We start from the raw sequence: 72089 nt of genomic DNA on the forward strand, positions 1-72089 counted from the left end.
AGGTTGAAGAAGATAACCACAAACTAAATTGCTTCACAAGATTAATAATCTTCTTTTCTTCAAACCAATATTCTGCTCTTTCAATCTCTCTTGAAAGAACCACTTCAGAAATCTCTCTTTCTCTGACTTCTCTTTGTTCTGGAAGTTGTTGTGAATAATCTCTTCCCTTTCATTCCCTTTTACAATGATAAATAGGGAGGTTTACCAATAGAAATAGGAATTCCTTTTTAGGCTTGAAAAAATAGAAACTTCTATTTTTTCCCCAAACAAGGAATGGAAATCCTATTCCAACTAGGAGTCCTTTTATTATAAGGAGGGACCCCAACAAACTCCCCCTCCCGACTTATGAAGAGGGACCTACCATCCCCAAACCTGCAACACTGCTACATAGCTCATGTTTGCCTTTGGGTAATGGTTTTGTCATCATATCTGAACCATTGTCGTCAGTATGGATTTTCTCGATCTTCAACACCTTTTCTTCAAGAACATTTTGGATCCACTGGTATCTCACATTGTCGTCAATATATTCTGCCTCTGCAGTAGATAAAGCTGTAGGGTTTTGTGTATCCTATACACTAACTAGTGTTGTAAGCGGAATCTCAAACATCTCGTGTTTAACACTAGATTGCCCAGGATCGTTATGCATAAAATAATCAATGAACTAGAGAGGGATAAATACCTTAACGCATTTTTCCCTCGAACCATTCCAATCGCATGCAAAGATCGAGAGCTCCAACTGTAGCTCCTCTACTTGAGACACCGAGTGAATAGACTTGATCTCCCTTCCTTTCAGACTGCTAGGACTTACTAGAAGGTTGAGAAGAACTCTTCTTCTTGACTAGATTGATAGAATGGGAACTTTTTCTCTATATTCCTCTCTCTCCAATAGCTGTATATTCAGAGAGAGAGAGAGAGCTGTATATTTTTCCTTAGAGAAAAATCCACACCTTTTCTGTTCTCAACTGACCCAATATATAGACAAACCCTAATTAGAATCTCATTCAGATTAGGTTTTCTATTTTCTGGGTCACAGAAAAGATAATTACCAAAATACCCTTTTGGGGTATTTTGATAATCCCCTTAAGTGTGGCCGGCCAGGGCAGCCCACCATGGGCCTTATATGGCCGGCCCACTTACTCTGGTCGGCCATCTCATGGCCGGCCTAAAGAGCCTTCCTTCTATCTTGTCCCGAATCTCCATTCGGACCCTTTCGGCCTTTCCAGTCGAATCCCATCCAACTTTAGCCAGTTCCCGTCTAGTCAATTCTCTCCGATCAAGCTACCACTCTTATGTGTAACCCGTTGTAGGATCCGGTCTATGTTAGCCGCGAATCAACTCCTTGATCCGCCGATCGTAGTTGGCTTCTAGCAAAGCATTACGACCCCTAATTGGACCGGACTGGATGATCTTTACGTGTGGTCATCGTTATCCTAACTGACAAATTGATCGCATTGCCACCTTGGTCGAAGGACACTCCTTCGGAAGGACATCTCCTTCAGACCGAACGGATAAATCCTTCAGTCTCCCACTTGTACTTAGAACAAGTGCAATGCTCGATTCCCATGTCGCTTAGTATCTCATCTGATACGTCACACCGTTCAGACTTTCTTGATCCAGAGAACAACTGTCAATTCAAATGATTAACTCTTAATCCATTTGAGTGTGGCCACACATTTTCCAGTTGCTTCTCCTCAAGTGGCCCGGAGATACTTATTCCTAACTTAATAGGAGGACATCATCCAGTCTTGTACTCCCACTTAACTTCATGTCTATCATGTCTTCCCCAGTATGCTGCCTTTATAACCTCCTTTTACGGCGCGGCGTTTGACAGTACCAAAGTTCGACATTCCTTACATAAGATGAGTGGAGCACTTATGTTTACGGAATCTCTCCAATCTTGCCTATGAGAGTTTGTGACGCTTTTTCAACTCCTTGAAAAACTCTCATCTTTGGGTTATCCAATGTAGATTCCCCAATCTACACCCATGTAATTGACTTAAATACCATATTCCTATAGCCCATGGAACTGCGCTATCAGTCAATTCCCATGCTAGTCTTCTTAAGTCATTGTTGTCCATGCAATGACCTGGACTAGGGACTCAATAATGAATCTATTCCATGTTCACTTAGTAGGGTTCCATTTACCAGATCACGTATCTGATAAACCTACCTGGAATTCTTCATTATTTTGGACTGTCATTAAACACTAAACCATGATTTAACGACGAAATAACTAACTTATTTCTGATAATAAGAGTTTGTAATTCTTGAGCCTTCCCGTGTAACTCCTTACACCCTCAAGTTTACCAGTCTAAGCTTTTCAGGAAAGCTTAATGCCTATGACCTTAGTATTACCACCATACTTAGTCGAAGGTGACAGTTTAGTTAATAGATCAAATCTATATGGATTTTGCTTGTTATCATCCGATGATAATCTTCAGTATCGCCATACCGAATTAAAACTTCCCAAGTTTTAACTACTTTCTTTTATTTGTAAAGTTTGCAACAGACTCTGCCTGGAACCCTTCCAGCTTACTGTTCTTCCAAGTCAAGATTGTCATCTTATTCTGGAAGTTTGCAACATATGACTTTTCAACCTTTTATTTTCATACCAAGATCTCACAAGTTCTTCTCAAGTACATTGTGTGATCCAGATCAGCTCATCTGGATTTGATTGGTGACGACCATAAATACTCCAAGTATTTTGTGACGTCGAGGCGAATGCTAATCATGTCCCACATGACCGATCTTATGCCTTTTGCATAACCATCTTTCTCATGCGTGCTTGCTCATCAGAATCCTTCAGATTCTAAATCTTGCTAAGCTGTGTGCCATGAGACTTGGGTAGAAATACTCCGTTTGAGTGTTTCACATTGACTTTTCAAGACCTTTTCTTGAACAAGTCTTATCACCTTCTCGATCTATCTCCATAGATCTTTGGTGCCCAAAAGCATTTCACCTTTATGTGGTCCTTTTATTGAGTCAGTTCTAAACTGTTTTCAACATCAGAATGTTGTTCTCAATCTCTAGTATGTCGTCTACATACCGGACCGAAGAAAACTGGGTCACTCCCACTAACCTTCTTGAACTTCTTAAATTCATGATTTCTCTTCATTCCCAAAGAAAACAACTCTTGTCTTCTTTGCTGAATCGAAGATTTCAACTCCTACTTGCTCGCTTTAATCCCTTGATGGATTTTGAAGCTTGCATTCTCACTAGCTTTAGAAGAGTTAATCTCCTCCTGAATGAGTCATGTACACATTCCTTTGCTAGTAATAGATCATTATGGTCATGCTCTGGGAATACACCAATGTTTCCCTCCTTGTCTGTTTTTCACTTTGAAAAACCTATTTGATCTTAACAGGAACCCTTCCTTTAAGCAAAATAGACCAAGTTCCAAACTTGATTTCAGACATGGATACCATTCTGATTATATGGCTCCAAGCCATGTTTCGGAGCGATTCTGTCACAGCTAGCTCATTTTCTTCTTCAGCTGGATCCCCATCCTCTGAGACAGATGTATGAGCTTTCAAGGTCTATAAGGGGTTTGAACAACTTTGAGACGCTCTCAACTCCTTGAGAGTTCTCCTGCGAATCACATTCGCTCTGCGCGGGAGGATCTCCGAGATCTACCATCTCTTCCTCTCTTTCCTTTTCTATCGGCTCAGAATAGTTAGGAATCGCGACTTCTGACATCGGTACAACGGTGTCAGTTTGTTGCTCAGATCGAATTTCTTCGATATCTAATATTTCTCCCACTTGTCTTCTTGAAATAACTCTTATTTCAAGGAAGACACCACCACGAGCAACAACCACCTTGTTCTCTGATTGCTTGTGGAAGAATCCCCAATATTTATTTATCCCATAAATAAATATTCTTTCTTGATATGCAAACTTGGTTCTCGGAAACCATTTACGTTTCATATCTATAGACCTTCAGAAAAGACCACTTTTGGAACCCTTCCAAACCCATACTCTTATGGTGTCTTTTCAGCTTTTGACGGAATATGGTTAGCTAGGATGAACGACCGGTTTGAGAATTTATCCCAGAAAGTGTTCGGAAGATTGGCTTTAACTCATCCTTGATCGACTCATGTCTCACATGTTCGATTACTCCCACTAGACTCATCATCCATATGATGTGTTTGTGGAGCAAGGTGAGAAACTATTTCTCAACTTCTTTTGATGGTCATCAAATTTCTGATTCAAATATTCATCATCTCGATCCAATCAAATGACTTATATTTTCGTCAAGTGGATTCAGGTTGACTCTAGTTAGTGTACCAATAGTTTTACGTACATCTGTATGTACAAAAACTATTAGTTTACTAGTCCTTTCTCCCTTTCTAAAAGGTGACTTTGTCAAATGGCCACGTTGAACAAAATTCACATGTGTCGTATGATTCAAAATCATCAGACTTAGAAATCCATACCATTGGATCTTCTTCATGTGTTTTATGTCAATTTGACCAATGACAAAACATGAGTTGACCTCTCCGAATCCTTTGATTATAGCCTATCATATCATTGTTAATGTTCTTGGTTCTCTAAGAACCTTTCGTTAATTTAGCACTATTTTAAAACATCTGATGTTTCTAGAAGAACATAATAACTCTTATTAAGTTCTACCTAGATTAGTGTCTAAAAGAAGACTTTGATCCCTTTCAGCATGTAACACCCCAAATCCAGATTTCCACGTCGGCCGCCATGAAAACCTAAACTTAAAGCATTCCTTCGCAGAACAGTAAACATATACGATATACTCATCAAGGAGACAAATAGTATCGAATATGAAGCTCAAAAAGTAACAATAAATCATCTAATAAAATTTTACCCAGTTTCTCAAAACTCATAGGATGTCTCTAAATCATCGACAAAAATGTCGGACAAGATAAAACATAAATAACACCAAGTGTTTAGGAGATACAACTCCAAATAACTACCTAAAGAAAGAAAGAAAATCACTAAAGAAACTCCTCCAAGGCTAACTATGACTCAAGCAGGTGGCACTTCCCGATTTCCTTGTCCTGAAAAAATAAAAGGTTGGGTCAGACCCCAACAAGTAGATTTCGAAACCTCTAAAGCCTCAATAGACAATTTCAAGAGCTACCAAAACAAATAGACAACCACTTATGATGAGAAGATGTCCAAGTATAGTATCCGAGTTGTGGCCATTAGAAATAAAATGTACCACATATGTAACAAACAACAAAAAGCGACATGACGAGTTGGTGTCCACCTTATGTAAGAGTGTGGCCCACAAGGTCATCCATTGTGTTAGCGCCGACCCCATACGCTCCATACCAATATCACATCCGGTAGAGAGGGTCGAACCAACCACAAAACTCTCACAACTCTCCACCAACTCCATCACATCACACACATATAATAGCATCACACCACAACATACATAAATCAAAATCATATTCGATAACATATTACGACATACGAGTTCCATATTTGTAATTTTGCAAGTAATGAATCAATGATGATAATAGCCTAAAATTCTCATATCATGTTGAGTTCTAGGGTTGTTCATGTATCTATATAAAGATTATTGTCCAATAGTGAGGGACATATAATTATAAGAGCTATATACCAAAATCATGGCAAATAGAGAGATTTAGCCCTAAATTTCATTGTAATACATGAATCTAGCATGGAAATGTAAATGAAGGTTGTATGGTTCATCAAGTATGTCATTATAGCAAATATCCTCAAAATCTAACACATAGATGAGATTCAAAGTGACCAAAAAAATGAGTTTGTACAAATATAGATCTACTACTTCTAACATATATATTCATGTCAAGAACCCTAATCTATGATCAAGTAATACTAAAATCTAGGGTTTGTGGTGTTATCTAATTTGTCTAGGTTTTCTATAAAAATGGCTATTCAAGCCCTAGAGGAGTAGAAATCTACCTTAGATCCAAAGCAAACCAAGCTCCACACCAAGAACAACAAAGGAAATCACCAAACACCTTGATTCCTCCTTCTTCTTCCTTTAGCTCCCACTCACTTCAAGATCCAATGCCACTTTCTCTCTCTAGAACCCACCCTCTCTCTCTCTAGATCACCAATACCCCCATTTTCTATACTAACCCACGGCTGGAAAAAAGGAAAGAAAAAGGAAGGTAAATGGGGTAGTAGGGTTTAGAAGGTGGGGGGTTAAAAGTGGGTCCTACATGACCTATTGCTATATACACCCTATGCTTGGGTTAGGGGCACTACAATCTCTCCTCCTAAAAGAAAATTTCGTCCTCGAAATTGAACGTACCTGATGAGAGGAAAAGATGAGGATAACGAAGTCGCATATCATCCTCGCGCTCCCAAGTAACTTCTCTATCGTTGTGATGATTCCACTGAACCTTGACCATGGGAATAGTCTTCCGGCGAATCACATGCTCTCTACGATCAACGATGCGAGCGGGTTCCTCCTCATATGCTGCATCTGGTTGGAGTTCTAAGTCATCGTAGCCAATAACTGAATGTTGCTCTTCATCTCTCACATGCTTCCGAAGCATCGATATATGGAATACGTTGTGCACTCCTGCCAAGCTTGCAGGCAAGTCAAGACGATAAGCTACTTTTCCCACCTTTGCCACTATCCTGAAAGGTCCAATGTATCTCGGAGCCAATTTTCCTTTCTTGCCAAACCGTAAAACACCCTTCATAGGTGACACCTTCAATAACACCTCCTCTCCAACGATAAACTCCAAATCCCTACGTCGTTTGTCAGCATAACTCTTCTGACGACTTTGAGCTGCTTTGAGCCTACTCCGAATTAATGCAATCTTTTCAGAAGTATCCCGAATCACCTCTGGTCCTTCTAGTTTAGCATCTCCTGCCTCTGTCCAACATAATGGTGATCGACAAGGCCTCCCATATAATGCCTCGAAAGGAGCCATACCAATGCTAGATTGGTAACTATTATTATATGTGAACTCTACCAAGGGCAAGTGATCTTGCCAACTACCACCAAGATCTAGTATCGAGCACCGTAACATATCCTCGAGTACTTTGTTGACTCTCTCTGTCTGCCCATCGGTCTGAGGGTGAAAAGCTGTACTAAAATGTAATGATGTTCCCATGGATGCCTGAAAACTCTTCCAAAACCGAGAAGTAAAGGATGAATCTCTATCTGACACAATAGACACTGGAACTCCATGCAACCTGACAATCTCCTTAATGTAAAATTGTGTCAGTCGATCTCCACTATCTGTCGTCTTCACTGGTAAGAAGTGAGCCGACTTAGTCAGCCTATCAACTATCACCCAAATGGCATCAAAGCCTCGACTCGAACGCGGTAAACCTGTGATGAAGTCCATCGATATGTTCTCCCATTTCCACTCTGGAATAGGCAACGGTTCTAGAAGTCCCGACGGATGTCGATTTTCTGCTTTCACCATCTGACACACCTCACACTTCCTTACATGTTCAGCAACATCTTTCTTCATTCCGGACCACCAATATTGCCTCTTCAAGTCTTTGTACATCTTGTTACCACCAGGATGAACAGTGTACTTACTCCGATGTGCCTCGTCTAATATATCCCGTCTCAAGACCGGATCTGCCGGTACCAATAACCTCCCTCGGAACCTCAATCCTCCGTCCTGTCCTGTACTGAACTCTGTTTCAGTTTCTTGCATTAACGAAACCTGTTTCTGGCACCACTCATCGTTAACTTGTGCATCCACAATACGGTTTAGTAAGGATGGTCTAACAACCATACTACCCAGAAATAAGGAGCCAACTCCTGACCCAACCATATCAATGTCATATGTTGCCACATCGTCCAACATCTTCCACTGATTCATCATCAATGCGGCTATGATACCCCTCGGTTGTCGACTTAATGCATCAGCTACTACATTAGCCTTACCCGGGTGGTATTGTAGCGAGAAGTCATAGTCTTTCATCAACTCTAACCATCGGCGTTGGCGCATGTTCAACTCCTTTTGCGAGAATAGATACTTGAGGCTCTTATGGTCGGTAAAGAGATCAAACTTTTCTCCGTACAAATAATGTCTCCAAATCTTCAAAGCAAACACTATAGCTGCCAACTCTAAGTCATGAGTTGGATAATTCCGCTCATGCGGTCTCAACTGCCTCGAAGCATAGGCAACCACCTTATCACTCTGCATAAGAACACAACCCAAACCCTGAATTGAAGCATCAGTGTAAATCACTAACCGAACACCACCCTCAGGAATGGTCAAAACTGGTGCAGTAGTCAATCTCGTCTTTAGTTCTTGAAATGCCAAGTCACACTCTGTAGACCATCGAAACGGAACTTCCTTCCTAGTTAGGTTTGTCAAAGGACCTGCAATACTCGAGAACCCCTTGATAAACCGCCTGTAATATCCAGCCAATCCCAGAAAACTACGAACTTCCGTCGCAGATGTGGGTTGCTTCCAATTAAGCACTGCCTCGACCTTAGAAGGGTCGACTGATACTCCGATGCTAGAAATAACATGACCCAAAAATTTTACTTCTTCTTGCCAAAATTCACACTTCTCGAACTTAGCATACAACTGATGTTCCATCAGTCTCTCTAGTACTTGTCGCAAGTGATCCTCATGATCTTCCTTAGTTCTAGAGTAGATAAGGATATCATCAATAAATACGATGACAAACTTATCTAAGAAATCTCGAAATACCCGATTCATCAAATCCATGAAAACTGCTGGAGCATTAGTCAAACCAAAAGGCATAACCAAAAACTCATAAGAACCATAACGTGTCACAAATGCAGTCTTAGGAATGTCTTCTTCTCTAACCCGTAACTGATGATACCCTGATCTCAAGTCAATCTTCGAAAACCACTTGGATCCTCTCAGTTGATCGAATAAGTCATCGATCCTTGGTAAAGGGTACTTATTCCTCACAGTAACCTTATTCAACTCCCTATAATCAATACACAACCTCATCGACCCGTCTTTCTTTTTAACAAAAAGAACAGGCGCACCCCACGGGGAGCTACTCTGGCGTATGAAACCCAAGTCAAGTAACTGTTGAATCTGGTCCTTGAGCTCACGTAGTTCAACTGGAGCCATTCGGTAATGAGTTTTAGCTATCGGTGCAGTACCCGGTTCCAACTCTATGCAGAAGTCAACCTCTCTGCGTGGTGGCAACCCTGGTATATCGCTGAACACCCCATGGTACTCACATACCACATCAATCATCTCTAGCGTCTTACCCATCACCGGATGCTCTATCAGTTCCACGTTACCCAAGTGCATCTCCCTCATCTGTCTCGTAAGTCCAGACACAACCAACACCTCTTCGCTCGGAAGAGAAAATGTGACCGTCTTGGCAAAACAGTCCACAAGTGCATGATATGAAGCAAGCCAATCCATGCCTAGGATGACATCATAGTAAACTAACTGAAGTACAAAGAGGTCTGAAGCAAACTCTCGTTCACCTAACTTAATAATGCACCCCCGACAAATGTGGTCTATCACTATAGACCCACCCCATGGTGACGATACAACAAAAGGGCTCACACATCGATCTAACACAATAGGCAACGTGCGTACAAAAGAAGTAGAAATAAATGTACCCATGGCACCAGGATCAAATAATACTCTTCCCAGATTACTATGAATAAGAAATGTACCTTCAACCACCTCAGCAGGTGCTCCAACATCCCTAGGAACTACGGCATTCAGCTGCAGCTGCTGACCCCGTCCCTGCAACCTCCCTTGTTGATTATGATCATGTTGTCGCCCTTGATTACCAATTCGAGTCTCATTCTTCTTAGGACAATCAATTGCTCTATGACCCTGCCCATGACAAGTGTAACAAATTCCCTGGAAAGCTCTATGTCTTCCCCAGTTACCATTCAGTGGTTCTGGTTGTCCACCAGTTGCTACCACTGCTCTATCATCCCGATCTGTACGAGGCCTCTTGCCATCACGCTGTCCATGATAGCGGTCACTTCGATTCTTACCACCGTTTTTGTTGTTATTACCACTCCATTTCTGGTTATGTCCCATCTCTCCCTTGACACTCCTCTGCTTCCTCATCTCTTGAATGTAATCATCTTGTGCCTTAGCACATGTCACCACTTTCTGATAAGTGTCAAAACTAGGTTGCCCAATGATTTGTCTCGCAATGTTAGGGAGCAACCCATTCACAAACCTCTCAATCTTATATTGTTCAGTAGGGATCAAGTGAGTAGCAAACAATGACAGTCGATGAAACTCCTGCTCATACTCTAAGACTGTCTGATTCTCTCCCTGCTTCAAATTTTGAAATTCTCTTGATACTTTCTGTTGTGTTGAATATGGAAAGTAATTTGCCTTGAATACATCCTTAAACTGTGTCCATGTCATAGCCATAGGGTCTACTAACCGAGCCTCTGTATCCCACCAAGAAGCGGCATTTCCTTCCAACTGAAACACTGCCATTCTCTGCTTATACACATCTGAGCACTCGAGATTCTGCAAAATCTTATCCATCTTCTGGCACCATGCATGTGCTCCTAAAGGTCCCGCGGTTCCATCAAATACAGGTGGCCCCATCTTCTTGAAATGGTGATAATGCTGCACCCAAGTCATCTCCGTCGGTGGTCTCTGATTCACCATAGGTACCACAGGACCTCCTGTTTCCCGTGTTGGAACCTGAACCCGATCTCGCTCCCGCATTTTAGCCTCTGCTGCAATGTTGATCAAATCTTGCAATGCAGTTGCGTCAATGGTCACCGTTGCCCCTCCATTCGGATTTTGAACTGGAGTTGCACTGCTCTCAGCCTGCGCCGTTGTACCCACAGTTCCTGTTGATCCTCTTTCCTCGGCAAGGACTCCTCGACCTATCGCCTTGCCTGCACCTCGGCCTGTCCCCCTGCCTACACCTCGGCCTGTACCTCGGCTTGTACCTCGACCTCGGATGCGAGCACTACGACGTCCCCTACCAATAACTCCATCTCCGTCCATGAATCTAATCAAGAGAAGAATAAGGAGATAAACTAAATTAATGACACGCACAAAAACCAAGGAAAGATTTAAGTGCCACTACTGCTTCTAACTGTCTAATAGCCCTAGACACAATCCCTAGGATTTATGAACCTAGAGCTCTGATACCACTTTGTAACACCCCAAATCCAGATTTCCACGTCGGCCGCCATGAAAACCTAAACTTAAAGCATTCCTTCGCAGAACAGTAAACATATACGATATACTCATCAAGGAGACAAATAGTATCGAACATGAAGCTCAAAAAGTAACAATAAATCATCTAATAAAATTTTACCCAGTTTCTCAAAACTCATAGGATGTCTCTAAATCATCGACAAAAATGTCGGACAAGATAAAACATAAATAACACCAAGTGTTTAGGAGATACAACTCCAAATAACTACCTAAAGAAAGAAAGAAAATCACTAAAGAAACTCCTCCAAGGCTAACTATGACTCAAGCAGGTGGCACTTCCCGATTTCCTTGTCCTGAAAAAATAAAAGGTTGGGTCAGACCCCAACAAGTAGATTTCGAAACCTCTAAAGCCTCAATAGACAATTTCAAGAGCTACCAAAACAAATAGACAACCACTTATGATGAGAAGATGTCCAAGTATAGTATCCGAGTTGTGGCCATTAGAAATAAAATGTACCACATATGTAACAAACAACAAAAAGCGACATGACGAGTTGGTGTCCACCTTATGTAAGAGTGTGGCCCACAAGGTCATCCATTGTGTTAGCGCCGACCCCATTCGCTCCATACCTATATCACATCCGGTAGAGAGGGTCGAACCAACCACAATACTCTTACAACCCTTCACCAACTCCATCATGTCACACATACATAATATCACACCATTTGTAATAAACAACCAAAAGCAATATGACAAGTTGGTATCCACGTTGTATGAGAGTGTGGCCCACAAGGTCATCCATTGTGTTAGCGCCGACCCCATACGCTCCATACCAATATCACATCCGGTAGAGAGGGTCGAACCAACCACAAAACTCTCACAACTCTCCACCAACTCCATCACATCACACACATATAATAGCATCACACCACAACATACATAAATCAAAATCATATTCGATAACATATTACGACATACAAGTTCCATATTTGTAATTTTGCAAGTAATGAATCAATGATGATAATAGCCTAAAATTCTCATATCATGTTGAGTTCTAGGGTTGTTCATGTATCTATATAAAGAGTATTGTCCAATAGTGAGGGACATATAATTATAAGAGCTATATACCAAAATCATGGCAAATAGAGAGATTTAGCCCTAAATATCATTGTAATACATGAATCTAGCATGGAAATGTAAATGAAGGTTGTATGGTTCATCAAGTATGTCATTATAGCAAATATCCTCAAAATCTAACACATAGATGAGATTCAAAGTGACCAAAAAAATGAGTTTGTACAAATATAGATCTACTACTTCTAATATATATATTCATGTCAAGAACCCTAATCTATGATCAAGTAATACTAAAATCTAGGGTTTGTGGTGTTATCTAATTTGTCTAGGTTTTCTATAAAAATGGCTATTCAAGCCCTAGAGGAGTAGAAATCTACCTTAGATCCATAGCAAACCAAGCTCCACACCAAGAACAACAAAGGAAATCACCAAACACCTTGATTCCTCCTTCTTCTTCCTTTAGCTCCCACTCACTTCAAGATCCAATGCCACTTTCTCTCTCTAGAACCCACCCTCTCTCTCTCTAGATCACCAATACCCCCATTTTCTATACTAACCCACGGCTGGAAAAAAGGAAAGAAAAAGGAAGGTAAATGGGGTAGTAGGGTTTAGAAGGTGGGGGGTTAAAAGTGGGTCCTACATGACCTATTGCTATATACACCCTATGCTTGGGTTAGGGGCACTACACAGCATCCTTAGCAACTCTTGCTTCTGCTCCCTCTTGGATCCTCACTTCTTTTAGTCAAGTATGTTATTTCCACGAAGGAAATCTACAAAACTTGCTAGATTAACTTAGTCAACAAAGATACAAGAATCGGAATTCATAATTCCTTTTCTTTTCTCTTCCAGGTACTCAGGGTAGTTTCCTTGAATGGCCTAGCCAAACTTTTACATCGACCCTTTAACCTTTTGAATCATAAGAACTCTTCTTATATTCTTTCGGTAACTGAATCTTAAGAACGTTTCTTAGATTCACTTTTCCTCAATGTTCTTATCAAGACGACTTTCTTAGAGGCACCATCCTCTCCATTCACGACTTCTAGTGGAACTCTTCCTTTAGTTGTCGAATGGTTGTGCACGCATCCATATCATTAATCCCTACGTTAGAGAAGAATTTTATGGATGTTCACAAAAGACTTTGGATAATCATATCCTCAGTCGTCCGAAGAAACAATGAACATTAGGATTGATATATTCTCGGACGTTTTCTTTATTTCGAATTCGAGAACGCTTCTCGGATTCCTTTCCAATCATGAAAATAATTTTCGTTTAATTCCTTCTAAAGGAATGAACGAAGGTTGGAAAACTATTTTCTAACAGTCATATATACTCTACTTTTAAAAGAAAATAAAACAAAATCCTAAAACTTATTATCATTGCAAAAACACTTTTTGCCACATTATTCAGTGAAAAACCGTCCCCCTTTGAATAATATGATTCCAAGATCCCATTCTTGTGAAGTTAAGCGTACTTTGACACTGCCCTTAACTTCACCCTCCTGGGTGAGTAACTCCTTACTGATCATATCTCATATGACTCTTGGTTGATGAATAACACTTATGTGTTCAATTCATCCTTTTGCCTCGAAATCCAAAACTCTTTTGCTGACTCATTGAGAATAACCATTTAGACATGTAAACCTCTTCATAGGTCTACCCGTATTGTCCCGAGGTAAAAGATGGCACCCTGCTTTGGCATGACCCACCATCGATGAACAAGGGCCCAACAGGTGTCTTAATCTGGGTAGGCATTACTCAAAATTCTTTTTGGGGACTCTTACGTTTTTGTTTGCATGCATTACTGTGAACTCTAACATAATCATACACCACACAAAACGTAAATAAGTAAATGCGCGCGAGAAAATAAATCAAGCAGACATGATCCTAGTATGGCCCCTAACCTAAAAGATCTAATCTTCTTAGGTTCCTTGCTTGTTTAGCCTCCGTTCGCCTGGATCTCCATCCTCGAACATCCATTGAATTCTCCCACTCGAACCACGATCTCATCCTTTGGCTCTTCAATGGACTCAATTGTACCCTTAACTCTAATTACAAGACTCAACGATTCGCAAATCGTATAAAACTTGAAATTAAATTAATTACATCGGGCACCCATCCGTGCTTAAAAACAAGATAGAACAATTATATGGCCATACTAGAACCCGCATTCACATCCATACATACATAATAATATGACATTCATAAAATACCCAAGTATGTATGAGATTCGCTTACTTAGGTCGAATCTAGGTTTGCTATGTTCTAGATAGCTTTTCGGGAGATACTACCGACATCTCTATGTCTAACGTGCCTTAAGTCCAACTAATGGCTCGTTTGGTTTTATCCTAAAAGATTTTGAAATCGTTTTGGAAAAACTCCGATTCAGGCTTTGGTTGGCCCGGGTCGCTTTCGAAAAAAATATGGTCAAAGTCGGAAGAAGAAAATAGAAACCTCCCACTTAAGTCAAGGCCCAAAAGACCCGAGTCTAACTCCAAAGACTTAAGTCAAACTTGGTCAAGGGACCCTTTGACTAGACCCAGTCAAGTCTCGGTCAAGGTCCGAACCAAGGTCGGACCCGGATTGGCACGTTCCAGACCGTGCCAAGTCCCTCGGGTGGACGCGTCTTAGCCCTAGGCCAGACGCTTCCCAGCCCCGCAGACGCGTCCTAGACGCTCTGCCCAAGTCCATGCTTCTCGGACTCCCAGTCCGAGACAGCTTCTGGTCTCACCAGACGCGTCCCAGACGCGTTCTGGAAGGTCTAGTCCTAGTCGCGTCCGGATTCTCAATCCGAGACGCGTCCGGACTTCTCTGTGTGGTCGCGTCTGGAAGACGCGACCTCAGGTGCCAGACGCTGATCCTTCGGGATCCCTGTCCGAGAAGCTCTCGGACTCCCAGTCCGAGACGCTCTCGGACGCGTCTTTCTGTCCGAGAATAGCTCGGACGCATCCTAATCCGAGACGCTCTCGGATTCCCAGTCCGGGAAGGACTGGGACGCGTCCTGAGCGTCCGCGACTGGCCAGACGCGTCCTGGGACGCGTCCTGGTCAGTCCGGCTCCTGGACAGCACCATCTTCCCATCTAATTTTCGATTTCTTCCATCTTTTTGCTGCTGTTTTTGATGAATCTTCATCCAAAACTCAGCAATTTGAAAACTCTTTTAAAAAAACCATCCACTTAAAAATTTTATTTTGAAAACTCTTTTCAAAAACACCAAATTTTAAAGTCCTCCCATTGAAACTCTTTCAATTTTCTATCCGATTAAGTCTAAATCTAATTTAAACTAATCAATTTCATGTCTAAATCCCTATTTAAACATAAAATCATCTAATCAATCAAGCTCGAATCTAATTCGACTAGTCAGAGATAGTTTCATGCAACCGGCTCGTGATGCCACTGTAGGGTTTTGTGTATCCTATACACTAACTAGTGTTGTAAGCGGAATCTCAAACATCTCGTGTTTAACACTAGATTGCCCAGGATCGTTATGCATAAAATAATCAATGAACTAGAGAGGGATAAATACCTTAACGCGTTTTTCCCTCGAACCATTCCAATCGCATGCAAAGATCGAGAGCTCCAACTGTAGCTCCTCTACTTGAGACACCGAGTGAATAGACTTGATCTCCCTTCCTTTCAGACTGCTAGGACTTACTAGAAGGTTGAGAAGAACTCTTCTTCTTGACTAGATTGATAGAATGGGAACTTTTTCTCTATATTCCTCTCTCTCCAATAGCTGTATATTCAGAGAGAGAGAGAGCTGTATATTTTTCCTTAGAGAAAAATCCACACCTTTTCTGTTCTCAACTGACCCAATATATAGACAAACCCTAATTAGAATCTCATTCAGATTAGGTTTTCTATTTTCTGGGTCACAGAAAAGATAATTACCAAAATACCCTTTTTGGGGTATTTTGATAATCCCCTTAAGTGTGGCCGGCCAGGGCAGCCCACCATGGGCCTTATATGGCCGGCCCACTTACTCTGGTCGGCCATCTCATGGCCGGCCTAAAGAGCCTTCCTTCTATCTTGTCCCGAATCTCCATTCGGACCCTTTCGGCCTTTCCAGTCGAATCCCATCCAACTTTAGCCAGTTCCCGTCTAGTCAATTCTCTCCGATCAAGCTACCACTCTTATGTGTAACCCGTTGTAGGATCCGGTCTATGTTAGCCGCGAATCAACTCCTTGATCCGCCGATCGTAGTTGGCTTCTAGCAAAGCATTACGACCCCTAATTGGACCGGACTGGATGATCTTTACGTGTGGTCATCGTTATCCTAACTGACAAATTGATCGCATTGCCACCTTGGTCGAAGGACACTCCTTCGGAAGGACATCTCCTTCAGACCGAACGGATAAATCCTTCAAAAGCTACACACTTTTGTAATTTAGATTGCCATGACACTGCTCCCCCTGAAAATGTAAATAAGTAGCCTGATGTTGACCTTTTAGAGTCTACATCTCCTGCCATGTCTGCATCTGTGTAACCGACTAATACTGGCTTATCATTACCAAAACATATACGAGCTTTAGACGTACCTCTAAGATACTTCAGAATCCACTTCACTGCTAACCAATGCTCTTTGCCTGGATCAGCAAGAAATCTGCTTACTACTCCAACTGCAAATGCAATGTCCGACCTTGTACACGCCATTGCATACATCAAGCTTCCTACAGCTGAAGCATAAGGAATTTTCTCCATTTCTTCTTTCTCACTTCTAGTTGATGGACACTGATCACGAGTCAACTTGAAGTGACTGGCTAATGGACAACTCACTGGTTTTGTGTTGTCCATATTGAACCTTTCTAGAACCTTCTCGATGTATCTTTCTTGTGATAGCCAAAGTTTTCCAGTTTTTCTATCACGAGAGATATGCATGCCAAGAATTTGTTTTGTTGGACCCAAGTCTTTCATATCGAAATACTTGTTTAGTTCCTTCTTTAACCTGCTAATTTTATTAGCATCCTGACCAACAATCAACATATCATCAACATAAAGTAGAAGTATAATCAAATCTCCATCAGGAAATTTATGAACGAAAACACAATGATCTGAAGCCGTCCTGTGATACCCTTAATCTTTCATGAATGATTCAAACTTTTTGTACCACTGTCTTGGTGCTTGTTTCAGCCCATATAAACTCTTTTCTAACTTACAAACCAAGTGTTCCTTACCTTTAACTTCAAACCCTGTTGGTTGTTCCATATACACGTCTTCCTCCAAGTCACCATGAAGGAAAGCGGTCTTGACATCTAGTTGTTCAATTTCTAGGTTCATATTTGCAGCCAATCCCAATACTAACCATATAGAGGACATCTTCACCACCGGAGAAAAAATCTCATCAAAATCAATACCCTTCTTCTGCCCAAATCCTTTCACCACTAGGCGTGCCTTATAGCCTGGTTGTGAATTTCTTTCTTCGGTTTTGATTTTGAAAACCCACTTATTTTTAAGAATTTTCTTATTCTTAGGTTTTTCAACCAACTTAAAAGTGTTTTTCTTATGCAATGATTCAATCTCATCTTGCATAGCTTTCAACCACTCCTTCTTGTGTTCATCATCTATGGCTTCTTCATAACACTGTGGTTCTCCACTATCTGTAACCATCACATACTCGTGTGGAGGATACTTGGTAGATGGTGCTCTATCTCTAGTCGATCTTCTCAATTCAGGTGGTGGTTCATGTTGAACTTTCATTCCTTGCTAAACATCATCACCCATAGGAACATCTTCATGAGCTTCATCTTCATGATTTTGTTCTTCACCTGCATTATCATGCATAACCTTAGAAGAGATATGTGGATCTAGATCAATGAGATCATTACTATGATTCTCATGCTTCTCAACTTTCCCGAAGTCCTCAATAGTTTGATTTTCAAGAAAGACCACATCTCTACTTCTAATAATCTTCTTATCGACTGGATCCCATAACCTGTAGCCAAATTTCTCATCTGCATACCCTAAAAAGATGCATTGCTTGGCTTTATCATCAAGCTTTGCTCTTTGATCTTTAAGTATATGCACAAAAGCCCTGCAACCAAACACCCTTAGGTGTCCATAACTGACTTCTTTCCCAGCCCACACTCTCTCAGCTACATCTCCATCTAATGGTGCTGAAGGTGATAAATTGATCAGATAACATGCAGTACGCATCCAATGGTGCTGAAGGTGATATCATCCACATTGAGGAGTAAGACCATTGTGTTTGATGCAGTATGACAGACAAACATAGAATGATCTGACCTGCTTTTCTTAAATCTATAGGCCAACATAAAGTTTGCAAATTTGTTGAACCAGGCCCTTGGAGCCTGCTTTAATCCGAACAAAGCCATATGAAGGTGACACACATGTTTATCCTTTTCTTGTTGAACAAATCCTGGAGGTTGAATCATATAGACAGCCTCATCTAGAGTGCCATGTAAGAAGGCATTTGACACATCTAACTGTTTAATGTGCCATGAATTTGTGACTGCAATAGTAAGAACCATCCTTATGGTATTTGCCTTCACCACTGGGCTGAAAGTTTCTTCATAGTCAACACCTTCTTGTTGATGAAAACCTTTTGCTACTAGTCGAGTTTTATATCTTTCTATTGTGCCATCACTTTTCTGCTTTATCTTGAAGACCCACTTACACCCAAGTATATTCATATGATTATTATAAGGAACAAGAGACCATGTCTTATTATCAAGTAATGCTTGATATTCTTCATTCATGGCCTTTACGCATTCAGTATGCTTTGCTGCTTCTCTATAAGATGTGGGCTCAATAGGTAGTTGCAAAAGTGATAGAAAAGCTACATTTAAATTGTGAGGTGATGAATAATGTGCCACAAAGTCATTAGGTAGCTGTTTACTTTTGATAATACCATTTCTGCCTCTTGTGGTTATCTTATCAGATTGTATAGGATGTCTCTGTACAAGTGAACTTGCTGGTGTGCTAACATTTGTAATGCCCAATTCACTTGTAGAAGAACATCTAATAACTGAATTTGCTGGTGTACTAGTATGCATGCTAGGTGTCCCAAATTCAGATGTATTATCTTGATGATAAGCTATAGGTGGCAGAGGTAATGAAATGTGTGGTTTCATTTGCTGATCACAACTAGGCTATTTTTGAATGAGGTTGACATATGGAAAATTGTCTTCCTAAAAAATGACATGCCTGGAAATATAAAGTCTCTTGGATATAGGATCATAGCATCTGTAACCTTTATGTTCATTATTATAACCTAAGAAGACACATTGTATACTCTTGGGACTTAGTTTGTCTGTTCTAAGGGCACCAAGGTGGGGTAGCATGCACAACCAAATACTTTGAGGTTAGAATAATCAGAAGACACATGAAATAAGACCTCAAATGGTGTTGTTCCTTGTAAAGTTTTTGTGGGTAGCCTATTGATGATATAAACAGCAGTGTTAAATGTATCAAACCATAAATGCTTTGGTAAAGAGCAATGAAAAGACAATGTATTACCTAGCTCAGTGATGTGTTTGTGTTTCCTTCCAGCTTTTCCATTTTGCTGAGGAGTATATGGACAGGAACATCTGAAAATAATGCCATGTTTATCTAGAAAGGCCCTGAAAACCCCTTGCTTTAGTTCTGGTGAACCATATGACTGAAAATAGACAATCTTCTCTTTTAAGAGATTTTCATTTGTAGCTTTAAAATGGGTAAAGCACTTAAGACTGTCAGATCTGACTTTCATTGCATCTATCCAACTGAATTTGCTAAAGTCATCTAGGAATAGAATATAATATCTTGCACCATTAGGAGTAGATATAGGAGATGGTCCCCAAATATCACAATGAATGAGGTATAATGAAGTAGTTGTTTGTAGTAGAAGAATTTTCAAAAGGTAAACATTTACTTTTACCCAATTCACAAGATTTGCAGAAAATATGCTCAACTTTGTTTAATAGAGTAATCTTGTGTTCCTGATATAACTATTTTGTAACTCCACTATGAGAATGACCCAATCTTGCATGCCATGTATCATATGTTGTCACTGTTTGAGCCAAATGAGCAGAAATTGTCCTTTGTTTCAACATAAAAGCATGAACTTCAATGGGATATAGATTGTTTTTTATTGGACCTCCAGTTACGATTTTCTGAGAATGAATATCTTTGATATTGTAGCCCCATGGTAAAAACTCTACTGAGCAAGAATTGCCCATTGTGAACTTTGATATAGACAACATATTTCTCTTGAGATGAGGAACACATAACACTTTACTTAGACCAAATTCATGTGTAGAAGTGGTAAGTGTAGAATTACCTGTGCTTGTTATAGGCAGAAAGTTGCCACTGCCCACCATAACAGCCTCTTTTTCAGTATAAGGATGAATAGAGCTAAGATTGTCTTCACTATGAGTCATATGACTACTTGCCCCTGTATCAGCCAGCCATGACTTGTCTTTGATATTTGCTATATTTGAAACTGTAGATACATAGCACTGTTCATAATTTGGTTGACAATCATAATAGATATCATCTTCAAGAACTATAGCGGTATGACATTCCTGGAAATCATCATTATCATCACTGTGCTCATGTGATAATAAAATTGCATTATTGCGTTCTAACATAGATTCTTCCTCATATAGATAAGATTTGAATGTTGTCTTCATGTTGATCTTGTGATTCAGTGTGATATCCTGATTTAACCTTATTAAGTAGATATCTAAAGTAACAAACACTAGGTACATGACCCCATCTTTTACACAAGCCACATGGGACAGATGAGAAATCAAAATCATCAGCCTTCCTACCCTTTTGCTGATTGTTTATAGTCTTATTTCCTCAAGAAGCAGAAGGAGAAGAAGAAGACCCATTGCTATTGCTATAGACCTGATTCCTATAATAAGAGGGTGCAGGCTTAATGGGTTGTCTATTATATTGTTTTGTGTTTGTTCTTCTAACATAATAACCTTCTTGATCAGTTTCCTTTTGAGGTAACCACTGTTCATGCTGAATAAGTCGAGATTTGAGATGTGCCAGTGTCAAATGTTCATTGTTGGCTCTAATGGCAATGATAAACTGATCATAATCAGACCCCTAGACCCTGAATAGCTAATCTGACCAATTCAGACTCACTTATTCTATCATGTACAGAGATTAAAGCATCAGCAATCTGCTTTAATTCTCTAAGGTATTCAGCAACAGTAGCACTTCCTTTTTTTATAGTCTGTAATTTTCTTCTTAACTGATCCTTTTTTGACTCAAGACTCTCATTGTTTGTGAGGTTTAGATAGTCCCACATATCTTTAGCAGATTTCAAACCATATGTATCATAATACACAGATTTTGATAAGGTGCTCTTTAGATATGACTTAACAAAACTTTCTTTTGATCTCCAAAGTTGAAAATCAGGGTTTACTTGTTCTATACCTTGTTTGATCTTAAGTTGAGGAGGTTCTTCTATAGAACCAGTTAGCAACCCTAATAAATCATAAGTAGCTAGCAAGGTTTCTACTTGATCTCTCCACATCAAATAGTTGGAGCCATCAAGTTTCTCAGTAATAAAGCTAGTAACTGATGAAATTGGAGGGAAATTACCTTGTATTCGTGTTGCCATGATGAGAAAGAAAGACAAATCTTGGAGAACAGCACGGATAAAACAGTAAGTGATTCTTTATCACCTTTCAATATTTTGATTAATATTCTGTGATTTTGATCTTTAATCTTCTGAAATGTTAATCTTCATCTTGTTTGATGTTTGAATGTCTTTGAGATATTGCGATTGTTGTTGAGTTCAAGAGGAGAAACCCTAGCTTTTGGATCTTTCCATGTAAGAAACTCAATTGAACTCTAATCTTTATTTCCAATCAATCTTTCTCAATTATTACATTTTCCTTTATATAGAGTTCATATAGAAGAGAAAGAGAAACTTAACAGATTTCTGTTTTCATAACAGAATAACAGAAATATAGAGTTAGGTATTTAACTAACTACTTTTATTTGTTGTCTTTTGGTGGCTGCCTTTAGCAGGAGTAGAAGACTTGTTCCTGGGCTGAGCTCACCTTGACTGACTTTTAGGGCTTGACCAGTCTTTGCTGTTGACCATATAAAAGATTCAAGTTGCCCTAATCTTTTCATTTCGTTTCTACTGAAACCCTAGTTCTCACACGTACACGGAAAAATAGAGTTGCAAAATAGAACCTAATAACAATTTCCTTCGTACATGAATATTCCATGATAGAGAACTCACAAATAAGAAGTGAAACATTTATTATATGCTTTAACTTCATGCAGAAATCACTATATGTATAAACACGGATTTTTTTCTTACAGGTCTTCCTAACAAAATCTGGAGTAATCTTCAGAAAATAAGATTCAGGATAAAACAAAAATATATAATCATAGGTTTGTAGTCTATTTTTTTACGAGTATATAATCTTCTTAAGTAGTCTTCCCAAAATAAGACATTGGAGAAAACTAAAATACATGACAATTTCATTCCTTAGATCTTAATTGGCAAATCAATCAACATACTCATCGTCCTACATTTATGGAATCTAGGGAAAAATAAGCCGGGAAATCTTCTAATTACTGCATATGCTTCTGTGAATCGCTCACGCCCTCTTGTTAAATGTGGGAATCCGATAAGATTCAACTTCATGAGTTGTTATTTCAAGATAAGGATGATGCATATAGAAGGATGATGATCAAATTATAAACTCTTATTTGATCGATTTTTTTTTCAAATATTCTATCCAAAAGCTCAAAATTAAAAATGTTTCAATAGCGTACATGTTTTCATGACTGAAGTTAGGGGGTACTAAATAATCTTGTAATTGAAAAAAAGTTCCTATGATTATTTTTTTTCTAGGTTTAACCCACTACTTACATCAAGGAGAATCCATTTGTCGAATTTATTTATAAAATGATCAATTAATATCGCATGGACACCAGCTCAAGCTCATACTTCACGGTATGAGGTTGAGTTCATTGAATCAATTCATTTATAAATCTATTTTGTACTCTTTTTTTTTTGAGAAAATAGTGTAGATCCTACTTCTCACCAAAATAACTTTGGTTTCCTCAACACATCAAATATGTTACAAGGATTCCAACAAAAAAAAAATGTTATAAGGCTTCATATGTGCACCATTACAATAATATATTTTCAAGAAATCCTTGCTTTTGAAAGTTAAAATGACAAATTTTAGCTCTATAATCAGGGACTATTCAACACTACCATCACCATATCTATTATTTCTCCAATAGGTGTGGATGGATTTTACTTAATATAGATATTGGGAGATTTAAACATTGACCCTATCAGTTTTTCAATATTACGACTACACCCCTAAAGTGATAATCGTTCCGGGGTTAACTCCCAGTAGCCTATTTCTGGTCATATGCCCGTTACACGAAGGGCGTGTGAATCACGCGCTTCTTCTGGGACGAAACTACCTTCGTCTTTAATCTGATAAAAACACCAAACAAAGTCAAGGTCAGAAAACTACCCTTGTGAAAGGTGAACACCGCGAACAACAAGTAAAGGAATAAATTGGTAGAAGAAAAACATAAGTCTAGTGGCAGCAAGAATCAAAACAACAGAGGAAGTTGAAGTTCGGGCAAATGATTTGAGGAATTGTGAGATGAGTGTGAGATTCATAAATAGCAACATAAGCAACTGATTTCATGGGTTGAACAGGCCTTGGAATTACATTGAGAAAACCAGTGATGATATTGTAAATAGCATAGAAGATTAAAGTTGTACTTCAATCCGATGATTGACTAATGAAAGGGCAAGAACAATTGGAATGTATGTAACTAAATCACCCACGGAACCGCCTAGTTCTGACCATATTGAAGTTTTTAGCTTGAAATTTTTGCCGCAGGTAAAGTAACTCCGCCATCCAGTTTAGAAGTGAAGACATACGGTTTCCAGACTCCATTTTTCGATGATGCCGAAGAGAAGGAGAATGAAGTTTACATCTTACCTAAGCTTAGCTTTTGAAAGCTCCCAATGGCATCTAACATAATGACGAACCCCCTTAACAAAATCTCTAACATTACTCACCGTTGCAGTTGTAGCAACAAATCACAAATGCATCAACAACAATTGTGAAAGAAGCAAATCGTAGAACTCTTTCTCCTTCAAATTTCTTACACCCTAATTTCAATGAACTTAGTGATTATGAAATTCCCCTGTTGATCAGTGAATCTTGATATGAGGAATGACGTGCAAAGATGCTCGCGGGTCGAAGGAAATTGGAAAAGGAATAAGAGTGAATCGGATTAGGTATAGGTTGTGAAAAAGAATATATAAAGATAGATTTACAAGAGTTTCTCCACATTTTGATGGAGATTGAAAATAGACATTGAGAGGTGAAATGGGGCGATAAATGTTGTACAAAGAGATAAACTGAAATCCAAAGAGAGAACACAATTTCTGCTGCTGGTCAGTTTGTTCCTCAAATGTGTGGATGATAGTGGTAGAGCAGGAACGGAAGCCTTAAGACGAGAGTGGTTTCATCCCAGAGGAAGTGTGTGATTTTCACGCCCCACATACAATGGCCATTTGATGGGAAATAGACCAGGGGGTTAACACACGTATAGTGTACATCTATATTTATGGTTTTTATGGTGTTTTTCGCCACACTAACATATTAATCAATTTGTAGTTAACTCAGCATATTTAGCAAATTAGTGTTTGGTTTGGAATTGCAACTTCCCATACCTCATAAATAGAAATTAACTCTAATCACATCATAAGAAGATATAGAATGTTTATATCCTACTTCTCACCCAACTCAACCATGTCAAATGTCTAAATCTCTCAATATATGAGCATTATTAGCTAATAGAACTAAACACCACTATCATCTCTCAAAAATATTATTCATTGTTCTTATCTTGGATCTAATCAGAGCAACATAGACGCACACTTTTCAACTCGAACAATTTAATACGTGTATCATTCAGCCCGCCTTCCCCAACAAATTTCAACCAACAAATGCAAATCAAAAAGCCAATTTTGTGTATATATCTTGAAAGCTTAAATAGAGGTTAGCGGATCCATCAAAACTCAATTTTACAATGAGGTTAAAGACCGACAAAACTAAAACGAAATTAATATCAAGAAATCGTTGCACCATATGAAAAGTCTATTGCTTAGTGAAGTCACCAAGCATGATTTCAATAATGAGAATTTGAAAATAATTATAACAATTCCTCATTAGTTCAAAACATAAAGTCACAAATTTAACATTAATAACGAGAATATGAAACTATTAATATTAATCCAATTAACAATTAACAGGGAATTAGACCGAAGATCCGATTTTAAAAAAAAATTAGTTAAAAAGACAACTTAAATTTTTTTTGTTAAAACCCAAATTTTGTGTATCTTTTGTTAAAAAACCAAATATTTAGTTAAAAACCCAAAATTGTTTACAAAGATGTTGCAAGGTGCTGCAAGGCATTGAAAAAGTGTTGCAAAGTTGTTGCAAGGCTTTGCAAAGTTGTTAGAAGGCGCTCCAAAGCTATTGCAAAACAGTGTACAGTTGTCGCAAGACTTTGCAAAGTTGTCACCAGCCATCACAAGGTGTTGCAAGTCTGTCGCAAGGTGTTGCAAATTAAAAAAATACGGAGGGAGCTGAAGACTAAAAGAATTTGACTAATCTTTTTTAACAAAAGTCCAAATTTTTTAGGGAGGTTTTACCAAATTCCCCTTGAATTAATCCCTTCGTGCTGAAGTGTTTTATCATACACAAAGACTAACAAGTGGTCAACCGTAAAGACGTTACTGGTAAAACTTGTTGTGTTCGTGACACCTGCACTTTTTTGGGTTGACTAGGCTGGCTCATGGAAGAGATGAATTTGTTCAATGTGAATTCTCAGCCTAGAGTTAATAAAACATAAGTTCTATGAGTTGCTCTAGATAGGAGATCTTTTAGGAACAGCACTGCCCCGAGAAATAAATATCCAAATTCTCAAAGTTATTTCCAATATGCAATAACAAAGAACAAGTAAAATGAGAAATTCAAGAAAGCTAGAAAATTTAGACCATGAAATTCGAAGATGGTACATTATATTTGGAAAAGAGAAGTCTAAAGACAATAACTTTGAGGAACACTGAAGCTTTCCTAACACTCTTAATTTATCCGAACTTGAGCTAAATTTCAAAAGTGAAACAGGAACGGAAACTCTCAATTGTAGAAAAATGACAAAGTCTGGACTCACCATTGAACTCAATAGACACATGATCGACCATGTTGAATAATTGAGAAAAGTGGAAGAAGATAACATTGATTTTATTGGAAGACTAATACACATAAAAAGAAAAAAATATACATAACTACTTTAAATGGACAAAACATAGTAGCAAGATTGTTAGATTGAGCCTAATAAGATCATCTCTAAGGATTTGCATTTTCCCTAAATGGCAAATCTAGAAATTTCACTAATGTTGCTGCATTCACACATGGGTATTCCATGGGTAGAGAACTAACAAATAAGAAGTGAACATTTATTTCATGCTTAACATCATATAGAAATCATTATCTATATAAACAAAAGTATTTTCTTGTGAGTGCATAATCATAATAATGAAATCCCAATGTTAGCAAAATAAGATTTTGGAGAGAACTAAAGTAGTATGATTTTTCTATTTCAGGGTTTCTTATTCCTTTTTATATTCTAGCAAAAATTTCCTCTCTTCACAAGATATGTTTACCATGATGTGGTGAGAATTCAACAACTACAAAATCCTATTGATTGCTCCAAAATTCTGTCATACACAATAAATCCATCAAAAGTCATGTTCCTCGGATCCATTTCTTGAGTTCCGTAAGATTCGTATCGATAATGAAATTTTAGATGGAAAATTTGGCTCACTACGAAAACTATTATTATTCTGACTCTAGAGTAATTAATTTGGAAGTTTGAATATCTTTTGTTCTTTCATATTATAGGGCATTGTCATCCTGTAATTACTTTGGAAGTTTGAATGGTTTTCCATGAAATAGAAAATGAAAACTGTTAGGGTTTTCTACTAGAAAATGTTAATCATAGTATATGTTTTTCTACTAGATAAGGTTACTGAAGTCATAAATCATAATTCATCCGATACTTTTAACAAATGTCCAACTAAATTTCATAAGTAAATGGATCTGGTTGGTCAAATTTTACCTCTAAAATCGTCATTCTTTAATAATCAGCCACTATTCAACACGACCATCATCATAAATCTATTATTTCTCCCATTAGTGTGGAGCGATTTTACTAGATATCTGTATTGGGAGATTTAGACATTGAATCCTATTTATTTTTCAATATAACGACTACACCCTTAAAATGATGATAGTTCAGGCGTCAAGCCCCAATAGCCTATGACAGTGTTACACGAAGGGTGTGTGAATCACGCGTATCTTCCGGGACGAAACTACCCTCATCTTAATCTGATAGAAAACACTAAAGAAAACTACCCGAACAACAGGTAGAGGATGAATCCGTAGGACATAAGTTCAAAGGCACCAAGAATGAACATAGGAAGTTGAAATTCTGACAGCCATGCTTTGTGGAATTGCTAGATGGGTGTGAGATTCAGAAATAGCAACATTTCTCAAATTAGTGTTGGTTTGAAATTGCAACTTCTCAATTTCTCATACCTCATTAATAGAAATTAGCCCTAATCACCAAACTCGACAATGTCAAATGTCTATGTCTCTCAACGTATGAGCATTATTTAGCTAATAGAACTAAAATATTATCCATTGTTCCTGTCATGGATCTAATCAGAGCAACATAGACCCACAATTTTCAACTCCAAAAACAATTGATTCATATTGAAGTGTTCGATCTAGGGGTGGCAATGGGTACCCATTTACCCGGAATCGAATCGAAACTGAAACTGTTTACGCCGGTTCTGGATCCTCATTTTCATACCCGATAAGAATTTAATACCCGACGGGTATTACCCGATAAGAACCGATAAGATCACAGTACTTATTGGGTATATCCGACGGGTACCCGATACCCGAATTTAATGCGTAATTAGTCGATTCTTTCACAAATTTTAAGGTCTTAATCACTTATTTTATGTTAATTATGTTATAGTCATGTCTTATTGATTTTTTCACTTAACATAACATAACATTCTTAATCGACAATCACACTATATTTAATAACAAATTTTATAGCAACTTAAATTATAAAATAATCAGATTTGTCAAAAAATTTAATAACTCATTCATGTATTTTTTTTATTTAATAGTTTTACAAAAAATATTTGAGTTTTTGGATGAAGTATGACCTTACTAATTAGTGTTAAAAACGATTAAATAAGAAGTCCTAAAAAGAACCGATAAGTATCTGATACCCGATGGGTACCCGCATGTTTTATAGGTTCCGGTTCTGGATCCTTAAATTATGGAACCGGACCCGGAACCGCTAAGAACCAGAACTGTAACTTTTAATAGGTTCCGGTTCTGGGTAGTGAGATACCCGAACCGGAACCGACCCGTTGACACCCCTAGTTCGATCATACGCATCATCATCATATACAAAATTAAACTAAAAATTCTTGCATAATATTCAAAATCACAACAAAACAAAGAAAAACGATATTAAATCAAACTTGATCTTAAACAAGTAGTAATGAAACAGCTTGTCTGTAGTTAAGATCTGGATATGGATCAATCTTCTCTCTTCAATTTCTGAACACGTTGATTAAGTTGTTCAAGACGAACAACAAGATTTGTAACAGAGTAAAGAAGCCAATAGAAAACAAGAGCAGCAGCGATCAATAAAGCATTTCTTTGACTCTTCATGATTGATTTCTCATGACGAATATGTTCACTTGGAGTACAAGAATGTCCTTCACAAGTAGGTCTTGTTTCGTATTTCCAGTAAATGTCCATTAACAAGAACAAACAGAAAGGTACTATCGATAAAAAGGGTTTCAGTAGGTTACTGAGTAACAGCGATCAATCCTTTCCGGAGACTATCTAAACCAGGTAAAGTTAATAATAGAAGCATGATTACCTCTGCACCTGCTGCGTAACCTAGTACAACCCACTCTAACGCCATTTTTTCGACAATTCTGATTCAGACACAAATAAAAAAACAAACACAACCTTAGACTGATCCAGAAGTCTCCCTTAGATGCCTCATTTTCACATAATTAGACAATTAAAAGAACATCAAATCTGTCAACACAGGTTTCAACAACCAAAAGAAAAAAGTTTTTTTTTTGTACCGGTAAGCGTGTGCCTCGAACCCTTGACCTCTAAGTTGGAAGAGAAAAAAGTTTGTCAACACATAAAATACAAGTGTGTAAAATTCATTCTTTAAGGCAAACCACATAGCACCAACATCCAGTGTTGTATCTCGGTCAATTCCCCTCTCTTTCAGAATCAGACCCATACACTGTATTATAGTTCTCCCAATCCATGTCAAATTATATTCCTCAGTGAAAAAATTACTGGAACAACCCATGCCCATCCACAGTTTGTCTAACGTTTTAACCAAATCCTGCAGTTACAAAATCATGTATCATCAGTATGACACAACTTAACAAATCATTAAAAACAATTTGTACAAAATATAGTACATGGAATGATAGAAATGGCAATCGAAGCAGATTAAACGATGTCCATGACACAAGGCAACGACAGATATAAATATAAACATGATACAAGGCAATAAATGACGTGCATGATATAAGACAATGATAAATATAAAAAGTAATTGTTACAGAAGTCGGGCAACTCGATTTGCCCTCTTTTGATAAGTTACACTTCTCTTTGGGTGGGTCACAAGGTGTCATCTAACCTATTGTTCTTTTGATCTAACGTGATGAGCCAAAAATGGAGGTGCAATTGCCATTATCCAGCTGGATTGTATATGGGCGTTCCATCAATGTATAGCGTTTTCTATATAGTTATGCAGATGAATGGTATTTCTATACTTGTACTTTGTTACGGTCATTCTGTACAACTTTTCCTTCACTATCTTTTTATCAGATTCATGGGTCAAGGGTTCGGTTCCGAAGTTATTAGAAACTAGTACCTTCACCATGAAAAAACCCAAAGCATCCTAACACCATGGGTCAAGAGTTTGGTTCCGAAGTTACTCAATACTTGCTCACTTGAGACCCTGCATTTTTCAAAGCAAATGACAACTCATCTGCCATTCCGTTAGCTGTGCAAATTGAACTTTCTTCTCGCTTTTTTCGAGCCCTAGTTCTTGGGCTTTGATCGCCGCCTCTCGCCCAATATACATATGAACATTAGTACAAATGAAAAAATAAAACAGAAAATCACATTTACACAATAGTAGGATACAAGGGTAGTTTCGTCAAGTGGCATACATGCATGTCGCACATAGAACACTTTAACCCTGAGATAACGGAATATGTTATCGGAAACTAGCAAGGTAACAACAAATCTCCGCCAAAAGCACTAATTTCGACATGGTATTTTATAATCATTCATACACTTATATCAAACCAAATCACTTTTAAAGTGGTTCAAAGCGTTAGACATATTGTCCAATAACATATAGGTCATAGGTTCGATCCACCATGGCAGGTGTCATTCGTGGTTATTGAAATTGAGTTATTAAAGGTATAAATAATATAATGAATATGTTGGATTATATGCCTCTTTCATGTTGGTTGGGATTTGGGCCTCTTTAGTTACAAGTTTAACTTGCGCGGTTATCGTGCTTACCACATCTAGATGATGTATCAATGCCTTGTATCAATGCTTGCTAGTAAACAACTGTTGTCTCTTTCCTCTCGCCCTTACTTATAACGTATTTGCTTGTAAGTAATAATAATACGTTGTAAAGATTCTATTCAACAAGAGGATCCTCCTTACGGAATAGGGTAGCACGTCACACGTCTTGACGTAGCATGAGAACATGAAACTCCAATTCCGAAAGAACCCGCAGAAGTGGGCCTGATGAAATGATTCTATCTCCTAGCCGAGAATAGTCTTATGCAGAATCGGGTGGTCCTTCCATCCCTACAATCATCAAGAAAAGAAGAGGCATGAATGGTTGGATAGCCTTACTCTAATGGGGCTAAGCGAACGAATTAGTTTGCCTGCGGGGAAAGCAGACCCAAAAATGCAAACGTTTCGGTCAGTATGGAAGTTTTACAAAACCACAAAAGTAATAGAATTATATTAAAATTGCATATAAAATATATTTTATCTATCATGAAACCTAAAAAGAGCATTGTCATTATTATTGTTTTATTTTAGTTGAAAAGAGTTGTGAACTTGTGATGGGCAAAAAATGAAAACATCATTAACTAATTTGTAACAGAACTACTAAGTTTGAAGTGTAAATTGCAATGTAAAAGAAGCCTTGGAATGAAAATAACTAAAAACAAACGAAGCTATAGGGCGCCTCTGTAAGTGTCAAAGGCCCATAAAACTTCCATAATAAATTATGGTGGAACAAAGTTCTCCATATTAAATTATGGTTGAACAATGTTTTTAGCCGCCGACTTCCTCTTTCTAGGGTTTCATATCAAATATCATACCTATATGTAATGAGAAGAAATCCACTAAAAGATGAAAAAGAAAGTACGAAGGTCTGCTTTCGTGGTTAAATTTGGAAGGCCTCTTGAAATCTAAATCGAAAAGTCCTAATATTTCGAGTGAAAATCTACACGAAATTTGTGTAAGTTACTTTTCGTTTCCCTCATCTGAAAAAACAAGCGAAATATGTCGATTTTTCTTTCCTTGCTTGTAACGGCTAACTTCAAACGTAGTCGATTTCTCAAAACCAAAAAAAAAATGATGAAAGAAAAGAGAAGATTTAGACTGATCCAGAAGTATCCCTTAGATGCCTCATTTTCACATAAACGGACAATTAAAAGAACATCAAGTCTGTCAACACATGTTTCAACAACCAAAAGAAAAAAAAGTCTGTGAACACATAAAATACCAAGTCTGTAACATTCATTCTTTAAGTCTCGCAATCCACATGCATATTGGCAGCAGTAGTAGCACGAACAGTACGCAGTGTTGTATCTACATGAACTCCCCTCTTTTCCAGAAGCCAACCCACAAACTCTATTACACCTATCCCAATCCCTGCCAATTCAGTTTCCTCATTGAAAAAATGAGCAGAACAACACTGGCCCTTCCACAGTTTGTCTAACGTTTCAGCCAAATCCTACAGTTACAAAATCATATCATCACTAACAAATCATTAAAAACAATTTGTACAAACTATAGACATGGAACGATAGAAATGGCAATCGAAGCAGATTATAAGGCAATTAAATGATGTCCATGACACAAGGCAATGACAGATATAAATATAAACATGATACAAGGCAATAAATGATGTGCACGATACAAGGCAATGATAGATATAAAATGTAATTGTGACAGAAATCGGGCAACTCAATTTGCCCTCTTTTGATCTAACTTGATGGGCCAAAAATGGAGGTGCAATTGGCATTATCCAGCTGGATTGTATAATGGACGTTCGATCAATGTATAGGGTTTTCTACATAGTTATGCAGATAAGTGGTATTTCTATACTTGTACTTTATACGGTCATTCGGTATAACTTTTCCTTCACTATTTTTTATCAGATTAATGGGTCAAGAGTTCGGTTCCGAAGTTATTAGAAACTAGGAGCTTCAAAATGAAAAAGCCCAAAGGAGGCTGAGACCATGGTCAAGAGTTTGATTTCGAAGTTAGTAGAAACTAGGAGCTTCACAGAACTTGGGGCGGGGGAGCTTCTTGGACCCCTCAACCAATCACAATTTGTTTGTGTGTTCCAATACAAAACCCCATTACTGTTGGAAATTAGTAATTTGTAATTTCCTATGTAACTCTTTGTATTGGGAGAAATATTTAGATGGAGTCTTTTCAAAAGTAGAAATATCTAGAGAATAATAGTCTAGAGAAGTTTGACTAAAAGATTAGTCTAAAAATTATATTAACTCTTTGTAAGTCCCAATGTGGAAATTTCTAGTCTTTACTAGTATGCTCTATCTTTAGTATAAATAGAGGTAAGATGTGGGTATGAACACATGAAGCATAGGAAGCACAAGAGAAGCAAATTAGAGATTGAATTGAAGAACTTATAAAGTAAGTTGTAAGAGTTGAAGGAGCTCTGTACGGGCTTCTAGCCCGTACATCTCCAAATTATAATATAGTTAAATATATTACTATATGTCTAAATTTATTATAAAGCATATCTAGATATTTTCTCCCAAATATCGTCCCCTACAAGTGGTATCAGAGCCGAAGGTTCAATGTTGAGTCCTACACAAATATTCATCCAAGGTTAATTGGAAATTGAAAAATGGGTCTTGGTGTATCTCCATATTAGAAAGGAAGAAAAAAGCTAGGAAAATGCAACGAAAAAAAGGCGATGAATTCCTCACTATTGGCAAATAAAAAACTTAATGTACGGTATTCCCACAAAGAAGGAAAAAGAAACAAAGAGAGAGCAAGGAAAAAAGTGACTACCCAAAGAAAGGGGTCGTCCACCTGGTGGTGTGAACGAGAGAATCTCTTAAGAAAGGGAGACAGAAAAATTAGCAAAAAAATATCAACAAAAAGAAGACCCAGAAAGCAGGGTTGAGTTATAGCAATTAAATCAGAACCTCTGAATCCAAGTGATCAAGTTCAATGGGTTGTGAAGAGCCTCTGAATCTAAAATTGATCAAGCTCATATCAAAAAAAAAAAAAAAAGTAAAGCATCTGCATGAAAATACGACCAAAGTTGTCGTTTGAGCACACCAGGTAAGGAAACGAAAAGTGGGATATTAATTCTTTTTATGAAGATTATGGAGAAAAAATAGTGATTCTTAATTCCTTCAAGGATGTCCTAAGTAAGATATTACAAAAGTCTCATTGGTCATTTAAAAATATGCTTCCATCTACAGCGAGCAAATGCAAACAATATTGAGTTAATATTTTTGGTCTGAATTGAAATCAGAAGGAGAAAACCATCATCCAAAGAAGATTAATGCAGAAAATGGTGCTACAAGAATTTTCAAAAATTCAAGGACTCGATAAAAATTACAAATTAAGAAGGGGCGCTTCTTGGACCCCTCAACCAATCACAATTTGTTTGTGTGTTCCAATACAAAACCCGATTACCCATTCCTTTTCACAACACCGTCACATTACCCATCATCAAACTCTGGAACAATTCGATGTTGTTATTTTGTATCACCCCCACACTATAATTCGGAAAATCTAGCAATTAAATTAGGAAAATCATTAGAAATAATTTGTTATACTTCGATTACCTGGTAAGTATCATCTTTAGTGTCTCCCAAATCCATCTTCTTGTAAGTAGGAATTGATTTTTTGTCAAAAAAATCAAGGAGGAAACTTCTATCAGATTTACCTTTCGTGATATCCTCCCCCATCTTCTTATGCACGTTGTCCATGCCCAACTGTTCATACATGTAAAATTTAGGGCAAACAAAGATGGAGTTAAGTTGTAGAGATAGAGGTTTACCTTATATAACCTTCCCAAATAAAATCTCCATTCTGCATCATATGTTTCGTTCAAATATTTAATGAATGCCCGACGGTCCTCGTCCAATTCAGTAATCACTTCCTAAAGAACCATAAAAACATGTTAATACAAATAACAGATGGATTGATTACCTCGTAATACAGGTTTAGAGATTAATTACCTTGAAGAGATTAAATTCATCTTGTATGTCATGGGTGCTTCTGTTGGCCATTGGGTTATCATGATAATTATTCCCAAGGACTTTTTGTAGCTCTACTTCATAATTGAAGTCCCAAGGTTCTTCCGTTCTTTTTCGATAAGGAAGGGGCTTCCAGTAACTGATATAGTTATGGATCTTTTCCCTGAAGAAAAAGAACAATGTGATGAAATAAGTAGTAGAGAGTTCAACAACAAGCCTCATCATCGTATAAAGATGAGACCAAATATTTATAGGTTAGGTTTTAGGGTTTCTTAATTTAATTTATCTCTGCATCAAGATTTTGGGTACTATTTGAGTAACAGTTCCTAATTACTCTAACCTATAATTTTAAAAAATCAAATTGAAGCCTGGTAAGAAGTAAAATTTTAACAAGAAAAAATAAAGTATATAGGTAAAACCGAACAGATCCTCGATACCTGATTTCCTTCAGATCATCAAGAGAAAGCAGCTTCTGATTATCTTTTTCCTCCGTTTCTTTTTCTAGTTTTTGCTTGTTTGGATCCGGCGCATTGCACAAACCTTCATCCTCCATGTTTTCTCAATCTTTTCTTTTCTTTTCTGTCTAGGGTTTGAGAGATTACAAGGTCCTTTATACCCGAAAAGAAATAGATTTAAGAGAGAGAGAGCCGGGCGGAGCAGTTATTTTTTTCCCTTTTTACCACCTACACTAGCGGTGCAAACGGTTAAGGGCGACGGTTCTAGCAGTTATACCCACTTTTTGGGTAGTTATGGGTGGTTAGAGGCCACTTTTTATCTCTCTTTTTCACGAATTCAGATATTCTAATATGGAATTCCAAACTCATTCACTCTTTAGGAGTTATTTGTCAAGATCTATTCTCTAATTTGTTTTTACTATCTTTAGTGTCTCTTCTTCTGATAGCTATGGCAGAACCGAGCAACCAATTCTGCACTGACTACTAACGATCGAGTTCAAATCACAGTGGATGGACAAGATCTCGTTCCATGGGATACGGATGTCATGAAGAATGGAGTTTTGTGGATCCAAAGCACAAAGAAAGTTGATATAAACCAGGCTTTATCACGACTATCTCGGGTCATCCATGGCAACAAATTCACTCTAACAGAAATCAAAGACAATGTTTTTCTGATCAAATTCGCTACCGCCACTTAATTGGATTTGGCTATGGAAAGTGCTCCATGGGTAATCCAAGAAGAATTAATTATTCTACAACAATGTACTCCGGAAGTTATGCCGGTTAATCATGTGTTTGACTCGGCTTGGTTTTGGGTCCAAATGCATGGTATACCACCAAGTCACCTTAATAGTACGGTGGTGAATCGTTTAGCAGGGTCGATAGGCAATTATATTCCAACAACAATAGAAGAAGCTTCAAAATGGAGTCTGTTTGGACGAGTGAAGATTGAACTCAACATACTCAAACCACTTCAACAAGTGGTTTACCTGAAACTTTCGGACACCAAAATTATGGCAATCTCTCTGAAAATTGAAAAACTCCCTAGGTTTTGCATTTTCTATGGTATTATTGGTCATACTATCAAGTTTTGTTCGACCATTCTAGCCTGCAATGATCTTTTGAAACAGGATATCTCGGATGATCTTAGAATTAAAGTCATAAAGGCCATGAAATCGGAACATAGTGATGACTTTAAAGTTCCTTTTGGCCCAAGAAAGAGAGTTAAAGAACTAGATTCATATGGTCTGGGAATTAATTCGGAACCCGCAACAATCAAATGTTACCTCTGTTAACCAGGAGAATTTTGAACAGGAATTCTATTATTCAGTTAAAACTAACTTTGGGGATTTGTTGTCTAATCTGTGTAGGACAAGAAAGAGAGGAGTTCCGAATGCCATTATCCCCATGGGTGTTTACAATAATACTCTGTTTGAACAAGACAAGTTTGTACGAAGTGGTATTCCGGGAAAAGCTACAACAAGTAATTCTGGCTATGTTGACGCAGAGATGACACTCGAGGATGTTCGAGCTACCAAACATTTCAAGAGAACAAGCAGACAACAGGCACAGGAAAAGAAGGAAGAAAGGGTATCGGCAACCCCAATGCCGACGTCTAAATGAATATCTTGGCGTGGAATTGTCGCGGGCTTGGGAACACCCCGACAAGAGAAACTCTTAATCAGTTCCTGGGAGCGTTAAAACCCTCTGTGATTTTTCTTTCTGAAACCAAAATTTCTAACTATATTCCTCTTGCATGTTTTCGTAATTTTAATCTTATTAAATATCATGTAGTTCCCTCTTTGGGTCGTAGCGGTGGTTTACTTTTGTATTGGTCGAACGATATTCAAGTAGATATTATTTATTCGTCTGTTAACTTAACTCATGCAACTGTTACAGTCCCGGGAGCTAATCCCTGGGATATGTTATGTATTTATGGTCCTCCAAATATTCAGGATAGACCTTCGTTTTGGAATAATCTTCTCACTAGAATCCAGGGTTTATCTAACCTATACTGCTACTTAGGTGATTTAAATGCCCTTTCAGACCAAAAAGATAAATTTGGAGGAAGTTCTAATATCCCTTTCTTGACTCAATTTCAGCAATTCATAAGCAACACAAACCTTCTGGATTTGGGCTTTAATGGTCCGGCTTATACCTGGACCAACAACAAAGCCATGCATCATTTGACTAAAGAAAGACTGGACAGAGTTCTATGTGATGTTGAGTGGTTGATGTGCTATCCAGAGGCAGGAGTTTTTCATCTTCCACGATATAACAGCGATCATGCGCCTATTCTTTTGAAACTTATTGTGGAAAGACAACCTTTACAAACCATCTCAAAGTTTGAAGTGTTTTAGACTAAACATGAACAGTATAATCCTCAATTCCAAGAAAAATGGGATCAAAGTTCGGGCTCTTTTCTTGAAAAAGTACAAGAAGTTAAAAATTCGATCAAAAAGTGGAGTAAAAGAGCATTTGGGGTTATTAAAAACAGACTCAATATTCTAATGAAAAGGCTTCTACAAATACAATCTCTCCCTCCAACAAATGATGTATTAAATATGGAAAGCAAAATTCAAGAGGGAATTATATATTTGGAAGACCTCCAAAAAACAAGAGCAGAACAAAGATCAAGGTCTAAATGGGTTCAAAATGGGGATCGTAACACTAAAGCTTTTCATATAGCCACGTCAAGTAGAAAACAGAAAAACATGATCCATGAATTAAAACGTAGTAGTGGAAGATCTTCTAAAAACAAAGAGGAGATAGAAAATGAGTTTATTTCTTTTTTTCAGAATTTGTTCACAGGTGACCTTGTCAATGATCCTCCTGCTGAGGAGATAGAAAATGAATTTATTTCTTTTTTTCAGAATTTGTTCACAGGTGACCTTGTCAATGACCACGTCAAGTAGAAAAAAGAAAAACAGGATCCATGAATTAAAACTTAGTAGTGGAAGATCTTCTAAAAACAAAGAGGAGATAGAAAATGAATTTATTTCTTTTTTTCAGAATTTGTTCACAGGTGACCTTGTCAATGATCCTCCTGCTGAGGTCATGAATGCATATAAGGTTCTTTCGGTCAAACAACTAGCAGATATCTCAAGGACTCCATCAGCTGAAGAAATTAAGGCAGTCGTGATGGAGATGGGGTCTATCAAGAGTCCGGGACCAGACGGGCTTCCTTGTTTTTTCTTTCAGCATCATTGGGAGGTAATTGGTCGAGAACTCATTCAATATATCCAACAAGATTTCTCGACATGTAAGATAGACCCTCAATTAAATTATACGACTATAGCCTTAATTCCCAAAATCAGGAATCCGAGTACGGCCTCGGAGTTTAGACCGATTTCCCTTTGCAATTCGGTCTACAAATTCATCACCAAAATTATTGCCAATCGACTTAGACCTTTTTTGGAGGAGTGTATTTTGTGGAACCAGAATGCATTTGTACCTAATAGACAAATTATGGACAATATAGTCATCACAAAAGAACTCCTCCATTCAATGCATTCTTCTAGGGCTAAAAAAGGTACTTTCTCACTCAAGATGGACATGGCGAAAGCTTATGATAGAGTGAGTTGGGATTTTCTCCAAACAGTTTTAAGATCTACTGGTCTTTCTGGTCTAATCCTAAACTTGATTATGTCTTGTGTTTCATCTTCGAGATTCAATATCCAAATTAATGGTAGTATAGTTAGAGACTTTTCGGTCTCTAGAGGCCTTAGACAGGGTTGTCCTTTATCGCCCTATCTTTTTATCCTATGCTCTCGGTCTCTCTCACTCCTTATTAATCATTACGAGAACAAAGGTAAATTTACAGGATATAAGGTCAATCCAGCAGCCGCCTCCATTACACATCTCCTGTTTGTTGATGATGACCCTGTCTAAGGCAGGGTTGTCCTTTATCGCCCTATCTTTTTATCCTATGCTCTCGGTCTCTCTCACTCCTTATGTATATTTGTTTTTGGTAAAGCAAATATACATAATCTTGATACAGTTATTCAGATAATGGAACATTACTCCAGCTTTTCAGGACAACAGGTAAACTTCACTAAATCTTCTATTTACTTCAGTAGAGGAGTGCCTTCGAACATCAAGGAGGCTTTCATTAGCAGGCTCCAAGCCCCCCTCATGACAGATAGGGAGAAATATTTAGGCGCCCTTGTCCTCAAAAAAAATAATAGAATTCAGAGTTATAACTGGCTTATAGAGAAGTTTCAAAATACTTTAGCTGGTTGGAAGCATAAATTTACTACACAAGCTGGTAGGACTGTTCTCATTAAGTCCATCTTAGCCTCTTTTTGCACATACACTAGTAGCTTTCAACTTATTCCTAAACATGTTGTGTATCAACTAGAGAAAATTGAACGTTGTTTCTGGTGGGGTCATAATACTACTGAAAAAAAGCTTCATTTCATTAATTGGGACATCATTTCATCCCCTAAGCATAAGGGTGGGCTAGGTATTAGAACTATTCATGAAGTTAACCTGTCCCTTATTGCAAACATGACATGGAAATTTATCACTAGACCAAATGAGGTCTGGGTGAAGCTTATCAACTCCAAGTATCTCAGGAATACTGACTTTTGGTCCTATGAGATAACCCAAGGGACCTCTCACTTCTGGCAAGCTATGGTTCATACCAAAGAGACTATTAAGAAAAATGTTATTTGGCAATGGTTCACAAATTAATATTAGATCAGATCCCTGGATACAAGATCTACCAGAGCATATACCTACTAATACTACCAATCTACCTGAGGACATTTTATTAGTTTCTGATTTAATGATACAGGGAGAACAAGCATGGAACACTGATAATATAAAGACATGGTTTACTGAAACAGAGGCTCGGGCCATTATCAACACAAAAATTAAACAGGTAAATCAGAATGATGTACTGATCTGGAAACCTAAAGAGTCGGGACAATTTTCAGCAAAATCATTCTATGTTGAGATTAAAGAACTTCCAGTTAAATCACAAGAGGCTCACGAATTCCCTTGGAAAGATTTTTGGAAAAAGAAACATATGTTACCAAAGATCCAAATCTTCGTATAGAAATTAATCAATGAAGGTTTACCGACATTAAGTAACATTCATAAAAGAATTCCAGAAAAATCAGAGACATGCAAGTTATGTGATTTATGAGAAGAAGAAACCACTCACCATCTGTTCCGAAGTTGCCCACTGTACCAGGATCTACTTCGCAAAGCCGGTTTGAAAAACCTACAATACATTACCACAAATCCGATCAAATGTCTAGCTAATATTCTTTCAAAGAAGGAAAAGGGGAATCAGGAATGGTATACTGTGACATACCTTCTCTGGTTCTGGTGGAAGACGAAAAACGAATTATACTTCCAAAACAAAAAACCAGATCTGATTCGATGTTGGTGGTTGACTACAGAAGAACTAAGGTATGTTTCAGATCTAGCTTTAACCAACACTACTAATAACTCATTGCAGGTGAATCACTGGTGCCCTCCTCCTCTTGGAACCATCAAGATAAATTGTGATGGTTCCTTCAAAGAAAGTAGCTCATCATGTGCAGCCATAGCCAAGGATTTGGAAGGAACAATATTAGGCTTCAAAACGAAGAGTATACAGTCTGTCTCTCCTCTACAAAGTGAGATGTCGGCGGGGGAGCTGGGAATAACCCTAGCGGTAGAACTGAATCAACCCCCTTATATAGTGGAAAGTGATTCTAGGATTTTATTAGATTTGATCTCAGCCGTCGATCCCATCATCCCTTGGAGAATATCGCACCAAATTAATGGTCTTAGATCGAGGGTTAATTCAAACTGTCTGGAGGTGACATATTGCAATCGGATCCACAACATGGAGGCCCATGAGCTGGCAGCATCAGTTCACCACAACTAATTATTATTTAGTCCTTCTACTGTTAAATGTGTTTGCTTTTAGTCCTATTAGTTAGGTCCTATTAATTAGGTCCTTTCTTTGCTTTTAGTCCTTTCTTTGCTCCTTGTCAAGTCCCCGGAATGTAAGTGCCGGCCGGAAATGGTCGGCGACGACCGGCGACGTGTTTCTCTCCAACCTTCAACCCAGTTTCAGTACTAATAACCCATATACAAATTACACGGAACCGAAAAGATAATAAACTCTCAAACTCTGATCTTAGTTTCTCTCCAACCTTCAAACCTCTTCTGTCCATTTCTCCAAAAACAAACTTAGCTTCTTCCACCCTTCTCTTCTTAATCAAACAACTCCCCAGGTACACAGACTTCTCTCTATTGAAACCCTTATCATCTTTTCCCCCAATTGCCATTACAAACTCAACTGACAAACTCTAACCCCATTAACCCACTGATAACGTGAAAATTTGTGCTATAAAGCACCGGAACTCCATCTTCTTCCATTCTTCTTAAAACCCTAAGAGCTCCTTCTACCTTACCAACCTTACCAACCTTACCAACCTTACAAGCACCCATAACAATGGCTTCATATGTTCTTGGATCTTCTTTCATTCCTTTTTCTTCAACAGTTTTACTTAAACGTCGATTGGGATTTCTTTCTCTCTCATCAATTTTACGATTCCCCAAGCTTCGTTGAATTTCCGTTTCCGGGTAAGTGAATTGAGAAGTGGGTGAAATGTGGAGGAATTAACACCGTATACATTATCGATCATTTTAGTGATTATGCGTTGAGATTCATTGATTCGATTGGTTTTACAGAGACGTGAGATTAGAGAGTCGAATGCGTTTTTACGGGCGAATCCTTTGTCGAGATGAGCTAGGGTTTCAGTGAGTTGATCAAGGAGTGTTGAATTGGTATTTTCTTCTTCGGTAACGAATTTGAAGGTGTTGGATGTGTTAAAGAAGTAAGTGAATGGTTTTGAAATGTTTGGAGCGACCGGCGGTGGTGATGAGTTCATCGTAGGAATCGGATGTTGGTGAATCGGGGTCAGGGTTAGGGCGGCGGTGGTTGGATGTGGAAGAGAGGAAACGAGTGGTGATGGAAGAGAAGAAGATGGAAATTTGATTGGGTTTTAGGGAGGAAGATCATCTTTGAATGGTTCAATGTTGGTGAGAGATTTTTATGGCGTTAGGGTTTTCTATTATGAAAATGAAATGTTTTCCAGACGAGGGTTCTGCTGGAAGTAAGAAAAGAGAGGGAGGTAGATCACCGGAGTTGTTGTCGCACAAAATAATGACCGCCAGGATATTGGTGAGAAAGAAGATGGTGGAAGAAGAAAATCAAAACATAAGAAGTGAGTAGTGTTTGGAAGAAACAAAAAAAATTTATTTCCACCCAAAACTGTCTTCCCCGGAAAATATCCTTATTTTCCCGAAACATCGACCAAAAAAAATGGTGGCCATGTATGTAGACAACCATTTTTTTTATACAGACAACTAATTTCGAGCCCGATGTCAGTCAAATGTTTTTAACTTCGTTGATTTTGGTTTAATAAGGAAACAACTTTATAAAGACTTGTATATTAACACTAATTAATCTAAGGGCAGATCCTCACAAGAAAAAATAAAGTATATAGGTAAAACCGAACAGATCCTCGATACCTGATTTCCTTCAGATCATCAGAGAATACAGCTTCCGGTTATCTTTTTCCTCCGTTTCTTTTTCTAGTTTTTGCTTTTTTGGATCCGCTGGATTGCAGAGACCCTCTTCCTTCATTGATACATCAAAGATTTGATAGGCTCGATAACCGCCTATTCAAACTCTTATAAGACCAGACCTATAGCCCAACTAAACTATGGCGGACCTATAGCCCAACTAAATTATAGCCTAAATGTCAACTACATTATTTATACCCTAATAATCCCCATTCAAATAATTGGGATTTGAACCTGGGACCTCCAGGACTTTCTGGAGTTTATGTCAACACTTTGGAACCACTTGGGCTACCAACTGTTGACCTCTTTCTTTTCTTTTATGTCTAGGGTTTGAGAGATTTTTTTTTTTGAAATTGACTAGCGAGAACTGCCCAATTCAAACTCTTACAAAGAACGGGCATATAGCCCAACTGAACTATGACCTAAAACCCAACAACATTATTTGTACAGGAAACCACTTCCTCTGTAAATCGAACCTGTGACTTCCAGGACTTTGGAGTTTATGTCAACACATTAAACCACTTGGGCAACCAATTGTTGAAAGAGTTTGAGAGATTGCAATGTCTTTTATACCCAAAAAGAAATAGATTTAGACCTTTACCAAAGAGATATTTAGGGACACCCCCACTTTCGATACTGGAACAGTACAAAAAAAAAGGCCACCAACAAGAAATGCCCCACAGATGCCTAGAAATTAGGCGCATGTCCTTTCCGTGAGAAAAAATGGAGTTATGCAACGCTTACTTTTTTATCTTCCTGTTATATCTTTGTAAGGATCATTTCAGAGCGAACCATCATGGTACTGACCTAGAAGACACTTGCACTTTGTTTACGTCTTATGTGATGATGTCAAATTTTGTCCTTCTTGTATCATTAAATATGTGACATTCTTATGTCCAATCTCGATTCTCCTCACCAACTATAGTCGAAACCTGCAAAGAAACCTCTCTGGTGCTCGAGCGTGTTAGGATGTTCTTGCAGTCAAAATAATTGAGTATTGAGGTGACCCAAGTTTAGGTTTGGACTTTTGATTGATCGTTTAAAGCTCGAGACGTAGCTTTTGATCGTAATGTGAGCGTGCCTTCTTCGAGACGAGTTTACTACCTCTTATAGACATGTTTAGTCGACTGCATCGAGCGACTTAGAGGAGGTGATTGAGAACCTTCGTGTTACAGTAATATTGTTATTCAACATTTGTGAAACATTAGGGTTCCTTTTTGGGATTATCCATATATTTGATATAGACAAGTTCGCTTATTTCTACGATACTCGATATTTAGGATAGATCGTATTTCCGATCTTGTGAATTATGTGGGAAACGTTTCCTCCCCAAAGAACTCTTGGATCTCGAGTTATTTGAATACCTAAGATCTTCGTCGACCGAGACCTTTAGATAAGATTCGAGATTGAGGTATCGACCCCAATCCGTTGTGAAAATCGAAGAAAATTGAACATAAAGAAATAATAGTCACTACAAAAATGGGAGTATATCTAAATACATTGGAAACTCAACTTCAGAATACCTATCGTCACCTTGAAACATAAGATTACCCTGAAATCAAAAGCACGAAAAGTGATTAATTTTTAGTTGAATCAAAACCCTTACATTAAATCTGAAAACCCTTACAAAAAAAAATGGTGGCCAGTATGTAGATAACCATTGTTTTGGGGTCCCAAAATAATGTTTAAAAAGGGGTTAGGATCCAATCTTCCCAAAAAATGGATTTTTAGTCCTTTTACCATATGGACATAAAACCCCTCACTTTCTACAACAGAGTCCCGTCAATGTCCACCTTCATATTTCACGGGTTTTTAATTTGGGGGCGGAAAGAATCTGGAAAGGCAAGATTTGGACGTAATTTGGGGGTTTTAATAGGAAGTAACAGATCAAGGATATTTTCCAAAACAGATTTGGAAAACGGATATTTTCCAAAACAGATTTTCTCTCTCATCCTGATTTGGAAACAAAATCTATATATCACTTTCTCTCACTTAACTTTCAGATTTGGAAATAGTGTATTTTCTGAGATCAATTAGCGCGATTTGGGGGTTAATATTCAAAACATATATATCAACTTTCTCTCACTTAACTTTCGTTTTTACTCATACATAGACACACATCGAATACAAATTATGAAACAAGTTCGTAAATTATGTGTTATTTATGACGAGGAAACCATCATTTGTCATGTATACAACGTAATTTATCATATGTATGTATGTCAATGTCCATTATCTACCATTGAATACTCCGTTGGAATGTTGCCCGAGCTCTCGATCCTTACTGTCTTTGGTCTTCTAGGTCTACGGTGAATCAAACATGGCAGTGTTTTTGACTCTTCATTAAATTAAGTAGTTCATCAAAGTTAGGGGCAGGGCTTATATGTTCCTTGTAAGTCTTCACATAAGACTCTGTTGTCCAAACAGGATCATAGAAACAATCTTCTTCATCATAATTTATACTTCTATAGTTTATGTGATGATTCTGTAGGAAATTCCATCAGTACTGGTTTACTACAAGAAAAAAAAACATATACATTAGTCAGAAAAATTTATAATTTATCATAAACGACATTAAACAATGAATAAATTATCCATAATGTTTGATAAACTTCAACATGTGTTGGAGATAAATAATATTTTAGTTTGAATCACATTGACACTGTAATATAACACAAATATGTGTAATTTGCTATAAATTACATGTACCTTTTCAGAAATTACGCAATTATACGTACTTTATGAATAATTAAACATTCTTTCATAAACCTAATATCAGAAAATCAAAAACCTAATATACAGATCTGAAATCTTCTGTATGAAAAAGAGAATGAATGATGTTTCGATTTTAAAAAGAGATCAAAATCTGGTTTGTAAATAATTAAAACGATTTATAATCAATAGGAAAACTAAATCTAATGAAATATGATATGATGATTCGATGATATAGTGATTACAACCATTTATAAACAAAATCATATAAATCTTAGAAGATGTTAAGCGAAAACATAAATTTGAAAGATGGTTTCTTACCTTATAATAAGATGAAACTGTAGATCTTGAAAATAAACTTGATATAAATAGAAATGGAGTTCTGAGCTTGTGTATTGGATTATAATGATATAGGAACCTTCTTCACAATAAGAACTGATGTAGATTGTTGCGGAAGCGTAAAAGTAATGGAATCCACCATTCTTATAAACTAATGAAATAAAGTGGATAAAATAACGATTAAACGATGAATAAACGAAGTACAACTGAAATAATTAAAGAAGAAGATGCAATCAAGGAGATTTTGTATTTGATAATTCAATTCGATATCTAACAAGACAGACCGGACTTCTCTTTTATAGAGATTAGACTTTCCTAGATAGACACAAATAAGGACATAAGATAACTATTAAAGATACTTTACTTCATTGCTAGGACTCTAAATATGGAAACTCTAAATACTAAAATCTGGAAACTACGCTAATGTAGTAATCTGGCCGGTAGGCTCACTATTAGTCTGGCCGAGAGGCCAACTAGGTGGATGACCGCCATCATACTCTCCCGTTGTGGACCAACTTGTCCTCAAGTTGGTGTCTTCATAAATTGGCTCTGCCAGACAAAACGAATAGATATCGACGACATTGAAGGCAATCCTTAGTTCCCACTTTGCTCGTGATTTGTCGAAAAGTTGAAGAAGACAAATATTGACCATAGGATCAAATATAATCGGAATCGTATGATGCCAAGATACTCGCAAAAGCAGTAGTAGTGCATAAAAGTCCAATAAATTGCGACATCTTCCCTCATCTTTTAATTTGACGAAGAAGACCACAAATACCGCATAATACTCTATGGAAAAATCAACCTTGAATTTCCGCATCCAATTCGTCACTTTTTCAAAAATAGCTATAATTATCTTCCCACGTTCATCTTCGTGGAGTTTATAAACCAAAGATCTACCAATAACTGGTAACCTAGTTACTTCCCAAGCCAATATATCAATATAACTGATCTTGGTGGATGCACCAATCCGGTTTCAAAAGATAACGTAGCAAAACTCATCGTTTCATTTACCTCTTCTAGAGGTGGAGATAAAGATGGACTAGGGAGTATTTTATGATTCAAAACCACTAATTTTTCTCCCGGTATTATTCGTGGATCAAATAAATAATTCGGACTTGTGTTATTCAATTGAATTCCTTCTTCTTTTGTCGATTTTTCTTCCCCAGTCATTGAAAAACTAATATCTTTTTTGTCAAGAATCTTTCCTTTAACCGTAATGGACACGGTGGGAGAAGGAGTTTCAGAAAATTTGCTCGTTTCGATTCGATATTCTTCATAAGAGAAGTATTCATCTAAAGGGAGAAAAACATATTGAAAAATACTTTTCGTTTGATTCCAATTATCTATGAACGATGTGCCTTGATCAATGAGTCTCCGTTGCATCTCGTTGAATTTTTCATAGACTCTTTTAGACAAGTGTTGTTCGATGACAAAAACCTAATCTTCATCATGGACTTCTTGGTTTATAAACCAATCCTCCATCTGTTGAATCCAAAAATCTATATGATATTGATAATCAAACATAGGAATTTTGGAAACGTCATTAATTTTGTTTTGATCTTTTCGATCAACATAGAGTTGTTGTGCATCTCTAAAAGGATCCCAACCTAAACGCGGAAGATTATTCCAACATTCAAGATGAGAAGTATTTAAAAAAAAAATTTCTGTTTCCAGATTATTAAAGCTCTTTATACCAGCTGATGTAGATTGTTGCGGAAGCGTAAAAGTAATAGAATCCACCATTCTTATAAACTAAACTAATGAAATAAAGCGGATAAAATAACGATTAAACGATGAATAAACGAAGAACAACTGAAATAATTAAAGAAGAAGATGCAATCAAGGAGATTTTGTATTTGATAATTCAATTCTATATCTAACAAGACAGACCGGACTTCTCTTTTATAGAGATTAGACTTTCCTAGATAGACACAAATAAGGACATAAGATAACTATTAAAGATACTTTCCTTCATTGCTAGGACTCTAAATATGGAAACCCTAAATACTAAAATCTGGAAACTACGCTAATGTAGTAACCTGGCCGTTAGGCCCACTATTAGTCTGGCCGAGAGGCCGACTAGGTGGATGGCCGCCATCAGGTATTCTCTTAGCGACCGTAGCGTTCCAAGATACTACATCAAATGTAGTCTGAAGAAGAAGTTCACAGACAATAACAAGCCTGAAAAATAGACTCGGACTTGAGGAACCACCATAACTTCCTCACATACCCCCAAGTTACTCGAACTTTAGGCCTAAATTTAAATAAAAAAGCGGACTAGGAACTTCCAAGCCTAGAAATATGGCACAACCTAACCGTCCTAGCCTAGCCATTGAACTTAATAAACACATGACAGAACATGTTGAACAATCCAAAAAAAATTGGAAGAATATAACATCAATTTTATGAGATGACTCATACACGTACGAGGAAAAATAGAGTTGCAAAATTAAACCTAATAACAATTTCCTTCATACATGAATATTCCATGGGCAGAGAACTCACAAATAAGAAGTGAACGTTTATTATATGCTTAACTTCATGCAAAAATCACTATCTTATAAACACAGGTTCTATCTATATACGCACAGGTTTTTTTTCCTTACAGGTAAACAATCTCCCTAATGAAATCCAGAGTAGTCTTGATAAAACCAAAATACATAATTATAGGTTAGTTTTCTATTTTTTATGTGTATAATCTTCCTAATTAGATCCTGCCTAGTCTTTCCAAAATAAGACATTGGAGAAAACTAAAATACATAACAATTTTATTACTTTGATCTTAGTTGGCAAATCAATCAACATACTCATTATAACAATTGTATGTTAACATTTGAGAATTAACTGTTCTAACGACCCAACTATGGTACAAACATGTAGAACTTCTAAATTTATACCTAGGGTTGATTCAATGAGTTCAAGCTCATACTGTGAAAATCCAATAACAACGAAGTCAGTTAACTTTGCTTGGGCTTTGGTGAAAATGTTTCAATTGTAAAGTTATGAAAGAATATAAGAACAAAAGGGTAATCGATTAAATAAGAGGGCGGCAATAGGCAGAGTTTCAACAAAAAAAACTCTATACGGCAGAAAGACTCTTTTATAATTCTGTTTTTGTATTTTTTTTTTTTTTGGAAAGTAGTGTAGATCCTACTTCTCACCAAATTAACTTGTTTCCTCGTCACATCAAATATGTTACAAGGATTTGAACAAAAAAAAATATATATGTTACAAGACCTCATATGTGTATCATTACAATAATATATTTTTTCATGAAGTATTATTGTTTTTGAAAATTAAAATGACAAGTTTTAGCTCTACAACTAAAATCTATTATTTCTCCTCTCGATGTCCAGGGATTTTACTAAATATCTATCTTGGGAGATTTAGACATCGACCCCAGGGCCGGCCCAAGTAGTTGGGAGGCCTAAAGCGAAGAAAATATTGGGGCCCTTTCAACAGTAGTTAGGAAAAAAAATTTCTTTAGTGTAGCAGATGAATTAGTATAAAAAACATAACTGAAAAGCATAAATCTGAACTATATACTATGTAAGAAGATCTAATTACATATAGATGAGCTAAGAATGTTTAGAAAACATTCTTGCCTTTTGAGACGCAAAATTACTAATTATGCGTTCATAATCCAATTCTTTCGTCATATCTTGTTCAATTGATAACATAGCTAGTCCGTTCAATCTCTCTTGTGACATGGAGGAGTGGAGGTAAGACTTGATTAATTTTAGCTTAGAAAAACTTCTCTCAGCAGAGGCTACTGTAACTGGTATAGTTAATACAATCTTGTAAGAAATCCAAGCATTTGGAAAATTTAATTCCCTAGAATTAGAACTAATAAAATCACGCACTTCAATCGTTTTTCTTATGCACTTGGTAAAATCACTTTTAAAACTTTGAGTTATGCAAACATTTGAGCTCCATCAATGTCAGATTGCATGTGGTGCTTTAAGTAACCTTCGAGTTTAAGACAATATTCTTTTAAGCTTTCATCATCTGCACTAGTAAATTTCTTCAAATCAAACAAAAACCCAAACTTTCTCATATTCTTGAAACTGCTCAAACCTAGTCTTCGATGAAATACGACCTTGATCAACGATATATAAGAAATAGGTAACTTTGAAAGATTCTTCCGCAGTCTGAGTTATCTCATCGTTGACATTGGTATCTTCATCAAATTGTTTCTTTCTACGAATGACACGCTTTTGTGGGAATATAGGCTCGATATCTAAGACCTCTGCAACCTCTTTAGCAGCTAAAATGGCAGAAATAAACTCATTTTCTCTATAGTCGTCAAAAAATCTAATCAATTCCTGTAACTGAGTTATCGCAACATAAGAGAATCAAAAGTAGTAGTAATTGTTGTTTGTGGAGACCTAATTTTAAAATTAATGAAAATAATTCTCCAGAGGGGATAACATATAATACAATAAACAAAAAAAGGGTGAAAACAAAATGATAAAATATACAACCATAAAAATAAGGGAGAAAAAGTTTAAAACAAAGAAGTTTTTTTTGTTTTTGTTCAAAGTTAAAAGAAAGAACTTGTTACCTACTTGTAAAATAGAGAGATATGGAGAGATAATGGGTTAAGATTTAGCTTTTATGAAAGAAAGATAGATGGCAACCAATATTTATAGAAAAAAGTGAAGCAGGTCTCTTAGCCTATTAGGTCGATGGAGTTGAATTTGCAAGTTTGTTAAATTGGAACAAGGAAGTAGGGTTATTTAGTAGATGCCCCCACTTATTTAGCAATATTAGGACTTTACCCCTAAAAACATTATCGTTCAGGCGTTAACCCCCATTGACCCTTTCTCCGTCTAAATGTCATTATGTAGCGGGCGTGCGAGTCACGTGCTTTGCATTGGACTAGAATACCCCCGATGTAATCTGACGGTCAGAAGATGCACATGGGATCAACGAACAGGATCTAATCTTACCAAAAACTATCCCATCAACTGCTCACCTAGCCAGTTGAAGGCGGGAACTTCTATCAGCTTTTACTCCTTCAACTTTTCTCTTAGTTTGCTGGTACGAAAGAAAGGTACGGTCGAAACCCTAAAACCATTTTTCTGATGTTGAAGCTTGAATCGGGTTAGAATCTTAGGGGTTTTGATCAGGTTTCATTGTATTCATGTCCATTTATGTTTCTCTCTCTAGGTCGGTCGAGTAACCGTGGTTCTTACGATTCTTACAACTAGGTTGTAATCAACAACCTAAATCTTTGGACGAGTAATGGCTTCTCTGCGTGGTTTGTAAGTATCTTTGAACCAAACATCATTATTTGTTTACTTACCATTTGAACAAGAGTCATTGTTTTGTTTACACTCAATATTTGCTATTTTGAGTATTGATTTTAAGGTTTTCTTCCATATTTTGTTTTCAGCTTATACTGCAACATCCTCTTTTAGTTTTTAGTTGTGATGTTGTTATGTATAAAATAATCCTTATTATTAGACTTGGTTGTTGTCAATGATGATGCTCTGATAGAGAGCATATATTTATATATTTTTCAAAATGTTTCTGTTTTGTAATGAGAACATAATCTTCTCTTATTTGTGACAACAATACTTCTTTGTAATGTGGTTGGACTTAGACAACTAGAATGGTTAACTTGTATGCTCTCTACTTAGAAAGATAATGAAATTTATAGTGGTGCTCTGTTTGCTATGATTTTTTTTTTTTTTTTGTCTAACAGGCCTAGTGAAGAGCTTGGAACTAAAACTCTTGGGTTAACTATGATGGTCATTGGAGAACTTCTAAGAAGGACAAATGGAAATGTGAAGACTATTTGAGTGGGAAGATTGCAATCTTTGAATCTGTAGATGGTGATGAGATAAACATGATAGATTTGGTGAAAGGAATGGGAGCTAGGGACATGGATTTAGTAGGCCATAGTATGGTATTCAATTACTTGAAGAAGGGTAGCAGGTTTATAGTTGACAAAGAGTCTGATTTGTTGAAATGGTGGGCAGAAGGAGATATTGATTCAAGGGGAAGGGCTAACCTGTTCTTAGACCATAAATCACCCTTGAATAGAAATGTTGATAAGGTCACACCTATTCAAGAGACGAGAGCAGAAGAGAGTCTTACTACCCCTGTAGGGCAAGGTATAAGCAAAGTTAGAAAGAGGACACCATGTCTCTTAAGAAGTTCTACAGTTAGAAAGAAGTTATATGATGTGCTTGATGAAGATGTTGAAGTTGAAGAAATTCCTATTATGTCCAAGTCCAACCAAGGCAGTAAGAAAAAAGAAACTAAGAAGACAGAAAATGAAAAGGGAGAGAAAAAAGTTAATGAGATGGAAGCAGAGTGTGAAGATTTGTTTGATGAAGAGCTAGATGACATACCTAACTTGGATGGAATTGATCCAATGTCAAATGAAGCCCCAATTATACCTGAGGTGGGGTATTATGACTTAAATGAAATTCACAATGATGTCTCAGTTCCAACTCAACATCCTGAAACTGATGGAGTACCAACTGAAATAGATGACATTCCTATTGAAGAGGAATACTACAGCTACAACTCATCAAGTGATGATGACTATGATCCAACCAAGGATAATGAGATGAATGGTTCTGATTCTGATATAGATCAAACTGAACAGGTACCACCATTTGTAGAATTTAAGGACTTTGTGCATGAATCAAACAACTTGTATACCAATGAAGAGTCTTTGGAGCATAATAAGGTTGAGGTGGCTAGGGATGTGTTATCTGAAGGGCAAAAGTGGGCTAATGTCACTGAAGCAAGGAAGTTTCTGAGAAAGTTTGCTGTGCTCAATAGATTTGAGTTCAAGTATATTAAAAATGAGAAGTATAGGCTGAGAGTTAAGTGTGTAAATGAAGGTGATGGGTATCCTTGGTTTTTTTATGCTAGAAAAAGTCCAAAAGACAGTTTCTCATTTGTGCTGAGGCAGATCAATAACACACATACATGTGAGCATAGCTCAAAGTTAAAGAACAGAATGGCTCATTGTTCTTTTGTGGCTAAAGAGTTGGAGGAAACTATTAGAGCCCAACAGAGAAAGAATTTCAATCCTAAGAACATCATAGATGTTGTGTGGAAGGAATTTACTGTCAATATTAGTTATTGGACAGCTTGGAGAGCAAGAGCAATAGCTCTTGAGAGGATTTATGGAAACTATGAAGATGGTTACAAAATGGCACCAGCAATGTGTATACATCTCTTGATTGCAAATCCAGGAAGTATGGCTACATGTGCAAGGTATGACATTGCCCATAGATTCAAAAACTTGTGTATTTCATTCAGACCATTTTTGGATAGTTTTGTTAGGGGGTGTAGACCAGTCATTGGGTTAGATGGATGCTTTCTCAAGGGGAAATATGGTGGGGTGTGCTTAGCTGCCACTGCCCTAGATGGAAATAATGGGTTATATCCTTTGGCAATCTACATTTGTAGTTCAGAAACCTTTGAGAACTGGTTTGGCTTTCTAAGGCAACTAAGTTATCATGTGAAGAAACATTGATGAAGGACCATCAAATCCTAAAGCTAAGAAGAGGTGCAAGAAGTTCAGTGGATTGGGTCACAATAGTAGGACATGTAAAGGCCCAAAAGCAGTACCACAACCTACAACCACCACCACACAACAACAACCTTCTTCACAACCACCTAGAGTCAGGGCCGTGCTTGACAATTTAGGGGCCCGGTGCCAAACTTGAAACGAGGCCCCTTTCTATGAAAAATACGAGAGTTGAAAATTTTCTTTTACTTCAAATTTTTGTTTTGAAATGATTTAACTATAATAAAAATATTGAATCATTGACGAATCCAAACTCAATGTATGATGTTAATATATGATTGACGTAACACTATTCATGTAAAACTAATCTGTTTTGACGGGTCTTATTTTTCTCATAAACTATTATTTTGAAGTTTAAGACATATAAACTAAACTTCGAGAATAAGGACATAACACTATTCATGAAAACTTCTTTTTGAAATAATCAAATGTTATTGTCTGGTAAGATACGAGAAAGATTGAAATATCATCCTCTCAATGTACGATTGTCCATTATATTTTGACCTACGACAAACTTGAAAAAGAGGTGAGGTCGATGAACAAGAGAAAGAATTTTTTTGGAAGGAGATACACACTAGAGAGTGATGAAGCGTGATTTGTTTGCGACCATTAATACTTATTTGATTTGCAAGAACTTACTAACTAAAGAGATATTAAAATCAAACTAAAATTGAATATGGCATAACCAACTAACAACCACACAAGCATTGTGATCTCAAAAAATAAAAAGAAAAAAAAGACAGAAAGCACCAAGTGTTGTGCTCTTAGAGAAAAAGAGCATAAGTACTGTGTTGATAAAATACTGCAAATGTCCCTAACTGTTCTCGAACTCATAACCTCCGGGTATGCAAGCACGCATCAAACCAATCGAGCTGGTTCAGCTATATGTTAACTTTCTGAATTTTCTATCTGTAATTAATCTCCTATACCCTTAAAAGAGCAACAAATGGGCCCCGTGTGGTGGGGGGCCCTGTGCGGGCGCACGGCCCGCACCCCCCACCACACGGCCCTGCCTAGAGTTTCTCAGCCACCTGTGTCTCAAGCTTCATCTTCATCTCAACCATCAATTTTACAACATGCAGGAACTAGAGCTGGATGTCTAACATACTTTGGGAGGGCACCAACTAGACCACTTGGTCAGGTCTTTAGGCCATCCAAGATGGTTCCAGTTAGGAAGAACACATTGAACTTTGTCTTTTGAACTATACTTCAGGTATCTTTCAGTAGTTGATGAACACATTAACTTTTTGTGAAGTTTTTTGGAAAATGACTTGTTGGGTATATGGTATATGGGGGGTCACAGGAGACATTTAATTTCAGTAGTTGATGAACACATTGCTTTTCAGTTTATAAACAGAATACATGGTTGAATGGTTATGTATTACTTTCTTTTGTGAAGTTTAAGTTGTGGTTGAAAGGTTATGTATTACTGTTACTTTTATGAAGTTTAAGTTGTGGTTGAATGATTATGTATTACTTTCTTTTGTTTGCTCTTGTTTTTCAATTGTTTTGACATGGCAGAAGATTGTGCAAGGTTAAACTTCATTACATACATTTCAATTGTTTTGCTCATGAAACCTCATTACATTTCTTAGAAAACTACATGACTAGGTTGAACTTCATTACATTACATTTCAATTGTTGTGCTCATGAAACTTCATTACATTTCTTAGAAAACTACATGACTAAGTTGAAATTCATTACATCAAATTTGAAATTTCTTGTTAAATTTGTTACAAAACTCGTCGAGAGTAGTAGTGATTACAATTTGAGTTTGGGACGAGCTACCCTTCTTCTCCGTGACTCTCCTACCCATGGGACAATCTTTCTTCCAATGACCTACCTCACCGCAACCATAGCATCCCTCAATTCGATGTTGCCTTACACGTTGAGTTTCAACTAGTTTCTTTGCATCATCGAGCCACTGAAAACTATCGCATTTGAGGTATTGACACCTCAAATATTTTCTTCCCGGGTTTTTCGAAGTACTCGACACCATTAGTTTTCGAATACCATCGCAACTTCCTTTTGTGCAAGATGAATACAGGAAAGGACAACTCAATGCCTCATGACCTTCCATCTCACACATCTGACACTGCATTTCCTACATAAAACAGTAACAACTTAAGTTAAGCAAAACACCTCACTGTAAATATGCTATTTAGTGAAGGCCCCCATTAGAAAATCCATCAGCTTTGATATACCTGAGAATCTGAAGATGTTTTTGAACCTCCTCCCATCGATTTTAGTTAGTCGACTACCACTTGCACAATTGCACTTGCTCCCAAAGTTTTCCAAATAATTCGAACTGGAGATAAGATGCAACTAGGGTTTTTATAGATAAAGTTTATTACCGTTGGAGAAAGGTGAGGGAGGGGAAAATTTGGGAAAAAATTCCAACAGCTATAAGAAGTGGTAAGATTAGATCATGTTCGTTGATCCCATGTGAATCTTCTGACCGTCAGATTACATAGGGGGTATTCTAGTCTAATGCAATGCACGTGACTCGCACTCCCGCTACATAACGACATTTAGACGGAAAAAAGATCAATGGGGGTTAACGCCTGAACGATAATGTTTTTAGGGGTGAAGTCCTAATATTGTTAAATAAGTGGGGAGCATCTACTAAATAACCCAAGGAAGTAAGGTAAATAGGTAATTTGACTAGGTCTTTATATCTTTTCAAGTTTCTTTTGGAGCCCGCGTCCTTAATACATGTTCCCAAAACAAACACGGGAAAGAGGAACATTTGGCCTTGGCACAATTTGAGTTGGGCTTTGGTTATAATTTCTTTTTTATCTGTAGGTGCTTTAAAGGAAATTTTTTTGGGGGCCCTTCAAAATGTGAGACCCAAAGCAGCCGCTTTGGCTGCTTTGGGCCTGGGCCACCCCTGTCGACCCCTATTTATTTTTTAATATTACGACTACACTTCTGAAATGATAATTGTTCAGGCGTTAACCCCCAATAGCCTATTTCTCGTCATATGCCCTTTACACGAAGGGTGTGTGAATCACGCGCTTCTTCTCGGACGAAACTACTCTCATCTTAATTTGATAAAAACACCAGACAAAATTGAGGTCAGAAAGCTACCCTTGTGTAAGGTGAACACGGAACAACAAGTAAAGGAATGAATTGTGGCACCAAGAATCAAAAGATCAGAGGAAGTTGAAAACTTGAAATTCTGCCAACCATGATTTGAGGAATTGTGAGATGAGTGTGGGATTGAGAAATAGCAACATCAGCAACTGATTTCATGGGTTGATTAGGCCTTGGGATTCCATTGAGAAAACCAGTGATGATACTGTAAATAGCATTGAAGATTAAAGTTGTACCTAAATCCGATGATTGATTAATGAAAGGGCAAGAGCAATTGGAATGTACGTCTCTAAATCACCCACGGAACCGCCTAGTTCTGACCATATTGAAGTTTTGATGCAGGGAGATTTTCAGTATCATCAAATAAGTTATTTTAGTAGTTTCCTATTTTTTTAGTAGAAAATTGTTAGTTTTAGCAGCTTTATATTTTTAGGTAACCTTCTAGGTTTTAGATTCTGGTATTTTATTTCTTTAGAAGTTGTTATTAGAATTTGATTAGGTTTAGGAAAGTAGTATTTTATTTATTAGAAAGGCCGCGACTTTGGGGAATAAAGAAAATTCTCCGGGGAATAAAGATTTTTCTTAAAACTAGTCAAATAAGATTGACTTTTTATGTTTCTTTTTATTGCTAAGGGGCTTCTAATTTCAGAAGATGCTATAAAAAAGGCTCCTCCATCTCATTACCTCTCTGCCACTTCATCTTCTCGACACCTCATCATCTTCTCCGGCGAAAGTCGGCGGCCGGCCAATTTCCCGGCCGGCGACCTTCAAACATAGAAAAAAAAATTTATTTTCTCTCTCCTCTCTCTCTCTCTCTCAAAATTTTTTTTCTCTCTCTCTCTCTAGAACAGATCTAGAGAGAGAAGGTCTGTTCCCAATGGTATATTGAACTCCAAGACTGATTTCTCCTCTGTACAGCAACCGGAAACTCACTATTTTCACGGGATTTATGAGTTTCCGGTACCTTCTCCGGAGATCTGAAACTGAAGCTCGTTTCAAGTGACTCTGAACCTTTGAGAAAGTATTCATGACCGTGAGCTGGATAAATGAAATCTTCCTCTGATAAATCTTGCCAGACGAATACATTTTTATAGCTTCTCAATCAAAATCGAACGAATCAAAAGATAAAAAGAGGAAGAATTAATTAGGTTAAACTTTGAAGCTCTTATTATAGAAGGGGAAATGTACTGTTTAGAAGACCAAGAATACTTGCTGGCCATTCCTTTTCCTCTTGAATTGTTCAATCGATTGATTACATCTGATGAGAAATCAAACAAAGTAAAAAGTTCCAGAAAACAAAAAAAAGAAGAGATTCTTAACCTAGTAGATGAGATTATGAAGGTTTACCTTTGAGATAGAGACCATCATTTGAAGAGAGAGAAACTTCAATAAAATGTGGATGTTGTAAATGTCCATTTTTAGAGAGATAATAAACAACAGGAACTCTTCTATGATGTTCATTTTTTGGTTCAATCCAAACTTTAGTTCTTTCGGGATTAATTCTTGTGTTATTATCTCTCCATTTCTGAATATCTGTTCTTCCTCTTGAAGCAACCGCCATTGTTGTTGAAACTCTCTCTCTCTCTATTTCTCTGTGTGCAAATAAAACAGAGGATAAGTAGTACAGAAAAAAGTGAGAAGAAGAGGAAGAAAGATACAAAGATTGTAAGTAGAAGAATACAAGAATAAGAAGTCTTTAAATAAATAAACATTTGAAGAGGACTGACTAGAGGAAGAAAAAGATATACATTTACCGAAGAGAAAAAAACGTTGATTTTCAAGTTCTACAGAGAGAAAGAAGAGAGAGATGGAGAGATAGAGTGATGGTGGGGAAATCAAAACCTAGTTGTGGGTGGGAGAGTGAGATTCAAAAAGTCAGAGAGGTGTCGGTGTTCGTGAGAACAGACCTTCTCTCTCTAGATCTGTTCTAGAGAGGGAGAAAAAAAAATTAGAGAGAGAGAGGAGAGAGAAATTAAAAAAATATATTTATGTTTGAAGGTCGCCGGCCGGAAAATTGGCCGGCCGGCGACTTTCGCCGGAGAAGATGATGAGGTGTCGAGAAGATGAAGTGGCAGAGAGAGGTGATGAGATGGAGGAGAACTTTCAAAAAAATGTATTCTGTATTCCCCATAAAAATTTATTCCCCGGAGAATTTTCAAAAAAATCTGGATTCCCTCGAGAATTTATTCCCCGGAGAATTTTCTTTATTCCCGAAAGCCGCGGCCTATTAGAAATTGTTATTTGAGTTTGATTAGGTTAAGGAAACCCTAAGTCTATATAAAGGGGGATCTAGGAGTTGTTTTATTCATTCAAATCAATAAAACTTCAGTATTTTAGTACTACTTGTTAATTATTTTGGTTCTATAGTCTTTAGACGAAGTTCTAAGACTCTTTTCTAGGTTTTAAAGTTTTAGACAGAGTTCTAATTCTTTTTCGGATTTTTCCGCTGCATCAGTTGGTATCAGAGCGAGGTTTCTCCTGGCTTAATGGCAGAAGACGAAGTTAGAAACACAAACCTCGACGGTGAACGAGGTAACAATGTCATGTGGGCAAAAATTGACGGTTTGAGTCATCAACTAACCCAAGTTATGGAGATGATTAACAACCTGAATGTCAATACAAACCCTAGGCAACCTATAAACAGAGAACGTGATGTAGAAACGCAACGGAATTAAATAGATGAAATAACTAAATAAGAACAATGAAAATAAAGATCAAATAACTCTAAATACTCAACTTTATTAAAACTTCAAAGGGGTTTTTCTCTCAATCTCAGAATAATGGACAAACTAGATATCCTTTTATAGGATTTTGGACCTTCCTAGATAGACTTGAATTAGACTTTCCTAAATAATTAAAAGACTGCAACTTCCTAAATAGCTAGACTCAAATCTGGACCTTTCCAATTATTGGAAATACTAAAATAACATAAATTCCTAAACCTAAATTCTCTAATAATCATACTAAAATTGGGACTTCCTAAAAACTACTCTTCATGACCGGATGGCCTATGGCCCGGTTTGGCCATGGAAAAAGCCTCCACGCCGGGTGCCCCTGCATCAGAACGTGTTGAGGGATTCGCCCACAACCAAGCTGTTAATGGAAATGAAGGCAGAGAACAACCACTTCAACAATCAACCAAGAAAATAGAGGTAACTATTATCCTAACCAATTATATCTGCGTAGATATTATGATGAATACAAAATCAAGGAAGAAATACCACTCTTCAATGGTTATTTGTCGGTCGAAGAGTTCCTTGATTGGCTACATGAGGTTGAGCGGCAAGTGAATATGTCATATACTGTTCCTGGTGAACAGATGGTAAACATTATTGCTTGTAGACTGAAAGGAAGTGCTGCTGTTTGGTGGGATCAGTTACAACGTCAAAGAAGGGGGCAAAGAAGGGCTCCAATCCGGAATTGGCCGTCTATGAAAGAAAACCTGAGGGAGAGGTTCTTACCACCAGATTATCAACAACACTTGTTTATGACTTACCTGAACTGTAGACAAGGATTGCGTTCGGTGGGTGTGTACTATGAGGAGTTTTCAAAACTGGCTCAAAGAAACAATATGGAGAACATTATAGAATATGAAGATGTTGTAGCAAATCGATTTTTAAGCGGATTAAAATTTAGTTTGCGAGAAAAAGTGGAGATAGTTACAGTATGGACTATTCAGGAGGCGTACAACTTGGCCCTAAAAATTGAAGCTGAAGAACGGGAATATAGGAAGTTTGGATTTCGGAGGGAAGAACAACCTCACTTAACTATTAAAAAGATACAAACGACTCCCTTAGAGAATGTTGAACCACCACGAACTGTCCCCATAGACGATTCAAACAATATTGTTCATGAAGCAAAATCGAACGTTATTGTGCTCAAGGATAAGTCTCCTAATATCAATTTACACAATAAAATAATTGTTTCTGAAGAATTGGTTCAGGAAATTGTGATAAAAGAAGTTGTTCAAGAAATTGAGTCAAAGAGAGTTGTTCAGAAAATTGAGTTAAGTGAAGTTGATTCAAAAGAAGGGGAAAATCTTCGCAAGTTAGACTTTAGTCCAATTAATTTTCCTTCATATGAAAATCCGTTCTTAGAATTTTGCGAATCTCAAATTGTTTCACATGGATTGACAAGTAATTTTATTCGGAAGTCTTGATCGAAGTTCATAATATCCAATCCCTATACTCATGATCTGTACAAGTTTATGTTTGGGGTGAAAAGAGAGTTTAAGTCACATTACAATTACAGACAGAAAATATTTTATGGCTTAGTAAAATCGTCAGTCAAATCTGAAAGTTTGGTAATTCCTATGCATAGTTCACGAGAATGATACATCAAGGGAGTCCCAATCAAGATAACATTCAAGTCAATTAGTAAACTCGAGGCGAGTATTTTTAAAGTGGAGGAGACTGATGCAGGGAGATTTTCAGAAGATTTTCTGAAAATCTTAAATATCATCAAATAAGTTATTTTAGTAGTTTCCTATTTTTTTAGTAGAAAATTGTTAGTTTTAGCAGCTTTATATTTTTAGGTAACCTTCTAGGTTTTAGATTCTGGTATTTTATTTCTTTAGAAGTTGTTATTAGAATTTGATTAGGTTTAGGAAAGTAGTATTTTATTTATTAGAAATTGTTATTTGAGTTTGATTAGGTTAAGGAAACCCTAATCAAACTTCAGTATTTTAGTATTACTTGTTCTTTATTTTGGTTCTATAGTCTTTAGACGAAGTTCTAAGACTCTTTTCTAGGTTTTAAAGTTTTAGACTGAGTTCTAATTCTTTTTCGGATTTTTCCGCTGCGTCAAGGTTTTAGCTTGAAATTTTTGTTGTACGTAAAGCAACTCCGCCATCCATTTTAGAAGTGAAGACATTCGGTTTGGAGGCTCCATTTTTCAGTGATGCCGAAGAGAAGGAGAATGAAGTGTTCATCTTACCTAAGCTTAGCTTTTGAAAGCTCCCAAAGGCATCTAACATAACTACGAACCCCCTTAACAAAATCTCTAACATTACTCAGGGTTGCAGTTTAGTAGCAACCAATGGATCAACAATAATTGCGAAAGAAGCAAATAGTACTACTCAATCTCCTTTAGATTTCTTAAACCCTAATTTCAATGAACTTAATGATTATGGAATTCCCCTGTGATCAGTTAATCTATATATGACGAACTCCATGACCTGCTAAGATGCCTGAGGGTCAGCAGGAAATTGGTAATAAGAGTGAATTTGATTACGTTTAGTGCATGAAAAAGAAAATTTGAAGATTGATTCACAGAGTTTTTCCACATTTTGAGGGGGCTTGAAAATAGAGATTGAAAAGTGAAATTGGGCGATGAAGGTTGTACAAAGAGATGGACGCTAGTGGTAAAGCAGGAAGGGAAGCCTTAAGACGAGAGTGGTTTCATCCCAGAGGAAGTGTGATTTTCACGCCACATAAGCTATTTGACGGGAAATAGAACAGGGGGTTAACACAAGTATACATCTATGTTTATGGTTTTATGGTGTTTTTAACCACGCTAACATGTTATTCAATTTGTAGTTAACTCAGCATATTTCGCAAATTAGTGTTCGGTTTTGGATTTGCAACTTCTCATACCTCATAAATAGAAATTAGCCCTAATCACATCATAAGAACATATTGAATGTTTATATCCTACTTCTCACCAAACTTAACAATGTCAAATGTCTATCATATGAGCATTATTAGCTAATAGAACTAAACACCACTAACATTTCTCTAAAATATTATTCATTGTTCCTATCATGTATCTTATCAGAGCAACATAGACGCACAATTTTCAACTCGAACAATTTAATACTTGTATCGTTCAGTCGGCCTTCCCCCAACAAATTTCAACTCACAAATGAAAATCAAAAAGCCAATTTTGTGTATATATTTTGAAAGATTAGATAGAGGTTAGTGGATCCATCAAAACTCAACTTTACAATGAGGTTAAAGACCGACAAAACTAAAACGAAATTAATATCAAGAGATCTTGCATCATATGAAAAGTCTATTGCTTAGTGAAATCAACAAGCATGATTTCAAATTTCAATAATGAGAATTTGAAAATAATTATAACAATTCCTCATTAATTCAAAACATAAAGTCACAAATTTAACATTAATAACGAGAATATGAAACTATTAATATTAATCCAAGTTCAACATAAAACGATCATCACACATATCACACATTTTAACTCCAAAACAGTTAATCCCTTCCAATTGAAGTGTTTTATCATAATGAAAGGCAATCCCCAAGTGTTCAGCCATAAAGATGTTAGCCTTCTCCTTTTAAAGTGAGTGGCTTATCAAAGACAGTGTACAAGCCTTTGGACCAAGTTAAAAGAAAGATGGTGTGTGCAACTGGTAAAACTTGTTGTGTCCGTAAAACTTGCACTTTTTCGGGTTGACTACGCTGGCTCACGGAAGAGGTCAACTTGTTCAATGTGAATTCTCAGCCAAGAGTTAATAAAACATAAGTTCTATGAGTTGCTCTAGATAGGAGATCTTTTAGGAACCGCAGTGCCCCGAGAAATAAATATTCAAATTCCCAAGTTATTTCCAATATGCAATAACAAAGAACAAGTAGAAGAGAAATTCAAGAAAGCTAGAAAATTGTTAGATTGAACCTAATAATATCCAAATTCCCAAGTTATTTCCAATATGCAATAAATATCCAAATTCCCCAAGTTATTTCCAACATTAGAAAAATTTCACTAATGTTGCTACATTCACACATGAGTATTCCATGGGTAGAGAACTAACAAATAAGAAGTGAACATTTATTATATGCTTAACTTCATGTAAAAAATCAAGAGTTCTGTCTATATAAACTAATAAACACAAGTATTTACTTGTGAGTGCACAATCATAATAATGAAATCCCCTCAGTGTTCGCAAAATAAGATTTTGGAGAGAACTAAAATATGATTTTTCTATTTCAGGTTCCCTATTCCTCTTTATTCAAGAAAATATGATTTTTCTATTTCAGGGTTCCCTATTCCTCTTTATCCATTAAAGAGCCTCTTGTGCAATTAATTTGGAAGTTTGGATGGTTTTACATGAAATGGAAAATGAAAACTATTAGGCCCACACGATGTTCGTGAATAAGTGGCGTTCGGACAAACATAAAAAGTATATGTTTTTCTACTCAATACGATTACAGAAGTCATAATTCATGATATACTTTTAACAAATGTCCAACTAAATTTCACAAGTAAATGAATGTGGTTGGTCAAATTTTAGCTCTAAAATCGCCATTCTTTAAGACACTATTCAACACGACCATCATCATAAATCTATTATTTCTCCTACAGCAATTTAGTAGATATTTGTGTTGGTTTGGAATTGCAACTTCTCAATTTCTCATACCTCATTAATAGAAATTAGCCCTAATCACCAAACTCAACAATGTCATTGTTCCTATCATGGATCTAATTAGAGCAACATAGACGCACAATTTTCAACTCGAAAACAATTGATTCATATTGAAGTGTTTGATCACAGGCATCATCAGCAGATACAAAATTAAACTAAAAATTCTTGCATAATATTCAAAATCACAACAAAACAAAGAAAAACGATATTAAATCAAACTTGATCTTAAACAAATAAAACAAGTAATAATGAAACAGCTTATCTGTATTTAAGATCTGGATCTGGATGGATCAAATCAATCTTCCCTCTTCAATCTCTGAACACGTTGATTAAGTTGTTCAAGACGAACAACAAGATTTGTAACAGAGTAAAGAAGCCAGTAGAAAACAAGAGCAGCAGCGATCAATAAAGCGTTTCTTTGACTCTTCATGATTGATTTCTCATGACGAATATGTTCACTTGGAGTACAAGAATGTCCTTCACAAGTAGGTCTTGTTTCGTATTTCCAGTAAATGTCCATTAACAAGAACAAACAGAAAGGTACTATCTTTCATCAAAAAAAAAAACAGAAAGGTACTCGATAAAAAAGGGTTTCAGTAGGTTTCGAGTAACAGCGATCAATCCTTTCCGGAGACTATCTAAACCAGGTAAAGTTAATAATAGAAGCATGATTACCTCTCCACCTGCTGCGTAACCTAGTACAACCCACTCTAACGCCATTTTTTCGACAATTCAGATTCAGACACAAATAAAAAAACAAACTCAACCTTAGACTGATCCAGAAGTCTCCCTTAGATGCCTCATTTTCACATAATTAGACAATTAAAAGAACATCAAATCTGTCAACACAGGTTTCAACAACCAAAAGAAAAAAGTTTATTTTTTTTTTTTGTATCGGTAAGCGTGTGCCTCGAACCCTTGACCTCTACGTTGGAAGAGAAAAAAGTTTGTCAACACATAAAATACCAAGTGTGTAAAATTCATTCTTTAAGTCAGGCAAACCACATAGCACCAACATCCAGTGTTGTATCTCGGTCAATTCCCCTCTCTTTCAGAATCAGACCCTTACACTGTATTATAGTTCTCCCAATCCATGTCAAATTATATTCCTCAGTGAAAAAATTACTGGAACAACCCATGCCCATCCACAGTTTGTCTAACGTTTTAACCAAATCCTGCAGTTACAAAATCATGTATCATCAGTATGACACAACTTAACAAATCATTAAAAACAATTTGTACAAAATATAGTACATGGAATGATAGAAATGGCAATCGAAGCAGATTAAACGATGTCCATGACACAAGGCAACGACAGATATAAATATAAACATGATACAAGGCAATAAATGACGGGCATGATATAAGACAATGATAAATATAAAAAGTAATTGTTACAGAAGTCGGGCAACTCGGTTTGCCCTCTTTTGATAAGTTACACTTCTCTTTGGGTGGGTCACAAGGTGTCGTCTAACCTATTGTTCTTTTGATCTAACGTGATGAGCCAAAAATGGAGGTGCAATTGCCATTATCCAGCTGGATTGTATATGGGCGTTCCATCAATGTATAGGGTTTTCTATATAGTTATGCAGATGAATGGTATTTATATACTTGTACTTTGTTACGGTCATTCTGTATAACTTTTCCTTCACTATCTTTTTATCAGATTCATGGGTCAAGGGTTCGGTTCCGAAGTTATTAGAAACTAGTAGCTTCACAATGAAAAAACCCAAAGCATCCTAACACCATGGGTCAAGAGTTTGGTTCCGAAGTTACTAGATACTTGCTCACTTGAGACCCTGCGTTTTTCAAAGCAAATGACAACTCATCTGCCATTCCGTTAAGCTGTGCAAATTGAACTTTCTTCTCGCTTTTTTCGAGCCCTAGTTCTTGGGCTTTGATCTCCGCCTCTCGCCCTATATACATATGAACATTAGTACAAATGAAAAAATAAAACAGAAAATCACATTTACACAATAGTAGGTTACAAGGGTAGTTTCGTCAAGTGGCATACATGCATGTCGCACATAGAACACTTTGACCCTGAGATAACGGAATATGTTATCGGAAACTAGCAAGGTAACAACAAATCTCCGCCAAAAGCACTAATTTCGACATGGTATTTTATAATCATTCGTACACTTATATCAAACCAAATCACTTTTAAAGTGGTTCAAAGCGTTAGACATATTGTCCAATAACATGTAGGTCATAGGTTCGATCCACCATGGCAGGTGTCATCCATGGTGATTGAAATTGAGTTATTAAAGGTATAAATAATATAATGAATATATTGGATTTTATGCCTCTTTCATGTTGGTTGGGATTTGGGCCTCTTTAGTTACAAGTTTAACTTGCGCGGTTATCGTGCTTATCACATCTAGATGATGTATCAATGCCTTGTATCAATGCTTGCTAGTAAACAACTGTTGTCTCTTTCCTCTCGCCCTTACTTATAACGTATTTGCTTTTAAGTAATAACAATACGTTGTAAAGATTCTATTCAACAAGAGGATCCTCCTTACGGAATAGGGTAGCACGTCACACGTCTTGACGTAGCATGAGAACATGAAACTCCAATTCCGAAAGAACCCGCAGAAGTGGGCCTGATGAAATGATTCTATCTCCTAGCCGAGAATAGTCTTATGCAGAATCGGGTGGTCCTTCCATCCCTACAATCATCAAGAAAAGAAGAGGCATGAATGGTTGGATAGCCTTACTCTAATAGGGCTAAGCGAACGAATTAGTTTGCCTGCGGTGAAAGCAGACCCAAAAATGCAAACGTTTCGGTCAGTGTGGAAGTTTTACAAAACCACAAAAGTAATAGAATTATATTAAAATTGCATATAAAATATATTTTATCTATCATGAAACCTAAAAAGAACATTGTCATTATTATTGTTTATTTTAGTTGAAAAGAGTTGTGATGGGCAAAAAATGAAAACATCAGTAACTAATTTGTAACAGAACTACTAAGTTTGAAGTGTAAATTGCAATGTAAAAGAAGACTTGGAATGAAAATAACTAAAAACAAACGAAGCTATAAAGGCGCCTCTGTAAGTGTCAAAGGCCCATAAAACTTCCATAATAAATTATGGTGGAACAAAGTTTTCCATATTAAATTATGGTTGAACAATGTTTTTAGCCGCCGACTTCCTCTTTCTAGGGTTTCATATCAAATATCATACCTATATGTAATGAGAAGAAATCCACTAAAAGATGAAAAAGAAAGGACGAAGGTCTGCTTTCGTGGTTAAATTTGGAAGGCCTCTTGAAATCTAAATCGAAAAGTCCTAATATTTCGAGTGAAAATCTACACGAAATTTGTGTAAGTTACTTTTCGTTTCCCTCATCTGAAAAAACAAGCGAAATATGTCGATTTTTCTTTCCTTGCTTGTAACGGCTAACTTAGAACGTAGTCGATTTCTCAAAACCAAAAAAAAATGATGAAAGAAAAGAGAAGATTTAGACTGATCCAGAAGTATCCCTTAGATGCCTCATTTTCACATAAACAGACAATTAAAAGAACATCAAGTCTGTCAACACATGTTTCAACAACCAAAAGAAAAAAAAAGTCTGTGAACACATAAAATACCAAGTCTGTAACATTCATTCTTTAAGTCTCGCAATCCACATGCATATTGGCAGCAGTAGTAGCTGTTAAAAATGTAATTTGTAATTTCTAAGTGTGTTAGAAAAATCTAGAGGGGAGTAAATGAGTTGTGGTGGTTTTCAAGATAGATGGGTCTAGAGAAGTTTGACTAGAGATAAGTTTAGACTAGAGATAAGCTTAGACTATGACGTGTAAGTTCCAATGTGGAAGTCTCTAGGCTTTGCTAGATGTGCTAAATCCTCTACTATAAATAGAGGTGTTTTGTAATGTTGTTGATCAAGCAAAAAAACAAGTTAGAAAAATCAGAAAAAAATTAAGTTATCTAGCAATCAAATATCTTTCTCAAGTTATATAAATCCATAATCTTCCTTAGCACCCAACAGTAGCACGAACAGTACGCAGTGTTGTATCTACATGAACTCCCCTCTTTTCCAGAAGCCAACCCATAAACCCTATTACACCTATCCCAATCCCTGCCAATTCAGTTTCCTCATTGAAAAAATGAGCAGAACAACACTGGCCCATCCACAGTTTGTCTAACGTTTCAGCCAAATCCTACAGTTACAAAATCATATCATCACTAACAAATCATTAAAAACAATTTGTACAAACTATAGACATGGAACGATAGAAATGGCAATTGAAGCAGATTATAAGGCAATTAAATGATGTCCATGACACAAGGCAATGACAGATATAAATATAAACATGATACAAGGCAATAAATGATGTGCACGATACAATATAAAAAGTAATTGTGACAGAAATCGGGCAACTCAATTTGCCCTCTTTTGATCTAACGTGATGGGCCAAAAATGGAGGTGCAATTGGCATTATCCAGCTGGATTGTATAATGGACGTTCGATCAATGTATAGGGTTTTCTACATAGTTATGCAGATGAATGGTATTTCTATACTTGTACTTTGTTACGGTCATTCGGTATAACTTTTCCTTCACTATTTTTTATCAGATTAATGGTTCAAGAGTTCGGTTCCGAAGTTATTAGAAACTAGGAGCTTCAAAATGAAAAAGCCCAAAGGAGGCTGAGACCATGGTCAAGAGTTTGATTTCGAAGTTAGTAGAAATTAGGAGTTTCACAGAACTTGGGGGGGAGAATTTGGAACGGCAAGATTTGGACGTTTTAATAGGAAGTAACGGATCAAGGATATTTTCCAAAACAGATTTGAAAAACGGATATTTTCCAAAACAGATTTTCTCTCTCATCCTGATTTGGAAACCAAATCTATATATCACTTAACTTTCAGATTTAGAAATAGTATATTTTCTGAGATCAATTAGCGTGATTTGGGGGTTAATATTCAAAACATATATATCAACTTTCTCTCACTTAACTTTCGTTCTTACTCATACATAAACAAACATCGAATACAAATTATGAAACAAGTTCGTAAATTATGTGTTATTTATGACGAGGAAACCATCATTTGTCATGTATACAACGTAATTTATCATATGTATGTGTGTCAATGTCCACTATCTGTCATTGAATACTTAGATTATTTTCTGACATAAATAACTTGTTTTTTTACGCGTACATGTCCATTATGTACCATAAATTATGGTAACATGTTAGGAAATGTAAATCTGAAATCATATTTTTTGTTATAAAATATGTGATTTATCATAAATTATGTATACTGTATACGAAATAACACAACCTTTGTACGACTGAAATGAAAATTTATTGAACAATAATCTGTGTTTTATTGTAAATGAAAAGAACATAGTAGACTAGGTAACTTAAAACAAACTCCGTTGGAATGTTGCCCGAGCTCTCTATCCTTACTGTCTTTGGTCTTCCAGGTCTACGGCGAATCAAACATGGTAGTGTTTTTTACTCTTCATTAAATGTACGTAGTTCATCAAAGTTAGAGGCAAGGCTTATATGTTCCTTGTAAGTCTTCAAATAAGACTCCGTTGTCCAAACAGGATCATAGAAACAATCTTCTTCATCGTAATTTATACTTTTATAGTTTATGTGATGATTCTGTAGGAAATTCCATCAATGCTGGTTTACTACAAGAAAAAAAAACATTTACATTAGTCAGAAAACTTTATAATTTATCATAAACGACATTAAACAATGAATAAATTATCCATAATGTTTGATAAACTTCAACATGTATTGGAGATAAATAATATTTTAGTTTGAATCACATTGACACTGTAATATAACACAAATATGTGTAATTTGCTATAAATTAAATGTACCTTTTCAGAAATTACGCAATTATACGTTCTTTATGAATAATGGAACTGATGTAGATTGTTGCGGAAGCGTAAAAGTAATGGAATCCACCATTCTTATAAACTAAACTAATCAAATAAAGCGGATAAAATAACGATTAAACGATGCATAAACGAAAAACAACTGAAATAATTAAAGAAGAAGATGTAATCAAGGAGATTTTGTATTTGATAATTCAATTCGATATCTAACAAGACAGACCGGACTTCTCTTTTATAGAGATTAAACTTTCCTAGATAGACACAAATAAGGACATAAGATAACTATTAAAGATACTTTCCTTGATTGCTAGGACTCTAAATATGGAAACCCTAAATACTAAAATATGGAAACTACGCTAATGTAGTAACCTGGCCGTTAGGCCCACTATTAGTCTGGCCGAGAGGCCGACTAGGTGGATGGCCGCCATTATACTCCCCGCTGTGGACCAACTTGTCCTCAAGTTGGTGTCTTCATAAATTGGCTCTGTCAGGCAAAACGGGTAGATATTGGCGACATTGAAGGCAATCCTTTGTTCCCACTTTGCTCGTGATTTGCCGAAAAGTTGAAGAAGACAAATATTGACCATAGGACCAAATATAATCGGAATCCTATGATGTCAAGATACTCGCAAAAGTAGTAGTAGTGCATAAAAGTCCAATAAATTGCTACATCTTCCCTCATCTTTTAATTTGACGAAGAAGACCACAAATACCGCATAATTCTCTATGGAAAAATCAATCTTGAATTTCTGCATCCAATTCGTCACTTTTTCACAAATAGCTATAAATATCTTTCCTCGTTCATCTTCGTGGAGTTTATTAACCAAAGATCTACCAATAACTGGTAACCTAGTTACTTCCCAAGCCAATATATCAATATAACTAATCTTGGTGGATGCACTAATCCGGTTTTCAAAAGATAACGTAGAAAAACTCATCGTTTCATTAACCTCTTCTAGAGGTGGAGATAAAGACGGACTAGGGAGTATTTTATGATTCAAAACCACTAATTTTTCTCCCGAGATTATACGTGGATCAAATAAATAATTCGGACTTGTGTTATTCAATTCAATTCCTTCTTCTTTTGTCGATTTTTCTTCCCCAGTCATTGAAAAACTAATATCTTTTTTGTCAAGAATCTTTCCTTTAACCGTAATGGACACGGTGGGCGAAGGAGTTTCAGAAAATTTGCTCGTTTCGATTCGAGATTCTTCATAAGAGAAGTATTCATCTAAAGGGAGAAAGCATATCGAAAAATACTTTTCGCTTTATTCCAATTATCTATGAACGATGTGCCTTGATCAATGAGTCTCCATTGCATCTCGTTGAATTTTTCATAGACTCTTTTAGACAAGTGTTTTTCGATGACAAAAACCTTATCTTCATTATGGACTTTTTGGTTTATAAACCAATCCTCCATCTGTTGAATCCAAAAATCTATATGATATTGATAATCAAACATAGGAATTTTGGAAACGCCATTAATTTTGTTTTGATCTTTTCGATCAACATAGAGTTGTTGTGCATCTCTAAAAGGATCCCAACCTAAACGCGGAAGATTATTCCAACATTCAAGATGAGAAGAATTTAAAAAAAAATTTATCTGTTCCCAGATTCTTAAAGCTCTGAATACCAGCTGATGTAGATTGTTGCGGAAGCGTAAAAGTATGGAATCCACCATTCTTATAAACTAAACTAATAAAATAAAGCGGATAAAATAACGATTAAACGATGAATAAACGAATAACAACTGAAATAATTAAAGAAGAAGCTGCAATCAAGGAGATTTTGTATTTGATAATTCAATTCGATATCTAACAAGACAGACCGGACTTCTCTTTTATAGAGATTAGACTTTCCTAGATAGACACAAATAAGGACATAAGATAACTATTAAAGATACTTTCCTTGATTGCTAGGACTCTAAATATGGAAACCCTAAATACTAAAATCTGGAAACTACGCAAATGTTGTAACCTGGCCGTTAGGCCCACTATTAGTCTGGCCAAGAGGCCGACTAGGTGGATGGCCGCCATTAGGTATTCTCATAGCGACCGTAGCGTTCCAAGATACTACATCAAATGTAGTCTAAAGAAGAAGTTCACAGATAATAACAAGCCTGAAAAACAGACTCGGACTTGGGGAACACCCATAACTTCCTCACATACCCCTAAGTTACTCGAACTTTAGGCCTAAATCTAAATAAAAAAGCGGACTCGGAACTTCGAAGCCTAGAAATATGACACAACCTAACCATCC

General features: G+C 36.9%; 2 protein-coding genes and 2 pseudogenes across 5 annotated transcripts; 1 reads left to right on the forward strand and 3 right to left on the reverse strand.

Annotated features, from left to right (window-relative positions):
* Nucleotides 1-28658: 28658 nt before the first annotated feature.
* On the reverse strand, nt 28659-35635 carry LOC147563672 (uncharacterized). Of its 4 annotated transcripts, none has more exons than XR_015224983.1 (7): nt 35267-35503; nt 34812-34992; nt 34631-34732; nt 34416-34565; nt 32084-32314; nt 30839-31152; nt 28659-29656 (listed from the first exon to the last, which is right to left on the reverse strand). XR_015224983.1 is itself a non-coding variant. In XM_086639596.1 (5 exons), exons 1-5 carry the CDS (start codon nt 35380-35382, stop codon nt 32105-32107), a joined length of 759 nt encoding a protein of 252 aa, XP_086495722.1. In that variant the 5' UTR covers nt 35383-35635; the 3' UTR covers nt 31961-32104. The 4 variants fall into 4 exon arrangements, 2 of the variants coding, with proteins under 2 accessions (XP_086495722.1, XP_086495739.1); XR_015224982.1 differs by having other exon boundaries at nt 28659-30186; nt 30265-31152; XM_086639596.1 differs by lacking the exons at nt 28659-29656; nt 30839-31152 and having other exon boundaries at nt 31961-32314; nt 35267-35635.
* LOC147563673 (uncharacterized) lies at nt 28819-29214 on the reverse strand (annotated as a pseudogene).
* Nucleotides 35636-41274: 5639 nt separating the features above from the next.
* On the reverse strand, nt 41275-42229 carry LOC147563674 (pentatricopeptide repeat-containing protein At3g56030, mitochondrial-like; annotated as a pseudogene).
* Nucleotides 42230-50779: 8550 nt separating this feature from the next.
* On the forward strand, nt 50780-53792 carry LOC147563675 (uncharacterized). Its single transcript, XM_086668267.1, has 3 exons — nt 50780-50987; nt 51104-51198; nt 51642-53792. The coding sequence occupies exon 3, from the start codon at nt 51786-51788 to the stop codon at nt 53433-53435; it is 1650 nt and encodes a 549-aa protein (XP_086524393.1). The 5' UTR covers nt 50780-50987; nt 51104-51198; nt 51642-51785; the 3' UTR covers nt 53436-53792.
* The last annotated feature ends 18297 nt before the right edge of the window (nt 53793-72089 follow it).

This window comes from Eschscholzia californica, unplaced genomic scaffold (genome assembly GCF_041429995.1).
Source record: "Eschscholzia californica isolate CP2 unplaced genomic scaffold, dmEscCali1.0.p SCAF_1, whole genome shotgun sequence".
Classification (NCBI taxonomy): domain Eukaryota; kingdom Viridiplantae; phylum Streptophyta; class Magnoliopsida; order Ranunculales; family Papaveraceae; genus Eschscholzia; species Eschscholzia californica.

Coding starts and splice junctions, on each gene's coding strand:
- LOC147563672 (XM_086639596.1), bottom strand. CDS start 35,382: ATGGAGGATGAAGGTTTGTGCAATGCGCCGGATCCAAACAAGCAAAAA. Junction 34,733..34,811: donor ATGAATTTAATCTCTTCAAG/GTAATTAATCTC, acceptor ATGGTTCTTTAG/GAAGTGATTACTGAATTGGA. Junction 34,566..34,630: donor ATTTGGGAAGGTTATATAAG/GTAAACCTCTAT, acceptor ATGTATGAACAG/TTGGGCATGGACAACGTGCA.
- LOC147563675 (XM_086668267.1), top strand. CDS start 51,786: ATGATAGATTTGGTGAAAGGAATGGGAGCTAGGGACATGGATTTAGTA.